This window comes from Taudactylus pleione, unplaced genomic scaffold (genome assembly GCF_031769625.1).
Source record: "Taudactylus pleione unplaced genomic scaffold, aTauple2 ptg000331l, whole genome shotgun sequence".
Lineage (NCBI taxonomy): Eukaryota > Metazoa > Chordata > Amphibia > Anura > Myobatrachidae > Taudactylus > Taudactylus pleione.
Window position 1 is genome coordinate 4,161,636 of NW_028284732.1, and position 72,089 is coordinate 4,233,724.

Here is a 72,089-nt window from a genome sequence, read left to right on the forward strand (position 1 = left end):
CATCCTCAGAGCGCTCCAAGTCAGCACTGTACTTACCAATGCTGCCCCCTCTGCACAATTTACTGACGTCATGTGCCAAATGGCATAATGTTGGGCACGGCGGGCCAGTACAGTGTGCATTTAAGCTCTGTCATGACTCTGAACATAAAATATGTTTATGTAAGCTATCAATTGCTCAGAGAGTGATGAAGCAGATCTGTTAGTCTCCTTGTTAATCTGGCCCTGAATGAATGATTATTTCCCTTGGTCCAGTCATTCCTTCACACTTTGGCACAATAACAGTCCTTATTCCTGTGAAAAATTATTATTATTATTATTATTATTATTATAATTATTATTATTATTATTATTATTATTATTATCTATTGTAAGACAAATAATGAAAGTATAGTATACCACTGATGAAGTTGTAGAAGTTTCTACAATGAAACGTGTCACTTGCAGAACTACACCAGTAGTTTACTCTATACTTCATAAGTAAGAAGGTCCTCTTTGCTAAGCAGGCCTCTATACCATTTCAAAAGACTGATAATATCAATGTTTAGACTCCCTGCTGGACAATTTATTATAATATTGAGAGAAAAACATATCCCACAATAATGCACTCACATGGAATTGAGTGTTTAAACCATCAAATGAGAATCACTACAATTTGGGGACTTCCACTGTCATCTATTTAGTTGGTCCTAGTGAAGTGTGTCTATTGTACAGGTTGAGTCTCCCGTATCCAAAATGCTTGGGACCAAAAGTATTTTGGATATCGTATTTTTCTGTATTTTGGAATATTTGCATACCATAGACACCTTGAGGATTGGACCCAAATCTAAAACACAGAATGCAATTATGTTTTATATACACATTATACACACAGCCTACATGTAATTTTATACAATATTTTTTAAATTTTTTTTGCATCAAACAAAGGTTGTGTACAGTACATACATGAAACTTATTAATTTTTCAATTGAAAAATGGCTAAAAATATAACCCGTATACACACAGCCTGAAGATAATTTAATACATTATTTTTATTAATTTTGTGCCTTAAACAAAGTTTGTTTACATTGAACAATCAGAAAGCAAAGATTTCACTATCTCAGTCGCACTCAATAATTTCCGAATTTCGGATATTCCGTATTTTGGATATAAGAGACTCAATCTGTATTTAATCTTTCGTGTATTTTTCAAAATGATGTCACTATTTACATTAGTGTGCAATTAAATGTTATAAGTTTTATTGCTCAATATCTGATCTGAATATTTGCTGTATATTACTTATAATTTATTTTATTAATTTATTTATTTATTAACAGTTTCTTATACAGCGCAGCATATTCCGTTTTACAATTGGAAACATTTATAGAACAAAACAGAGTAATAACAGACAGACATAGAGATAAGAGGGCCCTGCTTGCAAGATTACAATCTATAGGGAAATAGACATTGATACACAAGGATAGGTGCTATATATTGCAATTTGGTCCAGCCCGAATGCAGAGTTTTTGTGGGCTGCATGATCCAGTGTCGAAGCTGGATTATTGGCTGAGACAAGATCAGTTTAAAATTGAATCGCAGCGACACCATCTTGCGACTGGCCGCAAGACGCCATCTTGGAAATGAGATTGCAAGACGCCATTTTGCGAATGGCCGCCTAAGCGCCATTTTAGATAAACTCACACTTTAGTACATGTGGCGATATTACTATTAGCATCATGCGATTGCATCTGTGACCATCGCCATAAGTTATGGCGATTCATCAAAAGCCATTTTCATGACTTTACGTAGTTTGGGTGCTCTGGATAAAGTGTATATTATTATAATTCCCCTAAAGGATATATTTCAGAAATGGCTGTACAGTATGTTAAAATTGGATTGCATTAGCTAAACAGAGCAAATGGCCACGTGACAACTAGCCTGTGTAGAAAAGCTTCATGGACATAATGTCTGCTCTCACTCCAGGTGGCCCTGCTCGAATACAGCAAGAAGGTCGTTTGTAGCACCTTACATTAGCAGGCTTCCTACAATAAAATACCTTCAAAGCCAAGAGTGTTATCTGAGGTTTGGGTCTTGTAGCTGTGCTAATTTGCATCCACACAGGCCCTGGGAGAACAAAGACCAGTATTTTGGAGCCTGAAAAGGGCGGGGGCTGCTGGGGCATGAGCAAGTCATGGAACTATAAGGCTCAGCATTCCACACTGCTAGATGTTCACTTAGTTTAAGTGAGATTTAAGTGCACCATTTCTCATACACACATTAATACGCACAATTGCGCTGTTAACTAGTCGCATATTAGCAAATGCATAAGATCCTGTATGAAAACTCTGTTTATTAGCTTCATGCGCACGCATCTGCCCCAAGTTAACTATCGTCTTTACATCACACCCTGCATACTTACACATTACATATTCACATAAAAGGTTTAATAAGCTTTAAAGTATAAGATTTAAGTTTGTTCATTTAGCATAAATGCTGTGAAATAAAGATTATTTGGTAACTAAGGTTTTATACATGATAAGTAAGCCGTGATTGGTATTGTACTGATGCGTACTCTTTCAACAGTATTCGGGTACCATCGGTGTGGAGATCGCATCATGCAGTCTCAACTTATGGAACGCAGAGACTTCAATTAACAAAATGTATATTATATGAACAACTGTTAGGATGTTGCATGAGGCAGAAAACCAGAGACCCCAGTTGTTAGAGGCTGGGTTGTGTCTATTTGAATCAACCTGTTAAATGCCTTGTAACATATGCCCTCTCCTTTAGGACCAATGGTATTAGCAACAAACTTCTCTATTGTGTTGTTTATTTCTGGGGGGTATAAATATGTGTGCTCTGACCCTGGGTTCCTAGTCTTTGTGCTGAATGCTGATTGACGAGGGGTTTCTTGCTGATGCCTAACATCTGGACCAGAGAGCGCTGCATATGTATAATTGTACTTGGGTCTGTATAATCTCTTTGCGCTAAGATTATATGAGGATCATAGCGTGTAACTGCTGTACTTTTACTTGAATAATACTTTGTGCTTTGGAACCACAGGTTCTAGGTCTGGAGTCTTTATTTACTGTATGACTGCGTACGCAAATTAGTGTCATCCTTAGAGGTTTATAGGAAGGATATTAGAAGGTATAGGCAGGGGTATATAGAGGTTCAAAGGCAGTATCCTTAGTTGGGGGCTCATAGTGAAGTCACTTACCCACTCACATGGCACTTACGGTTATCGATTTCTCACCAAAGGGTGGAGTGGCCACATGCAGGGTTTACCTCCAACCGCTCGGTGCTGAGAGATTGCTACCCATTCCTTTGTTGATAGAACTTAACGTTTAAAGGGGTGCCGCAGTATTGAGCACGTGGCTGAGTTGCAGTTTTGCGCACAGTAAAGACGCACTTTTGCGTACGCAGCTAAAAACTTGTCATACGGTTGTGTGGTAGTCGCATTATTGTGTATGTGACTGGTCGCACAATAGCGTATACGTACTTCCGGTTGTGCTGCCACGTGTTTAAATAAAGCCGTTGAGGTTTACATTTTTCAATTGTTATCAATATCTGGGTTAACGTGTATTTTTCTGCACAGGAAAAAGTGTGTAACAGTGAGTATTTGTTGGTAGGGGTAACTTGTTCCCTACAGTTAGAGGTACCGTATGACCTTTAAGGGCTGTGCTAGTCGCTCGGTAAGCAGCTTACCGTTCTATACACAGTAGCAGGTGTACATGTTGTCTTTGTTGTAGAGAGGTGCGTGGAAGTAGCCGACTTAAACTTCCATAGGTGTGGAAGTTGCCTTACTAAATCTTATCCAGCTGTGGAAGTTGCCTTTTTCAAATCTTATCCAGGTGTGTGGGCGCTGCCGTTTAAATCGTCCACAGGTAAGTGAAAGTATCTTGATTGTCTTTCACCAGTTTAAATCTTTATTGAAAAGCATAGGAGTTGTCTCAGAATGGGAGCCGAGCAAACAATAGAGATGTTAGACAATGATGTGCTGCTAATGGAAGCGCCATTTGGATCGGCCCGTCGTATTATGCATACTAAGTATGGTACTTATGTGATAAGGTATTATGATGTATGGTTTAAAATGACGATGAAGAGTGTTAGACCGTTTCCCAGAATTGGTAGTTTTGATAAAAATGTACTAGATAATGTCCGGGATCACATCAGTCTGATGCTCTCCCAAGAGAAAAAGGTCAAATATTATGAATGTTTAAAGTTGTGGCAGTATGAAGGGGATGCGTGGCTTAAAAATGCGCAAGCAACGCAAACTAGCGTTGCGAGCGCATTGCCAGAGAATACATCCCCGACACTGAATTGCAATACGGGCGAGCCGCAAAATGGCGCGCACATTCAGCAAGGTAGCATTGTGGAGAGTATAGCCAGCAGTTCACGCTCACCACCCCCACCTTATGTGGATGGAGGTACAAGTACAGTTACCAAAAATACCCATAAAAATGTAACAAGCAATTTGTACCCTCTCTTAAGCAACTATAAAGAAAATGTTCATGATATGGATGATGAGCCTATTGTAATGTCTGTCATTTCCCATGCTGTACAGATGATAGATGCTGCATCACAACAATCACGAGTGGTGCCGTCATCTCCATCAGTAACAGTAAAGGAAGTGCTAACACCCTTTGCACTGGAGGAAGTTGTTAATACCATACGTAGCAGCAACAGATTAAACCCCCAGCCAGGTAACAAGGTCAAAGGTAGCAGCGCTTCCGGTCTGCATCCCATTCGGACAATAACCGTTCCGAATGGAAATGCAGATGTGAACGGTGTAGTGCCCATGTGGGAAGTAGTAATGCATTGTCCCTGGACAAGAGCAGAACTAAATTCCATCATAAATGATTTCCCCGATCCCAAAAAGGAACTAGCCAAATGTCAAAGATTTTTGAGAAATTTGGGTAGTTCTCATGAGCCAACTAATAAAGATTGGCATGTGGTGTTAAGGGCCTGCCTACCACGCAATACCGATGTGACAAAATTTATCACGGATTGTGTATTGGATGGTGACGTTCCTTCAACAGACCAAGTAAATCAAGGTAACATTTCCCACATTGTAACTCAATTGGGTATATATTTTCCAGTATTAACTGGAACAAAATTTTCACCATTAAGCAAAAGGAGAGTGAATCTGCAATAGATTATTGCGACTGGGGTCTGCAGGCTATCACCCAGTACACTGGGTTAGAAGATATTAAAGATAGCACTCACCACAGGGGAATGATAGTCTCGGTACTCATGGATGGTCTGAAAGAGAATTTAAAGACTCGGGTTCAGACCTCACAACCTGGCTGGAGGGGAGTCGCAATAGATACCCTCATAGAATCTGCCATAGAACATGATAAAAACATCTCAAAGAAGAGAGAGACCCAGAGCTAAAAACTAATGGCTGTCAGTATACAAGCTCTGGAGGGAATGACGGTAACATCACAGCCAACAGACACACTCGCATCTGCACACACACTTACACTTGAACTAACCCCATGCAACAACAAACACAGCTCTATTCCACAAACCCTATACAACCACAGGTCCCATACTACTCACAAAGCTCATATGCCCCACAATACCCTTACCCTCTCTATCCTTACCCATATCCACCACCTTTACCCTCTGCTCAAACCTCACAACAACACGTGTCTTCACCCAATCCACGAACATGTTTTAATTGTAAACAAACAGGACACTTAAGTAGAAACTGTACAGTAAAAAGAGTAGGAATCCCAAATCAGGGAAGAACTGGACATCCCCATAAGGGATATGCACAGAGACCAGCAAATGTCCAGCTGGCACCAGCTCCAATTGTGGCCATAAATGCTTTACTGGAGAATGGTAGCCAACGCTAGGGGTCAGGTCATACCTGTAGTCTACAGATAGTCAGGTTAACGGGAAGTACTAGGGAAGAACCGGTCATGATGGTTGATGTAGCTGGTACTGAATATCTTTTTCTTGTAGACACAGGGGCGACCAGGTCAGTGATAAAATCCCCCGTTAATTTACATGTGACCAACGAAACAGTACCAACAATGGGTGTAACAGGTAAAGTGGAACATTATCCTTTGACAAAGTCCACAGAGGTTACTATTGGGCCGTTGCATACCAGGCATTCTTTCCTTCTGGCTGCTGTGACTCCTACTAACCTGCTGGGTAGAGACTTGTTATGTAAGATGGGATGTGTTATATATTGCACCCCTGATGGTGTATTTTTAGATATCCCAGAGAGAGTTGCACATGAGGTGCGGGATATGTTGGACACTCCCCAAAGGATAATGTATCACTCTACAAGTTTAAATGAAAATCCATCTCTGGTAGATGAAATGTCCCAAATTCCAGATTCCCTTTGGATTAAGGATGGACAGGACAATGGATTAATGACAAACGTAAGCCCTGTAATGGTAAATTTAAAAAGCGGTAGGCAAGCTCCAAAAATTCCCCAGTACCCACTAAAACAGGAGTAGAATTAGGGGTTTTTCCAATAATTGAGCGATTATTGCAACAGGGAATTTTAGTTCATACAGCTAGTGTAGCCAACAGTCCCATCTTCCCGTTGAGGAAGAGTGGTGGGAGGGGTTATAGGCTGGTAGAAGACCTTAGAGGTGTTAATAAGGTAGTAGAGAGCCAATTCCCTGTAGTGCCAAATCCAGCTGTCATCCTGATGCAGATCCCACCAAATGCAACCCATTTCACTGTCATTGACCTCTGTTCTGCTTTCTTCTCTGTGCCTCTCCACCCTGACTGTCAGTATCTATTCGCATTTACATACAGAGGTGTACAATACACATGGACACGGTTACCCCAAGGTTTCATAGACAGCCCCAGTATCTTCTCCCAGGCATTGCACGACTGTTTACAATCTTTTCAACCTGCCAATGGATCTGTTCTAATTCAATATGTGGATGATTTATTGCTATGTTCTGACTTGTTTATGTCATGTTTGAATGATACTAAACTTTTGTTGCTTCATCTCTTGCATACAGGACACAAGGTGGCTAAGGACAAACTACAGCTGTGCCAATCCAGAGTAAAATATTTGGGACACTGCCTAACCCAGGGGTTACGACATCTTACAAATGATAGAATCCAGGCCATACAGAACATGACACTGCCGCAGAATCAACAGCAAATTCGTACCTTCTTGGGAATGTGTGGATACTGGAGAATGTGGATCCCAGGTTTTCTATTTTGACCTTGCCTTTACAGGAATTAGTCTCTTCCTCAAAGCCCGATCATATCATACACACAGAGGAAACAGAGCAGGCTTTTCTTAATCTTAAGGATAGTCTGACAAAGCTCCTGCATTGGGAATACCTGATCATGAAAAACCTTTTGATTTGTATTGTTACGGAAACCGATGGTTGTGCTGCAGGTGTCCTTACACAAAAACCAGTAGGCCCGTAGCATACTACAGTGCCCAATTGGACACTGTGGGAAAATCACTCCCCACTTGTTTGAGAAGTGTAGCAGCTACCGCTTTATTGGTGAGTAAAAGTGAGGACGTAGTATTGGGTCATGATATGATTGTCTACACTCCCCATGCTGTATCTGCTCTGTTGAACTCAGCTCAAACCAGACACGTCTCTTCGGCTAGGTTTACCAAATGGGAACTAGCTCTAATCGCACCCACAAACATCACTGTTAAACGTTGCAGCACGCTGAATCCAACAACGTATTTACCATATGTACAACATGATGTACAAAGGGTGGAAGGAGGCGAGTTGCTGGCGGGAGGTGAGCTCAGCGGACATAATCATACGCACGATTGTATGAAATATCTGAAACCGACCTTTACTGCTAGACCTGACATACACGACACACCTTTAGAGAATGTGGATGTGACTTTTTATACGGATGGGAGTTGTCATAGAGAAACAGACACAGGTGAATTATGTACAGGTTATGCTGTTGTAAATGACACAGACATCATAGAAGCTAAACCTCTTGGTCCTCCTCACTCAGCCCAGGTGGCAGAGTTAGTAGCACTAACTAGAGCGTGTGAACTGGCAGCAGGCAAATCTGCTAACATTTACACTGACTCGAGGTACGCGTTCGGGGTGGTGCACGATTTTAGGGCTCTATTGCATCTGAGAAATTTTTTGACAACAGCAGGCACACCAGTTGCACATTCCCGACACATAAAACATCTTTTAGAAGCAATCCAACTGCCCAAAGTGGTGGCAGTAAATAAATGTAAAGCCCATACATGTGAGGATGATCCGGTGTCACTGGGCAACAACAGAGCCGATCATGCTGCAAAATGGGCAGCAGGGTTAAAAATGTTTTCTCCCACTGAAAAAATTATGTCTTTTCAAACAATTGATATGCTGAAATTAATTGAGATGCAAAATTTGTGTTCAATTCAGGATAAGTCCATTTGGAAGTCCAAGGGATGTGGGCAAGTGCCCTCCGGGCTCTGGAGGGACCGACATGGTAAACCAATATCCCCCAAGGCATATTACCCCAGCCTGGCTGAGGCAGGACACGGTCTGACTCATCTGGGAAAACAAGGTATGTGCAAGTTGGTGAGAGCATTCTGGTGCGCACCAGGTTTTTCTTCACAAGCAGAAAAGATAGCAATGTCCTGTCTGATCTGCTTGAGGAAAGCGATCCCTACCGAACCATCCCACATTCCACTGACTGATGGACCTTTCCAGGTGATACAAATTGATTTCATCCAATTACCACCCTGCAGGAATCTTAAGTAAGTATTAGTGTGCACTGATGTATTTTCTAATTGGGTTGAGGCCTACCCAGCGGCCACTAATACTGCTGCGTTTACTGCCAACAAAATAGTTCAGGAATTTGTATGCAGGTACAGTATCCCTAAAATCATTGAGAGTGACAGGGGTACTCATTTCATAGGTGATTTTTTTCAAAATATCAAAATATGTGTAAGCTGATGGGTATTAATAGCCGACTTCACACCCCTTACAACCGCAAGCCAGTGCCAAGGTAGAGAGGATGAACAGGACTATTAAAAATAAGTTAAGTAAAATCATGGCAGAGACTGGTCTAGGATGGCCAGAAGCGTTACCTTTGGTCCTACATAGCATAAGGACCACTCCTAGACCCCCTCTAAATCTGTCCCCATTTGGAATACTGTTCGGTAGACAACCCCATTTGATTATGTCCACAGGAAGACTTGAAGGGTAACAACGAGGTAACTGTAAAGTATCTTATATCAATGAATAAGCAGTTAAAGCAACAGCAGCAGAAACTGAAATTGTTGTCCCATGATATGACTGAAACTAACTGTCATGATGTTGAACCAGGAGAATATGCTATGAACAGAAATTTCTTGCATTCAGGTTGTTTGACTGATCGGTGGGAAGGTCCGTACCAGGTGCTGCTGACAAGTACTACATCTTTGAAGGTGGCTGAGAGAGATACCTGGGTCCATTCCACTCACTGCAAAAAGGTCAATCAACCGGTGGAGAAACAAGTCGGAGACAGGGCTGATAGCGTGGATCTGTCGCTCGCAAGCTTGTTCCGGTAGGATTGAAAAGGTCGTAGTGAGATACCTGAACAAAGAGAAATTTGCAGGTCTTGTTGTGACAATGGACGGGCCTGCTGTGTTCATTTTCATATTCTCTTTTAGAGTGTTCACCATTCTGGTCGGTTCGGAAATATCCAGTTTCTGTGATGGGAGACCGATTGAGGAAATGGGAGCTGATGGCAGTGCTGATAGAATGGAGTCAGGAGGAGTGCAATGCCAATCAGGGGAGTTTCTGACCAATCTTAGTACTGTTATTGTTAAGAGAGCTGTCATTCTGGATACTCGGGGACGGTGTGGAGGTTTATCATCTGAGGATTCCTGTATTTGTGAGCTTTGTGGGTCCCTAGTTGATGTATCCAACGGTGCCAACCTAAATATAACCCGTACTGGGGTGGGTATCCTTTAGAGGATTATCATAGCATGGTAGGCAAAGTGTTAAATCAAACTGATTGCTGGGTGTGTTCACATGTGCCACAGGGACAGCATAATGTAGGGTTGGTGCCATTTCCACTGAATATCACGGAAATTTTAGAATTACAAAAAGGGAAAACATTGGATGGAAAATTTCTCTCATCCAAACCACCTCATTTCAAACTATATCAATTCCAAGTAGATAGATAACTTTTGTGTTTAAACATAACCATCTCCAATAAACCTGGGAGTTGGGAAGTGACGGGGAATAATCAGACGATGACCTTCTCACAAAGAGCTTATAATGAGTCCATAAACCATGATCTGTTACGCTCAATTAAATCTAGTGGGAAACATTTTAGGTATCGGTATACATTGAGTTCCACCAAAGAAATTATTGGTAAGGTGCCAGATGGTTATTGTGCTAAAATAATACAGCCAGAAACTTGCATGTACCAGATGGAAGACCCAGAAATAGGATTGTTTGCAAGGGAAATGTGCTTAATGATAATGATGCATACCATTCCTTATGTTCTCCCTGATAATGTATATTTTATATGTGGAAGAAAAGCGTATAAGTGGCTCTCCCCGAGTTCCGAAGGTTTGTGTTACCTGGGAAGAGTAGTCCCAGAAGTTATGACCCTCACACATGTTGAAATGCTTGGTATACATAAAACACACCGTCACCATATCTTCACACACAATATGAACACAGAGGCAAACTAAATCTGATACCTGGTGACGTGCACAAAGCCACTCAGTTAATTAGTGAGACAACTTGCTTTCAAGTTTTAGTCACATTGGATCCCACCAGGATCGCTCGGAGTACATTAAACTTTAGATATATTCAGGAACTTGCTAAATTGATAGATAATATCACCGAGATGTACGATGACACATTCAGGTATACAGGGAGAGAATTGCAAGTGTACAAAAAAGAACTGGTGTAACACAGGCTAGTGTTAAATTATTTAACTGCTGTTACTGGAGGGTATTGCGTAATGTTGGCCACCCAATTTGGAGTAAAATGTTGCACCTATGTCACCAATGATACCAGCGACCCCAAAGAGGTGATAGACCGGAAGATGGATGAAATTCTGCAGCTAAAATGGGAGTTTTGTAAGAACCATAACGCTTCAGTGGCTGAAGTAAGGGAGAAGAGAGAAGGATGGGTTTCATGGCTGAACCCAGTGAAATGGTTCTCAGGTCTAGGGGAATGGGTCCAGGAAATGATCGCCAGTATAGGCAAATTCTTAATCCTTATACTGATTGTCAACATAATAATTGGCATGTGTGTTCCTATTGTGTTGAAGTGTGGAAAATGTAAAAATAGAGTAAAATGAAAGAATGAAATTATGATGGTGGTCAGTATGAATACTGAGGTAAATACAGAACTGCATTACAACCCTGAACTAGGAAATACCATCATTTAATGTATTATATTTAGACATGCATAGAATGTATTATTGAAATGTTATTTTTAAAAACACCTCAGATAATGTAAAGTCTCAATTCCCCTTCAAGATTGCCTTTAAAGGACTGGTGTATCCCCACACTTTTCACATGATCTTCCAAGATCCGCAGTGTGCGTATAATAGTAGTTTTATGTCCCCACTCAGAGACACATTATTGATGGATTAAGAACCACCTTGTGCCATCCCATAATAACACTAAATAGTACAGGTTGAGTCTCCCATATCCAAAATGCTTGGGACCAGGGGTATTTTGGATATCGGAATATTCCGTATTTTGGAATATTTGCATAAAATAATTAAATATCTTGGGAATGGGACCCAAATCTAAACACAGTAAGCATTTATGTACTATATATACACCTTATACACATAGCCTGAAGGTCATTTTATACTATATTTTTCATAATTTTGTGCATCAAAAAAAGTTTGTGTACATACATGAAATTCATTTATGTTTCATATATACCTTATACACACAGCCTGAAGGTTATTTTATACCATATTTTTTAATAATTTGTGCTTTAAACAAAGTTTGTGTACTTTGAACCATCAGAAAGCAAAGGTTTCACTTTCTCAGTCATGCTTAAAAATATTCTGTATTTTGGAATATTCCGTATTTCGGAATATTTGGATATGGGAGACTCAACCTGTATATAAATGTAAGCCTAAATTATATTTTAAAATCAGGTTGTGATAGCATGTTGTTCGCTATCAAAGGGTGGACTGTCGAAGCTGGATTATTGGCTGAGACAAGATCAGTTTAAAATTGAATCGCAGCGACACTATCTTGCGCCTAGCCGCAAGACGCCATCTTGGAAATGAGATCGCAAGACGCCATTTTGCGAATGGCCACCTAAGCGCCATTTTAGATAAACTCACACTTTAGTACATGTGGCGAAATTACTATTAGTGTCATGCGATTGCATCTGTGACCATCGCCATAAGTTACGGTGATTCATCAAAAGCCAATTTCATGACTTTACGTAGTTTGGGTGCTCTGGATAAAGTGCATATATTATTATAATTCCCCTAAAGGATATATTTCAGAAATGGCTGTACAGTATGTCAAAAATGGATTGTATTAGCTAAACAGAGCAAATGGCCACGTGACAACTAGCCTGTGAAGACAAGCTTCATGGACATAAAGTCTGCTCTCACTCCAGGTGGCCCTGCTCGAATATAGCAAGAAGGTCGTTTGTAGCACCTTACATTAGCAGGCTTCCTACAATAAAATACCTTCAAAGCCAAGAGTGTTATCTGAGGTTTGGGTCTTGTAGCTGTGCTAATTTGCATCCACACAGGCCCTGGGAGAACAAAGACCAGTATTTTGGAGCCTGAAAAGGGCGGGGGCTTCTGGGGCATGAGCAAGTCATGGAACTATAAGGCTCAGCATTCCACACTGCTAGGTGTTCACTTAGTTTAAGTGAGATTTAAGTGCACCATTTCTCATACACACATTAATACGCACAATTGCGCTGTTAACTAGTCGCATATTAGCGAATGCATAAGATCCTGTATGAAAATGCTGTTTATTAGCTTCATGTGCACGCATCTGCCCCAAGTTAACTAGCATCTTTACATCACACCCTGCATACTTACACATTACATATTCACATAAAAGGTTTAATAAGCTTTAAAGTATAAGATTTAAGTTTGTTCATTTAGCATAAATGCTGTGAAATAAAGATTATTTGGTAACTAAGGTTTTATACATGATAAGGAAGCCGTGATTGGTATTGTACTGATGCGTACTCTTTCAACAGTATTCCGGTAGCATCGGTGTGGAGATCGCATCATGCATTCTCAACTTATGGACCGCAGAGACTTCAAGCAACAAAATGTACATTATATGAACAACTGTTAGGATGTTGCATGAGGCAGGAAACCAGAGACCCCCAGTTGTTAGAGGCTGGGTTATGTCTATTTGAATCAACCTGTTAAATGCCTTGTAACATATGCCCTCTCCTTTAGGACCAATGGTATTAGCAACAAACTTCTCTATTGTGTTGTTTATTTCTGGGGGGTATAAATATGTGTGCTCTGACCCTGGGTTCCTAGTCTTTGTGCTGAATGCTGATTGATGAGGGGTTTCTTGCTGATGCCTAACATCTGGACCAGAGAGCGCTGCGTATGTATAATTGTACTTGGGTCTGTATAATCTTTTTGCGCTAAGATTATATGAGGATCATAGCGTGTAACTGCTGTACTTTTACTTGAATAATACTTTGTGCTTTGGAACCACAGGTTCTAGGTCTGGAGTCTTTATTTACTGTATGACTGCATACGCAAATTAGTGTCATCCTTAGAGGTTTATAGGAAGGATATTAGAAGGTATAGGCAGGGGTACATAGAAGTTCAAAGGCAGTATCCTTACCAGTCACACAGAAATGTCAGGAGTATGTGAAAGAAAGACAATATGTGAGGTTATGTGTGGACTGTGAGAGGGGATGTAATAAGACATGGAAGCTATGAAGGTTATGTGGTCAGTTCTGGAAGGATTGAAGACTAGAGGTAAGTCTTATTGTGAGTGGTAAGGCATTCCATAGAGTGGGTGCAGCCCGAAGAAAGTCCTGTAACCGTAAATGGGAGCAAGTACAGCGAGGGGATGAGAGACGCATATCTTGTGCTGAGCGGAGAGGTCGGGTTGGGAGATATTTTGAGATGAATGAAGAGATGTATGTTGGTGTCATTCGGTTAATGGCCTTATGTGTAAGTAACAGTATTTTGTATTGAATACGGTAGAAAACCGGCAACCAATGGAGGGACTGACAGAGAGGGACAGCAGACTTATAATCTATATATAATTGTTACCCTATCATTGTTAACCAGTACTAGAAAAAACATTTCTCCATTATATGCACTTTTACTCAGGGTGCCCTGCTATTACTACTTTTGAGTTGGGAGACTGAGGGGTCTATTTATTAAGACTTGGATGGAGGTAAAGTGAACGGAGATAAAGTACCAGCCAATCAGCTCCTAACTGCCATGTCACAGGCTGTGTTTGAAAAATGACAGTTAGGAGCTGGTTGGTTGGTGCATTATCTCCGTTCACTTTATCTTCATCCAAGGCTTAGTAAATTGACCCCTGACACTCCCTAACAGCTGCTTTTTGCCAACACAATAGCGCCAATTAGCGGGGGTTTTACTTCTTTGTATATAAATTGTGAATGTAGTTAAAACTTTTGTACTGTCTTGGCATTTGGCTATTATTGATGCTGGCAGCAAACAGTGGTTATTTATTGATTCTGAGATAGAGCTATTATACTAATATTTTCAGTATGGTTTCAATATAAACAGACAGGCATTACATTAATAAAATGCACTACAGAGAATTGGCTCAGAGTCAAAAGGTCATTTGGATTAGGCTTTATATGAAATAATACCTTATAATACCATTCACAAATACATAGATTAGAGTAAAACAAAAATGATCCATAATAACTATAGATAAGCAGTAAGTTGGATAGCTGAAGAGCATGACTGTTGAAATGACATTATTAATACAAAATAAAATCCCCAAATCATGTAAAATACCTTACACTGCTTAAAAAAATTGCACACTCTTGTAAGGCTATGTAGTAACAGATCCAAAATACATACTACAGGTGCCTCAACAGTGACCAACCCTCCTGCCAAAGAGGATTTTGGTTCTCTGGTATCTCAGGGATACCTTATTCCGGAGAAGTAATACATACAGTATTAGTATATCACGCCACACAGAGCATTATGAGATGACTCATTCTGATGGCAGGTATTCAAAATAGAGCCTAATTTTGTGTCCATTATGCAAGGCAGCTCACATTCAAATTATCATTTAATACAGCAGCAGCTATTGATTATTAAAGTGAGAAGAGCTCATTCTTTTGATCACTATACAAAGCAGGGCCCATTCTGGTGTTCATTTTACAAAAGCAGAACCCAGTCTGGTGGTAAGTATACAAAAGAAACTGATTTTGTGCTAGTAGTATGCAAAATAAAGCCTTTTCTGTATATAACAAAATAGCTCTCTAGCTAGTTTCAGATATGAAATTGAACTAGGTTATTTTAGGAATAAATACCTATGATCCTAATTTTCAAATTTCTTTTGGCCAATTTGCAAACAAGCGTTGGGTTACTTATCAACCCTGCATGACCCCTGTGAAAATAACTGAGATGGTAGAGTCGATCCAGCCAATGCTAAAACTTATACATATTTTAAAGGTTCACCACTGGCAAACATAGGGCCTGATTCAGACCCACTCGCGAGCGGCTGTCCGCTCGCAAGTGGGTCGATGTTCTGGACTGAGCATGCGCACGACGGAGGGAGCTCCGTCGTGCGCATGCGCCAGACGCGATGAGCGAAGGAAAGTCCCTCGCTCGTTGTGTCTGATCAAAGGGGGCGTGCTGTCGATGTTGATTGACAGCACGCCCCCTTTGGTAGGCGTGCCGGGGGCGTGCCTCCCTGACGGGGGCGTTCCCACGGGAACGCCTCCCGTCAGAAGCCGGCCCACTGACATCACTAGTGATGTCAGTGGGAGTGATTTTGGCTCTGATAGAGCCAAAATCACTCTGGAGCTTGCGGTTGAAAACCTCAACCGCAGGCTCCGGCTCGCAGTTTCGATGGTCGCGATGGTCAAGACCATCGCGGCCATCAAACTGCACGCTCGTATAGCCTGTGGGTGGTCACCCACAGCTATACGAGCGTCCAGGAGGACGCTCCATTTTCATGGAGGCCGGCCCTCATTCAGAGCGTGCGCTCTGCTCAGAGCGTACGGCTCTGAATGAGAGCCATAATCCTTAAATTGCTTTTAATTTGACTAAACATTTGATGAATAAGAAACACCCTGGGGAGAAATTGGCAATGCCATCCTAGCATGGAGTCCTGCCATAGACCTGGGTTCCTCAACCACCATCCTCAAGCAACACTAAAGGCGCAAATCCACTAGACGATTAAATTGAGCGATTGAACGATAACGACATCGTTATCGTTCAATCATCGTTTGCAAATAGTTTGCACATGGTTAAAAAAAAATTCTAAAACGACCAGCGATGCGCGCTCCCGCTGGTCGTTTAGACATCTATCATCGGGCAAATATGTTGTACAACCTGACGATAGGTTCAGCGTGTTTGCAGATGATTGATGTGCCTCCACTGAATGACTGCTTGGGGCAGGGAGGACTGATGATCAGTCCTCCCTGCCCCAAGCTCCACTGCACTCTGCAATAAGGTGAGAGGTGGGACTATGGCACAGCGGGAGAGGGTGTAATGGGGATGGGTTATTTGGCACTAGTGTTGGTTGGTTATGCCCCACAAAAAGGATTTTTAGCTGATGGGGGAATATATTAAAAATGTACATAGTCGTATGAAGTGACACATGGGGGGCGGTTACCATTGGCACTGGAGGTAGGTGCTCTGCCACTGAGATCTATAACCATTATGGGGTGATTCTGCTGAGGAGTTTTTGCCACAGGGGAGGGGGGTTATTTCTGGAGGGGGTGGGATGTGATTTTACTATGGGGGCCTAAGGACGCAGGGAGTGCAAAACACCCCTTATATATATATATATATATATACTGTATATATTTATAAATATAATATTTAATTATATTTCTAAAAAATATTCTAAACTTACTTAAATAAGAAAAATCAAGATAATTTCTGATGGGTTTTGGGGAAAAAGAGTATCAGTTTAATTGTTAAAAAAGTGTATTGTGCCTGCTCATTGGCCAGATAGCTAGCACAGCATGTGGTTTGAGCTATCTCACCTGTCGTAAATACAGATGTGTCCTCTTGCATCTTTGCCATTCACGGCAAATCGCACCACGCATGTGCGTGATGTGTACCCGGGAGCGTGTACGGGCGCTGCATTCGCACCCACAACTCCATAGGATCGCATGGTGTGAACGCAGCGCGTGGCATGGCTAATCGCATGGCACGATACGCACGCACGTTTGTAGCACGGTCGGCAAAGATGCAATATCTGTATCTGTATCTAATTTTTCTGATGGTTTTGCAATCCACTAATGGATATATATTGTTGTTTGTATTTTTCATAGCAAAAAAATCAGGATGGCAATTTTGATAACGGCGCTTTGTAAAATGACAACGTTTTGGCAATTTGGCCTTTGCAAATCATACAAACCGCCGCAAACATACCAAAAAATTTTAAATTTACAAAACCACTATTAAGTAAATCTTCTCCCAGCTGTAATTTATCAAACAGAATGGCAAATAATATTTTATGACGTAATGAGCCTATTTCTGCATGAGCGTGCCCATATTTACGGGAACTACAGTATAGTGCATGAAGACTGTTGCATCTTTAGGGGAGTAAATTTTACATTTTCTGATGGGACAAGCTAGATAAAACCGAGTGGGTCACACTTTCCTGAAAGAATGTTGGTGCACTGATATGTGCTCTAATGCAAAAACAAGATTTAGGGGAGATGTATCAACCCTTGGAGAGAGATAAAGTGGAGAGAGATCACCAATAAACTTCTAACTGTAATTTTACAGACTGTGGTCCAGAGTTATCAATAAGTGATATTCTTGTGATCACTCATTACTAATCTTCAATGGTGCTCCAACCAATCAGTTCCTATCAATTTTCAAACACACGACAGTTAGGAGCTGATTGGTTGAAGCACCACTTAAGATTCATAACGAGCTATAACAAGAGTATCACTTGATAAATCTGGGCTTATGTTTGAAAAATGACACTTACAAGCTGATTGGTTGGTACTTTATCTCTTCCCACTTTATCTCCTTCCCTTCATATATCTCCCCCTTGATGTTGTGGGATGGAAAATGTATATAAACTGCAAGGATGGACAGAGTAGTTATATAGGTTTTCCTGGGTTAGGGACACATGTAAAATAAGAAAAAAACGTTATCCCCTCACTGTAGTAACATCATTGAGCTGTGACTAAGCAACATTTTATGAGAACATGAGAAGCTGAAATAAATGAATGGGACAGTCCTACACAAGTCTTATTTTAGTGAATGAGAGGGTGTGAAATTAGTTGTTTCTTTAATGTTAATAGTTTTGGGACAAAGTGATAAAACTACACATTACTCACCTGTCCATAATAGATCATCAGTATTGGGTTTCCGTTCTGGGCATACACATTACTCATTTGTTACGCTAACACCTACATAGTGCGAGTTTCCAGGCTTTGTACAATGGTCACTACACAGCAGAGGGCAGACGAAACCCATTAATGGTTTACGTCCACAAACCAGACATCCTTTTATTAGATCATCTTTCTCACCTCTATGGCTTGAGCTGAATTTAAACAACAAATATATGTAGAATGTGATTTCTTGTGTTCACAAACTAAAGGGAACCATAATTCAAGTTTTAATTGTCTTTAAACTTTACATGCAAAGCTAAATTTCATATCTATTGCAACACTGTTTGTATGATCTGCTTGAAACACAACATTGAGATGGTACTTGTGAAAATCCCTTTAATTTCGTTCAATGATTGGATAATAATAAAGTAAGAAACATAATACCTCTACCAACTACTGGGGCAGTATTTGGTGATATAAAGGTAATTTTTTTATTATATAAGGCAATTTTCAGAGTTGTAATAAAGAAACATGGTAAAATCTGCAACATATATATATATATATATATATATATATATATATATATATATATATATATAGTCAGGTGCATAAATATTGGGACATTGACAGAATTTTCATATTTTGGCCTCTATTCACCACCACATTGGCTTTGAAATGAAACAAACAAGATGTGCTTTAACTGCAGACCTTCAGATTTAATTTGAGGGTAATTACATCCAAATCAGGTGAACGGTGTGGAATTACAACGGTTTCTATATGTGCCTCCCACTTTTTAAGGGGCCAAAAGTAATGAGACTATCAACTCAAAAGCTATTTCATGGACAGGTGTGGGCTATTCCCTCGTTATTTCATTATCAATTAAGCAGGTAAAAGGTCTGGAGTTGATTCTAGGTGTGACATTTGCATTTGGAATCAGTTGCTGTCGACTCTCAATATGAGATCCAAAGAGCTGTCACTATCAGTGAAGCAAGCCATCATTAGGCTGAAAAATCAAAACAAACCCATCAGAGAGATAGCAAAAACATTAGGTGTGGCCAAATCAACTGTTTGGAACATTCTTAAAAAAGAAGGAATGCACCGGAGAGCTCAGCAACACCAAAAGATCCGGAAGACCACGGAAAACAACTGTGGTGGATGACAGAAGAATTATTTCCCTGGTGAAGAAAAACCCCTTCACAACAGTTGGCCAAATCAAGAACACTCTCCAAGAGGTAGGTGTATATGTGTCAAAGTCAACAATCAAGAGACGACTTCACAAAAGTGAATATAGAGGGTTCACCACAAGATGTAAACCATTGGTGAGCCTCAAAAACAGGAAGACCAGATTACAGTTTGCCAAACAACATCTAAAAAAGCCATTACAGTTCTGGAACAACATCCCATGGACAGATGAGACAAAGATCTACTTGTACCAGAGTGATGGGAAGAGAAGAGTATGGAGAAGGAAAGTAACTGCTCATGATCCAAAACATACCACCTCATCAGTGAAGCATGGTGGTGGTAGTGTCATGGCGTGGGCATGTATGGCTGCCAATGGAACTGGTTCCCTTGTATTTATTGATGATGTGACTGCTGATAAAAGCATCAGAATGAATTCTGAAGTGTTTCAGGCAATATTATATGCTCATATTCAGTCAAATGCTTCAGAACTCATTGGACGGGGCTTCACAGTGCAGATGGACAATGACCCGAAGCATACTGCAAAAGCAACCAAAGAGTTTTTTAAGACTGAAAAGTGGAATGTTATGCAATGGCCAAGTCAATCCCCTGACCTGAATCCGATTGAGCATGCACTTCACTTGATGAAGACAAAACTGAAGGGAAAATGCCCAAAGAACAAGCAGGAACTGAAGACATTTGCAGTAGAGGCCTGGCAGAGTATCACCAGGGATGAAACCCAGTGTCTGGTGATGTCTATGCATTCCAGACTTCAGGCTGTAATTGCTTGCAAAGGATTTGCAACAAAGTATTAAAAAGTGAAAGTTAGATTTAGGATTGTTTAGTTTGTCCCATTACTTTTGGCCCCTTAAAAAGTGGGAGGCACATATAGAAACCGTTGTAATTCCTACACCATTCCCATGAATAGGATGTAATTACCCTCAAATTAAATCTGAAAGTCTGCAGTTAAAGCACATCTTGTTTGTTTCATTTCAAAGCCATTGTGGTGGTGAATAGTGGCCAAAATATGAAAATTATGTCAATGTCCCAGTATTTATGCACCTGACTGTATATATATATATATATATATATATATATATATATACACAGTACATATATAATATATATACATATATAGCAGTAAAGGCGGCACTTTAAATAAAACTCCTTGACACATGTTGGTATTAAGCATCGTTTCAGCGTTTTAATGCGCTTTTTTCAAGCAACATACACAATAATATAATGCATTATATTATTGTGTATGTTGCTTGAAAAAAGCACTGAAACATTGCTTAATACCAACATGTGTTAAGGAGTTTTATTTACATGACTGGAGTGCCGCCTTTAGCGCTATGCATGACTTGACAGTGATGTCTTTGGAGGGCACTCGGCAAAGAAAATAAACTGGATCCAACGAGTGGTTTTTCTGTATATACAGTATGCACATGGATGCGGCTGCGTATATTTTTTTTATTTATAACTGCAGCTGCATTTTACTATAGTTCACTTGCAGAGCAATCTAAAATTAACGTTTTAAAAATATACTGTATATAATATAATATTGATAACAAAATCCTTCTTCAATACCCCTGTCCTCAACAAGAATCAAACCCTCATTTAAGGACATGCTAAGCATTCAACTTAGCCACAGAAGCTAACTATTCAAGGACTGCAAAAATCCCTTTCTGATGGTCCTGACTTAGGCCCATATTCAATTTGAGGCGAAAAGTCCAGACTTCGCCTGCTGGACTTTTCACCTCCTTCGCCTGTTTTCCAGGCAGAAAAGTATCGCGTGTGTGCCCGATATTCCCCGTATTCAATTTCAAAGGACGCAAACACGGGACCCGGCAAAACTGTGAGCGGCGAAAAAAAAATGGGAATTTTTGGGAAAACATTCTTGGACCCCCCTAAAGATGTCCAGACATGGGGTTTCACTATGGGTACCCCTGTTTTTGCCTGCTGAAGGGAAGCAGGGCTTTTAATAGCTGCGGCTTGTGCATAAATGCGGCTTTGAAGAAGGTGATGCAGAAGAACATTTAGCAATTTTTTTGGGGAAAAATAACTATGCCCATCAAATTTGGGGTACATGAAAACAGGTGCAAGCATATTTTTAAGTCCCTAAAATGATTTTTAAAAATTCTTCAAAAATGCCCATGCCGCTACTCCCCGCAATGAAGATAACACCTGCCGCATACTTTGTACCCCTCTGGATTTATTATCGCTATTTTTGAAGTGTGTTCCCTATTTATTTTTTTTTACCCCCAAAATTAAAGTTAATTTTCTGGGGTGTCCTTATTTTTTTTTTTTACTTTTTTTAACATACATTAATTTGAGGGTCCATTCCCAGGGGTGCAGGCAATTTTTTTTAAGACTGCACCCCTAAACCCCAATTCTGCACTTTTCTTCGCCAGCTAAAGGCTGGAGAAAACTTATCCGTTTTTTTTTACAAAGACTTTTCGCACCAGCGAAAAAGTCTTTGAAATTGAATACGGGGATAATGCAAACAGGCTAAAATGACGTCAATTTTTGCCTCAAATTAAATATGGCCCTTAGTATTAGTAAAAAGGGGCTTGTGGCTCGCGCCCTTGAATAAGGCTGCTCTCTGCAACATTACTGCAAGCAATAATACACAGTAATCTAAGCTGTTAGAGGATGTCAGCATTTAACTAGAGCAGTGATATTGAACCTTTTACAACTCGGGGCACACTATACAAGATTTTAAAATTGGCAAGGCACACTATCCGCCGATGCAGTGTGCGCGACCAATGAAAAAACATACACATTGGCTCCCACATAAAAAATACACACACATTGGCCTCCACAGGAATAAAACTCACTACATTGGCCTCCACAGGAATAAAACACACTACATTGGCGTCCACAGGAATAAAACTCACTACATTGGCCTCCTCAGGAATAAAACACTACATTGGCCTCTTCAGGAATAAAACTCACTACATTGGCCTCCACAGGAATAAAACACACTACATTGGCCTCCACAGGAATAAAACACACTACATTGGCGTCCACAGGTATAAAACACTACATTGGCCTCCTCAGGAATAAAACTCACTACATTGGCCTCCTCAGGAATAAAACTCACTACATTGGCCTCCTCAGGAATAAAATTCACTACATTGGCCTCCTCAGGAATAAAACTCACTACATTGGCCTCCACAGGAATAAAACTCACTACATTGGCCTCCACAGGAATAAAACTCACTACATTGGCATCCACAGGAATAAAACTCACTACATTGGCCTCCTCAGGAATATAACACACTAAGGTACAAGTACGCTGAGCTGACTGCCACAGGCACACTTGAGAACTGCTCGCAGCACACTAGTGTGCCACGGTACAGTGGTTGAAAAACACTGAACTAGAGTCTCATCAGCAAAATATCTAATTTCATTATTTGTGACTTTTATGCAGAAACCCCCATGCACTGCTGCTATGGTGCTTTGCCAAAAACAAATACCATAGTATATAAAATATGGAGTAACTTGCACCCCCTAACTGCAACTCAGTCCCGACTCACAAACGCACCACTTCTTGAATAGCATATAAAATACATAGAGAGTGGTCCACAAGCGCTGTTAGGCATAGAGTAAGATGTTCTCTCTATCACTATGGGATTCCCCATAGACGCATCCTATATTCTCTAATAACAAGGAGACTTCATCAATCAAGGGATTCCAATAGATTTCCATATGGGTTAAATGAACCTTTGGACTCAACTCAACAATAAGATGCGTTCCTCAAAAAGTTTCTTTTTTTATACAAAGCTCACCAGACCCTGGTAAGTAAAGTGCCAAATGTGCGGCTCCCCAATATATTAGTTACGATCAGTGGCAGTGTGAAGCATAACAATAAAAGGACTCCCATTTTTATGCTTGGCACTGCCGCTGATTGGAAATACTCTATTGAGGAGCTGCACATTTGCCACTTTACTTACCAGGAGCTAGTGATGCGTATTGCACTGAGGACCCTAAACTGGAGAGTTCCTCTCTGTAAATGGCTAATTAGCCTTGGAAACAGAGCAAGTATATATAAGTGAGCATATATTGGGATTGAGGACCATTTGAATGGACTTTGGCAACATTGTATACTAATTATTGAGACTCTCCCTATATCTTTGGTGCGGACTCTAAAAGTTACTTCGTGACAGTGATCGATATTCAAAGTTGCTCTTGCATTACCATCAAACTATCAAAGGATTAATTATATATAAAACTGATGGTTTGTAAAATTATCTATATCACTCAACTGCAAAGAATTATTCTTTTTAATAGTCTGAGTGCCTAGTATGAATACATGGGGGATGTAGTTACCATCCCGGCGTTCGGGATGCCGACACTCAGAATACCAGTGCTGGAATCCCAATAACAGTTGGAATCCTGGCGCCACAATCCCGACTGATGGTAAGCATTAGGGGGAGGGTTAGGGGTTAGGCACTAGGGGGAGGGATAGGGTTATACTGCAGAGGGGGGGGGGGGTTAGGCTGCAAGGGGAAGGGTTAGCGTCAGGCTGCAGGGGGGAGGGGTTAGGACAGTTACCTAATTGGGTCGGGATTCTGACTGTCGGGATGCCGCTGTCTGCATTCTGACCACCAGCATTGCGACCACCGGGATCCCGTACCCAGCACATACATAGATGTAGGATTTAATCAGTGAAATAATTAAAAACTATTAGGTCTATTTATATGGATGTTTTAATTGTATTTTATTATTTCAGTAAAAAAAAGAATAATGCATTTTCCTGACAGCGCTCCAATCTTATTTCTGTTACATGCAAAATCAGCTTTTTTACCCCACATGCAAAAAAAATAAAAAATGTATGTATTTGCGCCCCTTGCATTGCAACATGGTTTGTCCAGGTTCACAGTTACTTGCTCTATTTTACTCTATTCCCAAATCTGGATCAGGCCCTATGGGTGTACTGTATCTACCCATGTAAATGCACTATGTACTGTATTATCCTTGACTGTTAACTCTGTCACCTCTCTTTGGAGGATCTATGCCCCCCAAGGGCAATGCTGACTTAAATTTGTGTGCCCCTCCATGGACATTTCTATAGATTGTAAGCTTGCGAGCAGGGCCTTCCTACCTATATATCTGTCTGTTGTTACCCAGTTTTGTTCTATTAATGTTACAATTGTAAAGCGGAACAGAATATGCTGCTCTATATAAGAAACTGTCAACAAATACTGTAAATACAATATAGCAAAAGCCGCAATATTAATAGCAGAATTAGGGGGATCCTCCTAATGTTATGGACTGTGCGAGGCCAGTACAAGGCAGAGTGGCATATGTTGCTGCAGGGACAGACAGGAACGTTTTTAAAAAAATGGACCCCTCTGACAGTTGGTCAGTCTGAGGTAGCAGCAGAGAGAGATGTGAGGGTGAGCAGTCTACTTCACCATGTCCGGAGAGCAATACAACAGTCTAAAGAAGCAGGGGACAGGAAAGGAGCTGACCTGCATGTGGAGACCACCGGGCAGACAGGAGATGACAACACAGCGCCGGTGATATTCAAGTTGGTGCCTCCCAACGTTAGTGACTAGTTAATATGAGACTTGCAATACCCTATTTGTACACAATATAATGAAGGATCACACAGTATATACAATGAAGAACAGTGGGCCTGATTCAGACCCGCTCGCGAGCGCTGAGCGCTCGCAAGCAGGTCGATGTTGGGCCAGTGCACATGCGCACGACGGACCCGGCTCCGTCGTGCACATGCGTGAGACCCGGATAGCGACGGGCAAGCCGTCGCTATGGGTCTCGCTACAAAGGGGGCGTACTGTCGATGGTGAGTGACAGCACGCCCCCTTTGGTGGGCGTGCAGGGGGAGTGGCTGGCCAGACGGAGGCCTACCATCTGGGGCCGGCCCCACTAACATCACAAGTGATGTCAGTGGGAGTGCTTTTTTCTCTGATAGAGCCAAAAGCACTCCAGGGCTTGCGGCAGACGAGACCCTACCACAAGGGTCTCGTCACAAGCCTGATGGTCGCGATGGTCTTGACCATCGCGACCATCTTTTTGCCCGCTCGCTATAGCTGTGGGTGGTCACCCACAGCTATGCAAGCGGCCAGGAGGCCGCTCTAAAATTCAGAGGGACGGCCCTGATTCAGAGCGAGCGCTCTGTCAGAGCGTCCGGCTCTGAATCAGGGCCAGTGTCTTGACATTTATTAATAAACACTAAAATCACATTTTTAATGTAACACAGACACCTCCACATCTGCTGTTTACTTCTTTGAAGATTAAATAGCAAAGTTTTTTTCTGTAGCATTCCAAATAGAAATGTGAACAAGGTCAGATTGTCACAACTTTATATAATATAGCTGCAACACTAATGATGTAAGTACTATCAGTTGTAGAGGTTAACATGCAATCAGCCATACGTAATCATCCAGTCTTAAGTGGCTAAAGATGAATATCATTATCATTGCTTGCACCAGCCCTCTAGTACCCGCAGGAGATAGTATATTTATTATTCCACTATCACATGGAAATCCTGAGATGACTTCACCACACAAATCATCATTGATGATCTTTTTAAAGATATATAGATGAGCTTATGTATGCCTTGCTCTGACACAAGCACACTTTTTATTGGGTATTTGTCACCACTGTAACCACGACTTGTAGATGCCTATCTTTCATTGTTTCCAGATCATTTCCACCAGAAGTACAACTGGTATTCAAGGTTGGCTGACTCCCATCACATAGGGGAGGTGTTTTTTCCCTACTGGAGACTGCATGTTCCTTTCACCAGTGAAAGAAGATTAGACTTCCCAATATATAATTATTTTATTGATTTGAAATAGGTTTACGTCTAGTCAGAGCACGTTGTGGGCCTGATTTTGAGTAGCATGCAGACTGCATTTTATGCCAATGCCGCAGCCAATATTCGTAATACTGAAAGGCCCACTTGCAGCATCTGTACTGTGCATTTCCATCACGTACCATCGGTGCACCATTGGACATACCATCGAACCCTGTTCCAGCCCTATGTCTCTTTTTATTTTATACTCAATATACCTGTTTTATAGTAAAAATATATTTGATGTTAATCTCTTTTTGACTCTGGCTGATTATTGATACTATTGTACTGGAGCAGGATTAAATTTTAGGGCCGGATTCAATTAGAGGTGAAAAGTGCCGTTTGGAGAAAAGTTATTGCCGATTTGCACATTCCGCCTGTTTTCAAAGTATCTTCAATTCCAAGATGATTTTGCCTAAGCGGAAACTCAATGCATTGTAATAGGCGATAAAGTATCTCCAATGAATAGGAGGTGAAAAAAAGTGCAAAATCTTTATTTTGGTGTGCAAACGTGGGAAAAAGACTCAGGACCTCATTCAGAGTCGGTTGAAGCGGCCGCACGGTCGTACGCCACCGATGTTTGCTATACTGCGCATGCATAAAGTTCGCAATGCGCGTGCGCAAACTAGCCACTACAAACAGAAATTTCTCTCTCCTTGAACACAGCCAGGTCGGTAGTTTGAGTGACAGATGGAGGCGTTTGTGGGTGGTAACAGGGGAAGGTGCTTGAAAACGGGGGAGTGGAGATCCGAACGCAGGCGTGCCTCATTATGCGAACGGCGTTTTATCGGAGTGCATACGGATTATGGGAGTGCATAATTAACAAAGTAGCGTCATGGCACATGTGACATGGGAGGTTTTTACACTGACATGATCGTAGAGCTTAAGAGAGGGTACGGTCAACAGGGCTGCCATCAGAAATGATGGGGCCCGGTACTGACAAAATAGGAAGGGCCCCCTTCCCCGGGATGGGGGGCACAGAGCTGGGAAGGCTGGCCGGACTAGGTGGGGGGGGGGCACAGGGCTGGGAAGGCTGGCTAGACTGTGGGGGGGCACAGGGCTGGCTGGATTAGGGGGGGCACAGGGTTGGGAAGATTGGCTGGACTAGGGGGGTACAGGGCTGGGTAGGCTGACTGGACTAGGGATGGCACAGGGCTGGGAAGGCTGGCTGGAAAAGGGGGGGCACAGGGCAGGGAAGGCTGACTGGCCTAGGGGGGCACAGGGCTGGGAAGAATGGCTGGCCTAGGGGTGCACAGGGCAGGGAAGGCTGGCTGGAGTAGAGGGGGAAAAGGACAGACAAGGATGGCTGGACTGGGAAGGGTGCGCAGGGAAGGCTGGCTAGACTATAAAGCGAGTGCAGGGAAGGATCAATATGCTTTCCTGTCAGTGGCAGCCAGTCAGGCATGGAGGAACTCGGCCTGGATGTGAGCGTTGTGAATTGCATCGGCAGCCAGGGAGAAGAAACAGTGCCGGCGTCATGTAAATACGACATTGGCCGCGAGCCAATCACAGCTTGTGGACCGGCAGCCAATCAGGAGAGGCCGCTGCTGATTGGCTGCTCGCGACCCGGCAGCCAATCAGGAGTGGCCGCTCATGATTGGCTGCCGGTCTGTGAGCTGTGATTGGCTTGCGGCCGGCAATTTATGGAATGCTGTCTGCGCGTTGTTTCTCCTCCCTGGCTGCCAGCAAATGAATGATTGATCCCCACCGCTGACATCCGGGCCCCCTCTCTCTCCGGGCCCGGGACTACAGGCCCGTCAGTCCCCCCCTGATGGCGGCCCTGATGGTCAACCTTAAGCTCTACGACCAGTTCCGATGGTCTCGATTAATCCTTATATGCCCAGAGATGACGTGTAATGCGTACGAGAAGGGGGCGTATTTTTTTGTCTTCCGACCGCTTCCTCCCCTTGGTCAGTCAGCTACCGATCCGAACTTAGGGACGCAACTTGCAAGGGAATAATTTGCATATCCAGCCCCTTTTCCCGTATGACCGTGCGGCCGCTTCGACAAACTCTGAATGAGGTCCTCAGAACCCTTGGAACAGCCCTCCAAAGGACACATCAGCCAAAAAAAAAATAATAATTACCTCAGAACACCCCAAAAAAGACATGTCATTTTTGGGGCCAAAAAGTGGGAGGACAAGCATAAAAACTAGCGAAATAGACTTCTTGAGGGGCTGCAAGAATGGCTCAGGTGTTTTTGGGATTGCAAGTGAATGTAGCAGGTAGATTTTTCACATTTTTTACAGGTTCACTTCAGAGACATTAAAATATGCTTCCACCCATTTTCAAATACCCCAAATTTGACTGTATTTTCACCAAGAAATACTGCTTTATGCCATTCTTCACCACTTTTACAAAAACACTAATAGCAAGCTATTTACACAACTTAAGTACCCAAAATAGTTATATTAGGGCTAAGTACATATCTATATTGATTTCTTAAGTTAGTGCATCTTTTTTTGGGGTACAGACTGATTTCCCCAATTCTTTCATTGCTTTCCGCCTGTTTCACATTCTCCGCTTTCTGTTTTCGCCTGTTTTGGAATTGAATTAGGCGAAAAGCGGGGACGTGCACGGAAAGATTTTGCCTCTCAAACAGGCAAATGAGGCGGAAAGTCAGACAGGCAAAACTTTGCTGACTTTTTGCCTGTAATTGAATACGGGCCTTAGAAGTGAAGACAACTGGTAATAGTAAGATGGAGATATGTGTGAAAGCAACCAGAGAGACAGTCTATATAGCATGCGAGCAGTGGAAGTGAATGCTGGCAGTTTGGAGGAGTGGAGAAGAGGATGTATTTTTTGGAACAAATCAATTTGATCTAAATTAATTCTTATGGGAATTCAATTTTTGCTTAGTGCTTTTTAGGTAGTACATCAGTTTTAAAAAACGAATTAACAGCACAGGGATTTTTAGAAATTATTGCAACAGTGACATGGGAACTTTTCTATAAACGTGGATGATACCAGATGCCTTCTCTGATTGGATAAACTTGGATGTTAGCTTTAGCTTTTAAATCTCATCTGGGGAGGATAGTGACAGTAACATGGTTACAGGTAAATTGAGTGTTGCAGAATGGAAATCGTGCTCATCCTGTGCTTTTCTAGCATCATTTGTCCCTTGAGATTTGCCTCATGCTCAATGACACTTTCTGCTGTTAAAACAATTACTTCAATTCCAGATATGACCCTCAAGGGTCCTCTCTGCAGTTTGACGTGCAGGATACAAAGAGGTAAAGAAGTTGTCAATAAGGAGGATGGGAGCGTAAGTATGAGACATCAGCTACAACGTGCAATAACTGGGAACAATTTCAAGTGATCGAATTTATACAGAAACATTAATGATCACAAGTGGGGTTGATGCATAATAATTTTTATGGATTGATCTCCTTTTTTACTGCATATACTCTAACAATAATTGCACGCATATACGGGAGATTCTGCATCATATTAAACTCAGTCTCAACTCCACTTGCGGCTGAAGTAGGTTTGCTACCCACTCGGGATTCCTCTGGATAGTACAGAAATCAGGAGAGCTATCCAGAGCCTACCTAATCTTGGACGGGTAGTATCCATAAATCCCAACTCTCTGTTGCATGCGTGACCCAAACTCCTCTGACTCTTCCTTCAAGCTGCACAGTCAGAATCAGGTAGCAACACTCACTGCTCCCTGACTGCTCACTGCTCGGGAGGACAACGCTTCAGTGGTGGTGATGGTCAGACTCTATTCTCAGTGGTTCTCTTTCTAATCAATTTGGACACTTCTGGTAGCAACTTTATGATACAAAGCCGCAAACATCACGGGCTCTAACATTTAAATTGGGTAATGGGATAAATATATCTTAACATCTGAATGATCAATTTCTGACTGAGGACCTGATTCAGCAGTGCACCCTAGTGCACTGCTGAACGCAGATTCCCGATGGGCGGGAATCTGCGTAGGCACTTGACCCGTTCTGCGCATGTGCAGAATGGGTCTGCGATCCTGCATGTGGACTGGCAGCAGATTGTCATTGATTGACAGTCTGCTGCCATTTGTGGACGTGGAGAGGATCTGTGTCGGCTGCTGGAGATTTCCTGTCAATTTTCTCTCATCTGCGGCGGCCGGCTTGGGTGACCCCACGGGTCACTTAGCCGGCCGATATTCCCGCAGATTATGCAATGCTGCGTTATACAACGCAGCTCGGACAAGTAATACATGCAAGAGGCGAGATGCCCCCTGCTGCATTACCATATCTGCAATGACAGAGTTACAAAGATGCTTGCGTGCAGCTTTGCAATTCCGTCCTAAGCTGAATCAGGCCCTGAGTCACCAATTTCACTTATTAATTCATTTCTAATAGAGCTGCTGATGATGATTCATTATATGAGATTGCTGATAACCTTCAGATCTCTGGCAGGGAATTTGTGATGAACATTACATGGAATGATGGCTTGAGACATTTAATGAAAAATGTGACAGATCTTGTTCTCGTACAATTTGTTTAATCTCTGTATAAAACACAGTTTGTGTTGGAAGGAGTACCCTCCTGTGTCTCCATGCATCTTTACTCCCCAGCGTCCATGAGGCCAGGTCGGGCCAGTTGACTCTCACCACCAAAGAGCCCTATTGTAGGCTTGCAAGTACACTATTCCACCACTGTTGTACACTAGACCACCTGTGCTACTATCTGCCAGTGTCAGAACCGCTATTAAACCCAGCTCACAATGATGCCCAGCAATAACCTGAGCTCCAGGCTGCAGCAAACAGTGTGAGAGAGCTGTGTGAAAGGCAAGCAAACACTTTGCACCTTTCCTAAATTCGCATCCAGAGCACAAGAGCCTAAGGAATTTGCGCAAACTGACGTGTGTGGACCAATGGAGGTTGAATCTATGAGTGGCAGGCATAACTTCATGACACTCATCAGTGATGCTATAAGGATGACAAATGTTTATTTCTTGAAGAACAAAGGCATATAACAAGTAGGTCAAAGTGTAGACACAAACTTGATTAGCGATACTGTAACAATATGGTGTAGCGTCTTGTTACATTGTCTTCGGGGTCCTCTTTGGAATACTGCGGGGAACATCGTGGGACAAAAGGTGAGTATTGGATTTTTTTTTCAGGTACAACCATTGTATACTTTACATTGAGAAGGGGACATGAACATCTGGGAGCAGGTGAGTGTGTGTGTATGTATGTATGTAATAAAACTTTATTTTCACGGTGTGTGTTGTTGTTTTTTTTTGCACATTTTGTTATAGCTGAACTACAGGTACCAGTGGCCCCTTAATGCCCCGCATGCTGGTACTTGTGGTTCTCCAAGTACCAGCATGCAGGGAAGGCTTGCTTGGACCTGCAGTTCTACTGTAAAGACAATGTTGTTAATTAAATTTTTAACACTACACCTACACCATCAACCCACCACCCACCACCCAGGGGTGGCAGGGATAGCCCTGGGCTATCATCCAAGGCCACGGGGGCCCTGGAGAGGGAGTCTCCTTTTTTGGAGGGGTCCCCAACTCCCCAGGGATCCCTGGCCTGGGCTGACTGCTGCGGCTGGGGGGCCCGGTGAAAGGGCACCCCTGGCTGTGGCATCAGCCCGCCGCCAGTGCTGGTTTTAATTATAGGGGTACCCCTACGCACATTTTTTACCCCTATAATTAAAACCAGGACTGGCCCTGCAGCCTGGTGCTGGTACCTAATTTACGGTGGAACCCTACTCGTTTTGTTCCCCATAATTTTAGTTACCAGGACAGGCTGGCAAGTCCGGGGCTGGTTAAGCTTTGGGGGGGGGACCTTATGTCATTTTTTTTTTTTTTATTATTTAACCCGTTTTTACAGGTCTTAACACACAAGCAGCATACACATATCTCACTGATATGTGCTGGCAGAAAATACTGCAATCTCGGGTGAGTAATCTCACCTAAACTCTCCTTAAACTCACCTCTAAACTCTCCTCTAAACTTGCAACTTAGAAGAAAAAACTCGATCTGCTTCACCTTCGCAAAACTCACTTTCAGCTAAACTCACTTCTTAGTAAATTTGTGAGTTTGATAAGCGAAAACTCACCCGAGTTTTGGTGAAGCAAAGTGAGTTTGAAAACTAAAAAACGCGATCAAACTCGAATCTTTGTAAATTTACCCCTTTGGGCAGTGCAGTAGCCCTCTGTCTATACAAGCACTGTGACTCCTTGGGCAGTAGCCCTCTGTGTATATAAGCACTGCGACTCCTTGGGCAATAGCCCTCTGTGTATACAAGCACTGTGACTCCTTGGGTAATAGCCTCTGTGTATACAAGCACTGTGACTCCTTGGGCAATAGCGCTCTGTGTATACAAACACTGTGACTCCTTGGGCAATAGCCCGCTGTGTATATAAGCACCGTGACTCCTTGGGCAATAGCCATCTGTGTGTATAAGCACCATGACTCCTTGGGCAATAGCCATCTGTGTTTATAAGCACCGTGACTCCTTGGGCAATAGCCATCTGTGTGTATAAGCACCATGTTATTGAGGTTAATAATACTCTATGTGATTTTAGCTTTTTTTTTGGCAATTTTTGTAAAAAATCCAGATCCAAAACCAGTCACGGCGGGTTTGGCAAATCCAAATCCAAAGTCGAATGATGAATCAGAGCCAAATCCAAATCCAGCAAAAATGTGTATAAAAGCACTGTGACTCCTTGGGCAGTTGCCCTCTGTGTATACAACCACTGTGACTCCTTGGGCAATAGCCCTCTGTGTATACAAGCACTGTGACTCCTTGGGCAATAGCCCTCTGTGTATACAAGCACTGTGACTCCTTGGGTAATAACCCTCTGTGTATACAAGCACTGTGACTCCTTGGGCAATAGCCCGCTGTGTATATAAGCACCGTGACTCCTTGGGCAATAGCCATCTGTGTGTATAAGCACCATGACTCCTTGGGCAATAGCCATCTGTGTTTATAAGCACCATGACTCCTTGGGCAATAGCCATCTGTGTGTATAAACACCATGTTATTGAGGTTAATAATACTCTAGGAACATAAAAAAAACCTAATTATGTGATTTTAGCTTTCTTTTTGGCAATTTTTGTAAAAAATCCAGATCCAAAACCAGTCATGGCAGGTTTGGCAAATCCAAAGTCGAATGATGAATCAGAGCCAAATCCAGCAAAAATGGACCGGCGCACATCCCTACTATCACGGGATGTTGTGTTTCACGAGATGTTAACAGGGATTTCACACAGCCACAGGCAATTGTGTCACTGGATATGCATGCAGCTGAAAGCATGTATGAGAAAAGTGAAATAACAAAAGTAAACAACCATTCAAGAAACAGGAGTTCCATGTGGAGCAACAAGGAGAAACCTCCTAAGAAGTTTAGCGAAGAGTTTGCTAAACTTGTTCGCTATATACTTCAAGACCAACTATGATTGGCAGGAATGGAAGTCTACTATTGATCCTGATTTCCAAGACAAATGCCTGAAAAGCATGAATGTATTAAGTGTTGCATAGTGGAAGAACCTCTACAGTTGCTTTTCATGTTTCTGGGACTACATGTGATTTAGGTCAGTTTAGATCAGAGAGGGCCATCAACATTGCTGCTGAAGACCACTGTCAGGGATCTGATGAAGGATGCTTTAGTCAGAGCAGTTATGTTTCCAGTCAAATGTTGAGCAAATGCCTAATTTCTCATGCTCAAATTTTTCTTTTGCAGAACTGGAAAAAATTCAAAATGCTGATTCTTTGTTTTGTTTAATGTCTTTGCCTAACCATTAATTTCTTTCATTGCAGGAAAGATATGTCAAATGTGATATGATGTTCAAGTTGTGCCCTATGATGGATGGCAGTCTTGAGTGAGGGTGGGTGTTGGAAGAAGTGTGCTCCTGTGCTGCCTCCCACCAGCACTAACCAGGTAGGAGAAAGCCATCGATCACTAGAACCTGCTGGGACTCAGCTAAGAGAGGCCTGACCTCTGACATGAGCTACTGCACATCTTTACTCTCTAGCGTCCATGAGGACATGTCAGACCAGGAGACTCTCACCACCAAAAAACTCTACAGTGCCCTGCAGTATGCCTGCAAGTACACTATACCACCATCGTTGGACACTAAACCACCTGTGCTACTATCCGCCGGTGTCAGAACCGCAATTACACCTGGTGCACTATAACGCCCAACAATACCTGAGCTCCAAGCTGCCACAAAAAGTGTATTATATCTACCACTGTTACACCTGTGTAATTCCCTGTGTCACATGCTACCTGTTGTTCTACCCGATAAATAATAAATTGAAGAACATGTAAACATACCTCGTGTGGACTAATCCCCACCAACACCAACTACTGCGTTATACATTTAATCAACATCACCCACACTCTGTCCAGTTATATTATACTCTGGTGCATTAATTCATCTGTAGAACTACTGCTCCCAGCAAATTTCACATGTGCATCATGGTGACAGTTTACACTATCACCTGCTGTCATCACCATCTCTGCTAACGGTTTGAAGTATATATAGCGCAGAATTCACTTGTTACGTGTTTAGCATATTGATGCATTAATGTTTTACAGGGGCCCTAAATGCACTAAGCCAGAATCTACTGTTGTACCCACCGTGGAACCTCTAGGTCGAGGAGGGGGCCCGCACTGAGTCTGCACACGGGCCCCCTCCTCTCTTAAAATGCCCATGGCTCACAGTATGTCACACAATGCCCCCAGTATTAACATTATGCCACACAATGTCCCCAGGATGCCACACAATGAGCCCAGTATTAATATTATACCCTACAGTACCCCCACTATGCCACACAATGCCTCCAGTATTACTTTCTTGTCATCTTACTATAGTATTTATTTTTTGCCCTGATGGCATTCCTTTACTAAACTCTAAGTAATAAGTAGGGTGGATGTAATAATAAATTTGGGAGCCAAAACACTTTTGCCAGTCAATTGTGAATATATAGATTAGATACAAACAGACAGATTTACTGTAGAAGTCAACATCACAACTAGTACGGAGATTGTTTGGAAGGAAAGAATGACGGGGGGATGAGGGACTAAACCTAACCAACAATAAAATTGATGGTTGGGAGCAAGATATCAGAAAACATGTTTTGTTTTTTTTTCTAAATAAAATGTATCTACTAAGAGATATTAATATAGCACCTACCTATTAAGCAGTGCTTGGCAGAGAATATTATTCCTTCATATCAGTCCCTGCCTTGTTGTAGACAGTCCATTTTCTGTACCACACAGACATACATATACAAGGGTTATTTTCATCAGAAGCCAATTAAACTACCAGTATGTCTTTGGAATGTGGGAGAAAACCAGAGCGTCTCGGGGAAGCCCATGCAAGCATGAGTAGAACATACAAACGCCACACAGATAGGCCACTGTGGGAATTTTTTTTACTTTGAATGTTATGTGGAAAAAGAAAATACAGATAATTTAAATGGTTTGTGATATAATAAATCATATTAAAAAAAAAAATTTGAAAAGCTGAAGGTCCCCTCTGGTGTCTAAGCTTTTTCGAGAATGTTCAACTTTAAATCTGCACAGACACAAGTACTATGATCCGGCGATTACCAGAATCTACACTGGTGTAGTTTTCCATACACACAATGATCCAATATTATGAATAAACATTGTTCAAAGAGTGCTGGGGACACCCCATCTCTCTTTGTTTGTAAAGTTTCCATTTCATTATGTCCAGGGCTCCCCTTGTGTACACATACAGGAGTACAAAGAAAGAGGGAAGTGTCATAGTTACTATATTTAAAGACTGTATATACATATCAATGTACTAAGCCTTGGAGAGAGATAAAGTGTAGAGAGAAAAAATACCAACCAATTAGCTCCTAACTGATACTATTCAAACACAGCCTATAACATGACCGTTAGATAAAGTACCAACCAGTCAGCTCCTATCTCCACTTAATCCATCTCCAAGGCTTAGTACATAGACCCCATATATGAGAGAGTCAGACCTTAGGGGGAACAATATTTATTAATGACTGTGACCAACAGGTTAAATGATCAGTCTATTAAAGCACAGCAACATATAATAGTATGTGTGTCTCTCACTAATATTACAGTTAACCCTTTCTTATATCTCCCCCATCAATTACATGAAGTCTATATTCTCTATAATTCTATAATATCTATAACTCATCCTATTATTCCATATACTCTTATACTACCTTTTATTACTCCAAAACACCTCTTATTGGGCTCTATTTATTAACATTATTTTTACTAAAATAAAGTGAAAAAGGGTGTTTTCACACCCTTTTCACATTATTTTAGTATCACCTAAAGTTACTACAGGACAATTGGAGTAGAATTTGTCAAATTCTACTCCAACCCCTAATTATCACTTATTTTTAGTAATCAGATCGCATTTCCCATCATTGTAATGGGAAATGTGATATGGCCAAAGTTACTAAAAATAAATTGTGAAAAAATACCGGGGAAAGCCCTGTGATAATAACGGCACCTGGAGGTGGCATTATCCAGACACCTGCTCTAACAGGCAGAGCCCAGAGCCGGCCCAAGTGATCAGCTGTGTGGTCTAAACTGACCACACGCTGATACAGTGCAAAAAAAAATTAAAGAAATAACTTACCTGAGTCCAGGGACCAGTGATCGGAGCTCCGGTGATGTCTCCCCTTCGGTCAGCTGGTCTCCCATCCTTCACTGGGGCCTGCTCGTCACCTGACCGGGTCCCAGTGCAGGATGGGATGTCAGCTGACCGGAGCCACGGAGCACATCGCCGGAGCACCGATCACCGGAGGTAAGTGTAATTAAGGGAGGGGGGGTCGTGGGGGGTTTGCGATCGTGGGAGGTGGGGCTTAGCAGCGGCCGGTCGGCACATGTGCGGACACTTGTCACGGTATTTTTTGTGAAAATAACGTGATAAGGCTGCGGAGGAGATTCGCAGGGAGAGAGCTTTATCGCAAGCTCTGTCCCTGCAAGGGATTTTTAGTAAATCCCTGTGATATTGCCTGAATTCACAGTGCGAATTCAGGGCCTGATTCAGAGCCGCTCGTAAGCGGCCGCTCGTTCGCTCTGAGCGATGTTCGCACAACTGCGTATGCGTATGGGTCATAATGCGCATGCGCAAACCAGTGTCGAAGCTGGATTATTGGTTGAGACAAGATCAGTTTAAAATTGAATCGCAGCTATGCCATCTTGCGACTGGCCGCAAGACACCATCTTGGAAATGAGATCGCAAGACGCCATTTTGCGAATGGCCGCCCAAGCGCCATTTTAGATAAACTCAAATTTAAGTACATATGGCGATATTGCTATTAGCACCATGCGATTGCATCTTTCACCATTTCTCATATACACATTAATACGCACAATTGCGCTGTTAACTAGTCACATATTAGCGAATGCATAAGATCCTAGCTTTATGCGCACGCATCTGCTCCAAGTTCACCAGCGTTTTTATATCAAACCCCGCATACTCACACATTACATATCCACATACAAGGTTCCATAAGCTTTAAGGGATAAAATTTAAGTTCGTTCATTTAGTATAAATGCTGTGAAATAAAGATTATTTGGTAACTAAGGTTTTATACATGCTAAGTAAGCCGTGTTTGGTTTTGTACTGATGCATACTCTTTCAACAGAATTCCGGTATTATCGGTGTGGAGATCGCATCATGCATTCTCAACTTGGGAACCAATGGCATCAGCAACAAACTTCTCTATTGTGTTGTCTATTTCTGGGGGGTATAAATATGTGTGCTCCAACACTGGGTTTTAGTCTTCGTGCTGAATGCTGATTGATGAGGGGTTTATTGCTGATGCCTAACATCTGGTCCGGAAGCGCTGCGCATGTATACTGTACTTGGGTCTGTATAATTCCTTTGCACTGAATTGTGTCTGGATCAATAGCGTGTAACTGACTGTACTTTTACTTGAATAATACTTTGTGCTTTGGAACCACAGATTCCAGGTCTGAAGTCTTTATTTACTGTATGACTGCATACGCAAATTAGCATCATCCTTAGAAGGTATAGGCAGGATATTAGAAGGTATAGGAAGCAGTGTATAGAGGTTCTAATTCAGTATCATTAGTTGGGGGCTCGTAGTGAAGTCATTTACCTACTCACACGGTACATATGGTTATCGATATTTCAGCAAAGGGTGGAGTGGCCACATGCAGGGTTTACCTGCAACCGCTTTGTGCTGAAAGATCGCTATCCGTTTCTGTGTGAGCTAAGGAAGTTGACTAGAATCCAGGGACAAGAGAGGAAAAAGTTTGTTTTCCTTTGTTGATAGAACCTAACGTTTAAAGGGTGCCGCAGTATTGAGTACGCGGCTGAGTTGCAGTTTTGTGCACAGCAAAGACGCACTTTTGCGTACGCAGCTAAAAAAAGTTGTCATATGGTTGTGTGGTAGTTGCGTTATTGTGTATGCGACTGGTCGCACAATAGCGTATACGTACTTCCGGTTGTGCTGCCACGTGTTTAAATAAAGCCGTTGAGGTTTACATTTTTCAATTGTTATCAATATCTGGGTTAATGTGTATTTTTCTGCGCAGGAAAAAGTGTGTAACAGTGAGTATTTGTTGGTAGGGGTAACTTGTTCCCTACAGTTAGAGGTACCGTATGACCTTTAAGGGCTAAGTGCTAGTCGCTCGGTAAGCAGCTTACCGTTCTATACACAGTAGCAGGTGTACATGTTGTCTTTGTTGTAGAGAGGTGCGTGGAAGTAGCCGACATAAACTTCCATAGGTGTGGAAGTTGCCTTACTAAATCTTATCCGGGTGTGGAAGTTGCCTTTTTCAAATCTTATCCAGGTGTGTGGGCGCCGCCGTTTAAATCGTCCACAGGTAAGTGAAAGTATATTGATTGTCTTTCACCAGTTTAAATCTTTATTGAAAAGCGTAGGATTTGTCTCAGAATGGGAGCCGTGCAAGCAGTCGAGATGTTAGACAATGCTGTGCTGCTAATGGAAGCGCCGATTGGATCGGCCCATCGTATCATGCATACTAAGTGCGGTACTTATGCGATAAGGTATTGTGATGTATGGTTTAAAATGACGATGAAGAGTGTTAGACCGTTTCCCAGAATTGGTAGTTTTGATAAAAATGTACTAGATAATGTCCGGGATCACATCAGTCTGATGCGCTCCCGAGAGAAAAAGGTCAAATATTATGAATGTTTAAAGTTGTGGCAGTATGAAGGGGATGCGTGGCTTAAACATACGCAAGCAACGCAAACTAGCGTTGCGAGCGCATTGCCAGAGAATACATCCACGATGCTGAATTGCAATACGGGCGAGACGCAAAATGGTGCTCACGTGCAGCAAGGTAGCATTGTGGAGAGTATTGCCAGCAGTTCACGCTCACCTCCCCCACCTTATGTGGATGGAGGTGCAAGTACAGTTACCAAAAATACCCATAAAAATGTAACAAGCAATTTGTACCCTCTCTTAAGCAACTATAAAGAAAATGTTCATTATGTGGATGATGAGCCTATTGTAATGTCTGCCATTTCCCATGCTGTACAGATGATAGATGCTGCATCACAACAATCACGAGTGGTGCCGCCATCTCCATCGGTAACAGCAAGGGAAGTGCTAACACCCTCTGCACCCGTAGAGGAAGTTGTTAATACCATACATAGCAGTAACAGATTAAACCCACAGCCAGGTAACAAGGTCAAAGGTAGCAGCGCTGCCGGTCTGCATCCCATTCGGACAATAACCGTTCTGAATGAAAATGCAGATGCGAACGGGGTAGTGCCCACGAGGAAAGTAGTTATGCATTGTCCCTGGAAAAGAGCAGAACTAAATTCCATCATAAATGATTTCCCCGATCCCAAAAAGGAACTAGCCAAATGTCAAAGATTTTTGAGAAATTTGGGTAGTTCTCATGAGCCAACTAATAAAGATTGGCGGGTGGTGTTAAGGGCCTGTCTACCACGCAATACTGACGTGACAAAATTTATCACGGATTGTGTATTGGATGGTGACATCCCTTAACAGACCAAGTAAACCAAGGTAACATTTCCCGCATTGTAACTCAATTGGGTATATATTTTCCAGTATTAGTTAACTGGAACAAAATTTTCACCATTAAGCAAAGGGAGAGTGAATCTGCAGAAGATTATTGCGACGGGGTTCTGCAGGCTATCACCCAGTACACTGGGATAGAAGATATTAAAGATAGCACTCACCACAGGGGAATGATAGTCACGGTAGTCATGGATGGTCTGAAAGAGAACTTAAAGACTCGGGTTCAGACCTCACAACCTGGCTGGAGGGGACTCACAATAGATACCCTCATAGAATCTGCCATAGAACATGATAAAAACATCTCAAAGAAGAGAGAGACCCACAGCAAAAAACTAATGGCTGTCAGTATCCAAGCTCTGGAGGGAATGACGGTAACATCACAGCCAACAGACACACTCGCACCTGCACACACACTTACATCTGAACAGTTATATGCCCTCACTAACCCCACGCAACAACAAACACAGCTCTATTCCACTAACCCAATACCAACACAGGTCCCATACTACTCACAAACTTCATATCCCCCACAATACCCTTACCCTCCCTATCCTTACCCATATCCACCACCTTTACCCTCTGCTCAAACCTCACAACAACACATGTCTTCACCCGATCCACGTACATGTTTTAATTGTAAACAAACAGGACACTTAAGTAGAAACTGTACAGTAAAAAGAGTAGGAACCACAAATCAGGGAAGACCTGGACATCCCCATAAGGGATATGCACAGAGACCAGCAAATGTCCAGCAGGCACCAGCTCCAATTGTGGCCGTAAATGCTTGATTGGAGAATGGTAGCCAACGCTAGGGGTCAGGTCATACCTGTAGTCTACAGATAGTCAGGTTAACGGGAAGTACTAGGGAAGAACCGGTCATGATGGTTGATGTAGCTGGTACTGAATATCCTTTTAATGTAGACACAGGGGTGACTAGGTCAGTGATAAAATCTCCCGTTAATTTACAGTTGACCAACGAGACAGTACCAACAATGGGTGTAACAGGTAAAGTGGAACATTATCCTTTGACAAAGTCCACAGAGGTTACTATTGGGCCGTTGCATACCAGGCATTCTTTCCTTCTGGCTGCTACGACTCCTATTAACCTGCTGGGTAGAGACTTGTTATGTAAGATGGGATGTGTTATATATTGCACCCCTGATGGTGTATTTTTAGATATCCCAGAGAGAGTTGCACACAAGGTGCGGGATATGTTGGACACTCCCCAAAGGATAATGTATCCATCTCAGGTAGATGAAATGTTGTCCCAAATTCCAGATTCCCTTTGGACTAAGGATGGACAGGACACTGGATTAATGGCAAACGTAAGCCCTATAATGACACTGCCTAACCCAGGGGTTACGACATCTTACAAATGATAGATCCCAGGCCATACAAAACATGACACTGCCGCAGAATCAACAGCAAATTCGTACCTTCTTGGGAATGTGTGGATACTGTAGAATGTGGATCCCAGGTTTTTCTATTTTGGCCTTGCCTTTACAGGAATTAGTCTCTTCCTCAAAGCCTGATCGTGTCATACACACAGAGGAATCAGAGCAGGCTTTCATTAATCTTAAGGATAGTCTGACAAAAGCTCCTGCTTTGGGAATACCTGATTACGAAAAACCTTTTGATTTGTATTGTATGGAAGCTGATGGTTGTGCTGCAGGTGTCCTTACACAAAAACATGGTGATGCCAGTAGGCCCGTAGCATACTACAGGGCCCAATTGGACATTGTAGCAAGATCACTCCCCACTTGTTTGAGAAGTGTAGCAGCTACCGCTCTATTGGTGAGTAAAAGTGAGGACGTTGTACTGGGTCATGATATGATTGTCTACACTCCCCATGCTGTATCTGCTCTGTTGAACTCAGCTCAAACCAGACATGTCTCTTCGGCTAGGTTTACCAAATGGGAACTAGCTCTAATCGCACCCGCAAACATCACTGTTAAACATTGCAGCACGCTGAATCCAGCAACGTATTTACCATATGTACAACATGATGTACAAAGAGTGGACGGAGGCGAGTTGCTGGAGGGAGGTGAGTTCAGCGGACATAATGATACGCACGATTGTATGAAATATCTGAATCAGACCTTTACTGCTAGACCTGACATACATGACACACCTTTAGATAATGTGGATGTGACTTTTTATATGGATGGGAGTTGTCATAGACAGACACAGGTGAATTATGTACAGGTTTTGCTGTTGTAAATGACACAGACAACATAGAAGCTAAACCTCTTGGTCCTCCTCACTCAGCCCAGGTGGCAGTTAGTAGCACTAACTAGAGCGTGTGAACTGGCAGCAGGCAAATCTGCTAACATTTACACTGATTCGAGGTACGCGTTCGGGGTGGTGCACGATTTTGGGGCTCTATGGTGTCTGAGAAATTTTATGACTGCAGCAGGCACACCAGTTGCACATTCCCGACACATAAAACATCTTTTAGAAGTAATCCAACTGCCCAAAGCGGTGGCAGTAATTAAATGTAAAGCCCATATATGTGAGGATGATCCGGTGTCACTGGGCAACAACAGAGCCGATGAAGCTGCAAAATGGGCAGCAGGGTTAAAAATGTTTTCTCCAACTGAAAAAATTATGTCTTTCCAAACAATTGATATGCTGAAATTAATTGAGATGCAAAATTTGTGTTCAATTCAGGAAAAATCCATTTGGAATTCCAAGGGATGTGGACAAGAGTCCTCCGGGCTCTGGAGGGATGGACAGGGTAAACCAGTAGCCCCCAAGGCATATTACCCCAGCCTGGCTGAGGCAGCACACGGTCTCACTCATCTGGGAAAACAGGGTATGTGCAAGTTGGTGAGAGCATACTAGTGTGCACCAGGTTTTTCTTCACAAGCAGAAAAGATAGCAATGTCATGTCTGACCTGCTTGTGGAAGAACATAGGGAAGGCGATCCCTACCGAACCATCCCACATTCCACCGACCGATGGACCTTTCCAGGTGATACAAATTGATTTCATCCAATTACCACCCTGCAGGAATCTTAAGTATGTATTAGTGTGCACTGACGTATTTTCTAATTGGGTTGAGGTCTACCCAGCGGCCACTAATACTGCTGCATTTACTGCCAACAAAATAGTTCAGGAATTTGTATGCAGGTACAGTATCCCTAAAATTATCGAGAGTGACAGGGGTACTCATTTCACAGGTGATGTTTTTCAAAATATGTGTAAGCTGATGGGTATTAATAGCCAACTTCATACCCCCTACCGACCACAAGCCAGTGCCAAGGTAGAAAGGATGAACGGGACTATTAAAAATAAGTTAAGTAAAATTATGGCAGAGACTGGACTAGGATGGCCAGAAGCATTATCTTTGGTCCTAAATAGCATAAGGACCACTCCTAGACCTCCTCTAAATCTGTCCCCATTTGAAATACTGTTTGGTAGACAACCTCATTTGATTATAAGTCCACAGGAAGACTTGAAGGGTAACAACGAGGTAACTGTAAAGTATCTTATATCAATGAATAAGCAGTTAAAGCTCCTCCTCACTCAGCCCAGGTGGCAGAGTTAGTAACACTAACTAGAGCGTGTGAACTGGCAGCAGGCAAATCTGCTAACATTTACACTGATTCGAGGTACGCGTTCGGGGTGGTGCACGATTTTGGGGCTCTATGGCGTCTGAGAAATTTTATGACTGCAGCAGGCACACCAGTTGCACATTCCCGACACATAAAACATCTTTTAGAAGCAATCCAACTGCCCAAAGCGGTGGCAGTAATTAAATGTAAAGTCCATACATGTGAAGATGATCCGGTGTCACTGGGCAACAACAGAGCCGATGAAGCTACAAAATGGGCAGCATTTTCAGCAGAAACTGAAATTGTTGTCCCATGATTTGCCTGAAACTAACTGTCATGATGTTGAACCAGGAGAATATGTTATGATCAGAAATTTCTTGCGTTCAGGTTGTTTGACTGATCGGTGGGAAGGTCCGTACCCGGTGCTGCTGACAAGTACTACATCTTTGAAGGTGGCTGAGAGAGATTCCTGGGTCCATTCCACTCACTGCAAAAAGGTCAATCAACCGGTGGAGAAACAAGTCGGAGACAAGGCTGATAGCGTGGATCTGTCGCTCGCGAGCTTGTTCCGGGAGGATGGAAAAGGTCGTAGTGAGATACCTGAACTAAGAGAAATTTGCAGGTCTTGTTGTGAGAATGGACGGGCCTGCTGTGTTCATTTTCATATTCTCTTTTAGAGTGTTCACCATCCTCGTTGGTTCGGGAATATCCAGTTTCTGTGGTGGGAGATCTGTTGAGGAAATGGGAGCTGATGGCAGTGCTGATGGAGTGGAGTCAGGAGGAGTGCAATGCCAATCAGGGGAGTGTCTGACCAATCTTAATACTGCTATTGTTAAGAGAGCTGTCATTCTGGATACTCGGGGACGGTGTGGAGGTTTATCGTCTGAAGATTCCTGTATTTGTGAGCTTTGTGGGTCCCTAGTTGATGAGAACTGTATCCAATGATGCCAACCTAAATATAACCCGTACTGGGGTGGGTATCCTTTAGAGGATTATCATAGCATGGTAGGCAAAGTGTTAAATCAAACTGATTGCTGGGTGTGTTCACATGTGCCACAGGGACAGCATAATGTAGGGTTGGTACCATTTCTGCTCAACATCACGGAAATTTTAGAATTACAAAAAGAGAAAACATTGGATGGAAAATTCCTCTCATCCAAACCACCTCATTTCAAACTCTATCAATTCCAAGTAGATAGATCACTTTTGTGTTTAAACATAACCAATCCCAATAAACGCGGGAGTTGGGAAGTGACGGGGAATAATCAGACGATGACCTTCTCACAAAGAGCTGATAATGAGTCCATAAACCATGATATGTTATGCTCAATTAAATCTGGTGGGAAACATTTTAGGTATCGGTATACATTGAGTTCCACCAAAGAAATTATTGGTAAGGTGCCAGATGGTTATTGTGCTAAAATAATACAGCCAGAGACTTGCATGAACCAGATGGAAGACCCAGAAATAGGAGTGTTTGCAAGGGAAATGTGCTTAATGATAATGATGCATACCATTCCTTATGTTCTCCCTGATAATGTATATTTTATATGTGGAAGAAAAGCATATAAGTGGCTCTCCCAGAGTTCCGAAGGTTTGTTTACCTGGGAAGAGTAGTCCCAGAAGTTATGACCCTCACACATGTTGAAATGCTTGGTATACATAGGAACACACCATCACCATATCTTCACACACAATATGAACACAGAGGCAAAAGAAATATGATACCTGGTCACGTGCACAAAGCCACTCAGTTAATTAGTGAGACAACTGACGTTCAATTCTTAGTCGCACTGGATCCCACCAGGATTGCTCGGGGTACATTAAATTTTAGGTATATTCAGGAACTTTCTAAATTGATAGATAATATCACCGAGATGTACGATGACACATTCAGGTATACAGCGAGAGAATTGCAAGCATACAAGAAAGAAATGATGCAACACAGGCTAGTGTTAAATTATTTAACTGCTGTTACTGGAGGGTATTGCGTAACGTTAGCCACCCAATTTGGAGTAAAATGTTGCACCTATGTCACCAATGATACCAGCGACCCCAAGGAGGTGATAGACCGGAAGATGGATGAAATTTTGCAGCTAAAATGGGAGTTTCGTAAGAACCATAATGCTTCAGTGGCTGAAGTAGGGGAAAAGATAGAAGGATGGGTTTCATGGCTGAACCCAGTGAAATGGTTCTCAGGACTAGGGGAATGGGTTCAGGAAGTGATCGCCAGCATAGGCAAATTCTTGATCCTTATACTGATTGTCATCATAATAATTGGCATATGTGTCCGGTGTGTTCCTATTGTGTTGAAGTGTCGAAAATGTAAAAATAGAGTAAAATGCAAGAATGAAACTATAACGGTGGTCAGTAATGACAATATGAATACCGAGGTAAATATAGAACTGCATTACAACCCTGAACTAGGAAATACCATCATTTAATGTTTTATATTTAGACGTGCATAGAATGTATTATTGAAATGTTATTTTTAAAACACCTCAGATAATGTAAAGTCTCAATTCTACTTCAAGGCTGCCTTTATAAGACTGGTGCATCCCCACACCTTTCACATGATCTTCAAAGATCCACGGTGTGCGTATAATAGTAGTTTTATGTCCCCACTCAGAGACACATTATTGATGGATTAAGAACCACCTTGTGCCATCCCATAATAACACTAAATAATATGTAAATGTAAGCCTAAAATATATTTTAAAATCAGATTGTGATAGCATGTTGTTCGCTATCAAAGGGTGGACTGTCGAAGCTGGAATATTGGCTGAGACAAGATCAGTTTAAAATTGAATCGCAGCGACGCCATCTTGCAACTGGCCGCAAGACGCCATCTTGGAAATGAGATCACAAGATGCCATTTTGCGACGGCCGCCCAAGCACCATTTTAGATAAACTCACATTTAAGTACATATTGCGATATTACAATTAGCACCATGCGATTGCATCTTTCACCATTTCTCATATACACATTAATATGCACAATTGGGCTGTTAACTAGTCGCATATTAGCAAATGCATAAGATCCTAGCTTTATGCGCACGCATCTGCTCCAAGTTAACTAGCGTCTTTATATCAAACCCCGCATACTCACACATTACATATCCACATACAAGGTTCCATAAGCTTTAAGGGATAAGATTTAAGTTCGTTCATTTAGTATAAATGCTGTGAAATAAAGATTATTTGGTAACTAAGGTTTTATACATGCTAAGTAAGCCGTGTTTGGTTTTGTACTGATGCATACTCTTTCAACAGAATTCCGGTATTATTGGTGTGGAGATCACATCATGCATTTTCAACTTATGGACCGCAGAGACTTCAAGCATCAAAATGTATATTATATTAACAACTCTTATGATGTTGCATGAGGCGGGAATCCAGAGACCCCCAGTTGTTAGAGGCTGGGTTGGGTCTATTTGAATCAGCCTGTTAAATGCTCTGTAACAGATGCATCCCCCTTGGGAACCAATGGCATCAGCAACAAACTTCTCTATTGTGTTGTCTATTTCTGGGGGTTATAAATATGTGTGCTCCAACACTGGGTTTTAGTCTTCGTGCTGAATGCTGATTGACGATGGGTTTCTTGCTGATGCCTAACATCTGGTCCGGAAGCGCTGCGTATGTATACTGTACTTTGGTCTGTATAATTCCTTTGTGCCGTATTGTGTCTGGATCAATAGCGTGTAACTGACTGTACTTTTACTTGAATAATACTTTGTGCTTTGGAACCACAGATTCCAGGTCTGAAGTCTTTATTTACTGTATGACTGCGTACGCAAATTAGCATCATCCTTAGAAGATATAGGCAGGATATTAGAAGGTATAGGAAGGAGTGTATAGAGGTTCTAATTCAGTATCGTTACCAGTCATTGCGGTCGGAAATCGTGCGCTCGCAGAACAGCGAGGGGCTGCTAATGTGATTGACAGAATGGACCGTTTGTGGGTGGTAACAGGGGAAGGTGCTTGAATAAGGGGGAGTTGAGATCCGAACGCAGGCGTGCCTACCGGTAAAAATGGCGTTTAATGGGAGTGCATAATTAGTAAATGAGCGTCATCGACCATGTCACTTGGTTGTCTTTTAGCCTGAAATGCTCGCAGTGATTGCGGTAGGAAAATCCTACCACAAGTACTGCGAGCAGTTCTGATGCCTTTCGATGTTACCGATTAATCTAATAAATACCGGAGATGACGTGTGTTGCTAACGGCAAAGGGGCGTCTTTACAAAATAGCGAGCGCATTTTTCGTTCTCTCGCTCAGACATAAAGGCATCAACAAACCGCAAAGAGCAAGCCCTCAATTTAAATAGCCGGCCCCTTTTTTGGAACGACCGTCCGCAAATAGCGTCCGGGTCTGAATCAGGCCCTCAGTCAGTAATATCACACTACAATCTGCATTCAAAATGCGGATTGTAGTAAATAGAGCCCCTTGTAACTCCTGCTATTGCTCTGTGTATCCTAACCCTCTTATTACTCAAAATAACTTCTCATGTCAGGGGTGTATTAAAAAAGGAGGGGACCCGTGTGTGCAGACTCCGTGTGGGCCCCCTCCTATCTCTAGCATTCCCACTGTCTCCGGTGCAGCAGTAGATTCTGGCTTAGTGCCATAATCTACTTCGCATGTGCAGGGCTCCAGGAAAATGGCGCCCGCCATAAATAAGTCCATATAACCTCTCCCTATAACTCCTCCTATTACACTGTATATTTTATCTTTATGACTCCTCTTATTACTTCATATAGTATAACCTCTACCTATAACTCCTCCTAATCTTAATAATAAGCGAGAAAGCATGTCTGTCTGTCTGTCTTTTGTCCTTTATGCACGGCCAGAGTTTTGGATCTAACTCCACCAAATTTGGCAAGGTGGTGACGTTTGACCAGGATTAGGTTTTTGCCTAGGTTTGAACTCCATCAGGGCCACACACTGTCACACAATCGCTAAAAATGGGGGCACTCTTAAATTACACATGTTCCAGGGCTGGCTCCAGTGGAAATTGTCAGTCTGCCAAAAACCTGTGGGAATGCATCAAAAGTATTCTTTTCACCTCAATCTGGGCAAACTTGATGACTCATGCAATTTCATATTAAATCCAGAGCCTCTGTGTATGCATGCAATGGCGTAACCGGAGGCATAGAGAGCTGCCCTGGGCCTAGAGGAATAAGCGTAGACTAATTGCGGGAGGCGTGGTTATAGTCATTAGGAAAAAAACTTTTTGCAGTGCCTCAGCCCAGCGCAAATTCTCTTGTGCCCAGAGTTTACTGCTTCTGCAGTGGGCGGCCAGCCGCGCCAGTTGGCTACCGGCCGCCGGGGAGAGAGGAGGGGGCCCTGCATGGGGAATGCACACGGGCCTCCTCATCTCTTAAAATGCCCCTGTCTGTGCATCATATATTCCATGAATTCTCTACCTATTTTTTGCACATAATGGAAAATTGTATCCATACCATCACCTTTAAATGTGGACTTTTGCCATTAACCCTTCTTTTCTTTGAGGATTTGAATATCTGCTATAATATGGTTGTCAGACTATAACGGCAGTGGGCATTCATTTCGTCAGTGTGACAAAGTGTCTGATACTCTGTAAGAAGCACTGATTTTATTTTCTTCCCCATCTGTATAAATCTCAGCGCTGGCAGTGGAGCCGTTAAGGATCCAAGACCCATTTATAAATCCCATTTTTGACATTGAAGCTCTCAGCCCTCAGGGTTAGTGACAAATCTCATCAAATAAGTCAATTACTCATGCTTTTCCTGGGTAGATACATCATTAAAACCAAATAAATTCAGACATATCTCTATTCCAGATATCCTGACTTCATATTATTTGTATTAGAAAAAAAGGACTTGTTAACTCTTTAAATGCCAGGCTCTTTTCAAGGGACTAGTGTGGGCAAAAACATACTGGTGGTCCATTAGCTGCGGGCAAAAATCGATCCAAATGTGTTTGTGTGGAAGAGAATTTTGACTGTAAGGTCTGATGACTCAGGTACTAATGTGAATAACAAAATATTCTCTGCACAGCACTGAGTTATATGATGGCAGTCACTATCTATAGAGGGAATGGGTCTAAAGTCCCGCCGGTTCATATCCCGACGCCAGCAGCCCGAAGGGAGAAGATCCCGACAGGGCAGGTAAGTACTCTATCCCTACCCCTCTCCCCCCCCTAACCCTCCCTTAGTGGTGCCTAACCCTAACCCCCCCTTACCGCACCCTAAACCTAACCCACCAGGGGGGGTACCTAACCCTCCCCCCTAGGGGTGCCTAACCCTAACCACCCCCTTAAACCTAACTCTGTCCCCGCTACGCTCCCTAAAGCTAACCCTAAGGGTCCGGACTTACCTCGTTCGGTCTGGCGTTGGGATTAAGATAGGCGTCGGTATTTCGACGCCTATCTTAAATCCCTTGGCGGGATTCGGATAACGGTATTGAGACTACTACATTTACTATAGGGCTGGTAATAATACTAATATAGTATCTAAGTGACCAATGCTCAAAAAGTCACAGAACTAATAAGTAAGATTTAAAAGTTTAAAGTACATTAAAAATAGACTTTAGATGATAGATTTGTCAGAGAAAATTAAGATATTCTGATATTTGAAGAAGTTGAAATTTAAAGAAGCTACCCAGCATGTCTGATTGCTCCCTCCTCCTATATATTCACCAATCAGTGGCTGGCTACAGATCCATACTAATTTTAAGTATGGCACTCATACTAAATTGAAAAAATGAAGGCAAGTACCCATATTGAAGTACTGGTGGCACTTAAAAAATAAGACAGGAACATAAATATACATTCTCTCACATATATTATGGTAAAATAAAGCACATTTTGTATTTTAAATGCCTAAACTTGATGACAGATGTTCAGTACTGTGGTAAAGGCCAAAGAAGTAGTTAATTATACTTTTTACAAGACTAAAGGTGCCCACACACATAGTGATATTTTACCCGATCTGGCCGATTCCGACACATTGGAATGACAGATTGTGGAAAATATGCCGAATCGTGAGTAAATCGTGAGTCCCCACTCACGATCACGATGCGCGTCACCGCTGGTCGCACATCGCATCGTCAGATCTGCCGTGTATTAGGGCAGATCTGACAATCTAGGACACGATACACTGTGAAAGTCTGGATGCAGGAGAGATCGTTTGAAGATTGGACACCAAATCGTGTGCAGATCATGTGGAGATCGCGTGCAGAGCTGCCGGGGAGAATTTCAAGGGAAATCGTACACATTGGCTGATCGTGTGCAGATCGCTATGTGTGTGGGCACCTTACTGTATGCTATGAATCATGCTAGGCACAGTGATAGTGCTCATGTTATAAATTGCGTAATAGTTGCAGGTATTTTGTATAAGCGTTACCTTTTAGGCCTTGCCCTCACACAGCACATTCATACACATTCATTTAGCAAGAAGAAAATTTGTAGGTGTTAGACGTTGGGCCATCACTAAGATCGCAAAAAAAGAGATTCAAAACCTAAAATATTTGTAAATCTGCAAATCAATTTGTTTGCCAGCCAATTAAAGCATAATTTCCCACAGAACATTCCTGTTCGACTCATTTCCGCCACACACAGGGCAATCTTTCTTTGTCTCTGGCGCTAATATTGTGCATAGAAGAGGAGAATAAGCTTGGCAACACTATATAAGTTATTTAAGGAGCACATCCAAGAAGATCAGAAGAACACTTTAGTTTTGCAGTGCTGCGTTTCATTGGACCATCAAGCGCACATCAAGGTACACGCCCACTTTCTGCTCTCTACAGCAGCCTGTGCCATGTAAAAGTGCAGAGAGAGGAAAAAGCTCTTGATGCATACTGTGCAAAAGTGTAATCTTTACATCAATGTTCAACCGCCTACAACGCTGTTCAGTTTAGCATCATTTAAGGTTAAATTAATCAGAAAAGTGAGAGGACATTGCAGTGCACCTACAAAAGTGTTTCTCCATGGAAGGACAATATGAAGGCAGATTTCAGAAGAACATATATCAAAGGAACCGTATTTTAGGATAAAATAGTAAAATTCCAAAAGTAGCACTGTGACAGGTTGCACTTAGGGCCTGATTCAGACCCGCTCAGTAGCAAGCGGTCGCTCGTTGCAGACGATGTTCGCTAATGTTCGCATGTGTGTAGTTCGCAGTGCGCGCGCGCAAACTAGTACGAGCGAACGGAATGTGTTCGCTCACCCTGCCAAGACAGCCCAGTGGAATGAGTGACAGGAGAAGCCCTTTGTGGGTGGTAACAGGGGCAGGGCAGTAGTAATGGGCAAGTGGAGTTGCAGACGCAGGTGTGCCAGAGTGTTTCAACGCCGTTTCAGAGGCGTGCATAGTACACGTCACCTGGTTGATTTTTATACTGAACTGCTCGCAGTGCTTGCGGTAGGGTACAGTCAACCGCAAGCGCTGGGTTCTGATCCGATGGTTCCCGATGTACCAATGGTTGTATATACTTTCTGGAGATGATGTATGTTAGTGGGCGGCTAAAGACAGACGGGTGGGTGTTTAAAAACACAAAGTAATCGCTCGCCAAGACATAGTGGGCGTGCTTATGCCTTGCCGTGCGAGCGACTGCCTTGACGTCACTTAGCTGAATTTCAATATGCTGGGAGCGAGCGGCCGCATCTAACGAGCGAGTCTGAATCAGGCCCTTATTCTGCCCCTAAGTAATTCACCGCTAAGCTGCATATTGGCTGATGAGCTCTGAGCAGATCTTGCTAAACATAACCAGTGTAACCAGATATTCCCATTTTTTAGCCCCACTAAAATAAATTAATTTATTAATGACAAATAATGCAGCGTAACAGAAAAATGATTGCATACCATCAGCACGGCTGAAAGTAAAATGTAACAGAGGGGCATACCCAGGTCCAGATGAACAAAGGGGCAGATGGAACTGCAGTTCCAGGCCTCCTATTGAAAATAGGCCCACAGGATACACTGACTGCAGTGCAGACAGGAAGAAAACATTTCCTGTCACCACCAACAGACCAGCTAACTCACCTCCCGGCCACCTAAAGCTCTGTTGCTAAGCCCATTCTCACATCCCCCACCCTCTCCACTCAGCTGGTCAACTGGCTGGCTGGCCAAAGCTCCACCCACATCTGGCCCGCAGAATCTAAATCCCTGAGTCACCCGGATCTCCGATGGTCATAATGCTGACGTTATCCAGGTTGACATTCATCATGTAGACAGTGATGGAATGTAGACATATCATCCCTGTTGGCCCAGCGGTCACTTACCTGCTCTTGACGGCTGCAGTGGGTCCAGCACAGCTTCCGAGTTCCAATGGTCATGACCTCTGCTGCTCCAGCTTTCCAGTGAGTATCCCACCTATCCCTAATCCCTACCTCTAACCCTTCCTGCAGTGCCTAACCCAGAATATCAATGTATGAAAAAAAATGTAATCACAAAATGGCTGCCAGAAGCTGGGTATCCTTTATATAGTGCTGTGACCTGCATTGTGACATCACAATGATTGCAGGCAGCAGCTACAGATGGCTGCAGCTTAGATCAGCTCTGGGCCAGATGCCGTGCAGGAACACTCTGGTGAGAATAGAAAAGCGAGGGCTCAGGTGATGGCAGTGTAACTCTGAGCAGGGAGAGGTCCGGGCCCCAAGGCCCCATTTTCTGCACCTACGATAGCTACGCTCTTGCCTGTGAGTGGCATTGGTCTACCACAGATTGGAGTGTGTGTGGTGATACGATTCCTTTCAGTAGATTGTTTTAGGAGATGCAGATCTAAGATTTCCTGCAAAATTGGACAGGTGTGGAGGCATATATTGGGTGTTGTATCTGCGTCCAGGTCTCCAGTAGGATTGTGTCAACAGTCTTGTCGAAGCTGGATTATTGGCTGAGACAAGATCAGTTTAAAATTGAATCGCAGCGACACCATCTTGCGACTGGCTGCAAGACGCCATCTTGGAAATGAGATCGCAAGATGCCATTTTGCGAATGACTCACACTTTAGTACATGTGGCGATATTACTATTAGCATCATGCGATTGCATCTGTGACCATCGCCATAAGTTACGGCGATTCATCAAAAGCCCATTTCATGACTTTACGTAGTTTGGGTGCTCTGGATAAAGTGTATCTTATTATAATTCACCTAAAGGATATATTTCAGAAATGGCTGTACAGTATGTCAAAATTGGATTGCATTTGCTAAACAGAGCAAATGGCCACGTGACAACTAGCCTGTGTAGACAAGCTTCATGGACATAACGTCTGCTCTCACTCCAGGTGGCCCTGCTCGAATACAACAAGAAGGTCGTTTGTAGCACCTTACATTAGCAGGCTTCCTACAATAAAATACCTTCAAAGCCAAGAGTCTTATCTGAGTTTTGGGTCTTGTAGCTGTGTTAATTTGCATCCACACAGGCCCTGGGAGAACAAAGACCAGTATTTTGGAGCCTGAAAAGGGTGGGGGCTGCTGGGACATGAGCAAGTCATGGAACTATAAGGCTCAGCATTCCACACTGCTAGGTGTTTAAGTGCACCATTTCTCATACACACATTAATACGCACAATTGCGATGTTGACTAATCGCATATTAGCGAATGCATAAGATCCTGTATGAAAACGCAGTTTATTAGCTTCATGCGCACGCATATGCCCCAAGTTACTAGCGTCTTTACATCACACCCTGCATACTTACACATTACATATTCACATAAAAGGTTTAATAAGCTTTAAAGTATAAGATTTAAGTTTGTTCATTCTGTGAAATAAAGATTATTTGGTAACTAAGGTTTTATACATGATAAGTAAGCCGTGATTGGTATTGTACTGATGCGTACTCTTTCAACAGTATTCCGGTAGCATCGGTGTGGAGATCGCATCATGCATTCTCAACTTATGGACCGCAGAGACTTCAAGCAACAAAATGTACATTATATGAACAACTGTTAGGATGTTGCATGAGGCAGGAAACCAGAGACCCCAGTTGTTAGAGGCTGGGTTGTGTCTATTTGAATCAACCTGTTAAATGCCTTGTAACATATGCCCTCTCTTTAGGACCAATGGTATTAGCAACAAACTTCTCTATTGTGTTGTTTATTTCTGGGGGGTATAAATATGTGTGCTCTGACCCTGGGTTCCTAGTCTTTGAGCTGAATGCTGATTGACGAGGGGTTTCTTGCTGATGCCTAACATCTGGACCAGAGAGCGCTGCGTATGTATAATTGTACTTGGGTCTGTATAATCTCTTTGCGCTAAGATTATATGAGGATCATAGCGTGTAACTGCTGTACTTTTACTTGAATAATACTTTGTGCTTTGGAACCACATGTTCTAAGTCTGGAGTCTTTATTTACTGGATGACTGCGTACGCAAATTAGCGTCATCCTTAGAGGTTTATAGGAAGGATATTAGAAGGTATAGGCAGGGGTATATATAGGTTCAAAGGCAGTATCCTTAGTCTGGACTGGAGTTGGATTCTCAGAGGACTGGACATGTGTCATATCAGATATATAATTTGCTTTATCCAATGTTTCAAAATTAAAAACTGCAGATAAAATGGAGGAAGGTATCTGAAGGTGTAAGGGTGATTTGTTATATAGGGGCTGTGACAATTTATCACAAGAATAATCGCCAGAAATAATATTTTGTGAACTATGAAGTCCTTTAATTGAACTGTGTGTGTCTAGAAGGGCTGAGGCATTACTCCACTTCTTTTGAAGATAGGCATTCCAGGAAGAGGGGTTGATAATGATCTATGTCCTGTGATTTGAGGAGTGTTATATAACTGTGTGTCCTTTAGTTCTATAGACTGTATAAACTAGGGGTGAGCGGGTTCGGATTTCTGAAATCCGAACCCCCCGAGCCCCCCTGATCCGAGGCCGATCCGAGTCAGGCTCGACTTTTCTCGCCTGACTCGGATCTGAAATCGAGGCAAAACGTCATCATCCCGCCTTCCGGGTCTCGTGGGTTTTGGATCCTATATAAGGTACCCACGTCGGCGCCATTTTCTCACTCGGCTGTGGACAGTGAAGAGGGAGGGTGGGAGTTAGGGCTGGCTGGGCTGTGTAGTGTAGTGTAGTGCAGAGTAGTGTTGTGCTGTGCTGCACTGCTGTTGTCCAAAGGGGCTGTGTCCACTACTTCAAAGTCCATAGGGGCTGGCTGTGTTGTGCTGTGCTGGTGTTGTTAATAGGGGCTGTGTCCACTACTTCAAAGTCCATAGGGGCTGGCTGGACTGTGTTGTGCAGTCAGTTGTCCATAGGGGCTGTGTCCACTCCAAAGTCCTGTGCAGTGTCCCAGTCCTAAAGGGGTGCTGTAGTGTTGTCCAGGGGGTGCTCTGTCCGTCAGGGGTGCTCCCCCCAAGTGCTAAAAAAAAAATATTTTTTCTGTGTTTGTGAATTGTGTGCGCAGTAGCCGCACGTGCATCAACAAAGTAGTGCCAAGCGTGCGCCTGTGTCATAAGTAAAGGGCCGGCTGGCTTGACCGTTAAAGGGTGCTGTAACCCCCAAAGTACACTCCAAACCAAATAAAAAAATATTTTCTGTGTTTGTGAATTGTGTGTGCAGTAGCCGCACGTGCATCAAAAAAGTAGAAGCGTGCGCCTGTGTCATAAGTAAAGGGCCGGCTGGCTTGACCGTTAAAGGGTGCTGTAACCCCCAAAGTACACTCCAAACCAAATAAAAAAATATTTTCTGTGTTTGTGAATTGTGTACGCAGTAGCCGCACGTGCATCAACAAAGTAGTGCCAAGCGGGCGCCTGTGTCATAAGTAAAGGGCCGGCTGGCTTGACCATTAAAGGGTGCTGTAACCCCCAAAGTACACTCCAAACCAAATAAAAAAATATTTTCTGTGTTTGTGAATTGTGTGCACTGTGGCTGCACGTGCATCAACAAAGGAGCAGCGCCAAGCGTGCGCCTGTGTCCCATAAGTAAAGAGCCGGCTGGCTCATTTCTTAAAGGGTGGTGTAACCCACAAAAGTGCACTACTCTCCAGCAAAAATAAAAAAATATTTTCTGTGTTTGTGTGCGCCTTAGCCGCACGTATATATCAATATAACATAAATGGAGGACCAAACTTTCTCCGATAAAAATAAAATAGGGAAAGATCAAGAACCTATATATCTGTCTATTATTACCCAGTTTTGTTCTATCAATGTTGACAATTGTAAAGCGCAACGGAATATGCTGCGCTATATAAGAAACTGTTAATAAAATAAAATAAGAACCAATTCCTCCTAGTGCTGTTGCTGCTGCTGGGAGTTGTTCATCATCCCAGAGAGGAAGTAGGAACACCACTACTTTTACTAAACAATTGACCCTCCAACAGTCCCTAGCGATGAGGATGAAGTACGACAGCAGTCATCCTGAAGCAAAACGTATAACTGAGGCCTTGACTGCTATGTTGGTGTTAGACGTGCGTCCGGTATCCGCCATTAGTGCAGTGGGATTTAGACAATTGATGGAGGTAGTGTGTCCCCGGTTCCAAATCCCATCTAGATTCCACCTGCGTCCTCAAAGCAGCAGCGACAAGCGTGCATCTGTCTGTTAAAGGGTGGTGTAACCCTCAAAGTGCGCTCCACAAACAATAAAAATATTCTTCTTTTTTTTCTGTCTTTGTGAAATGTGTGGGCTGTAGCCGCACCTGCATCCTTAAAGCAGCAGTGACAAGCGTGCGTCTGTCTGTTAAAGGGTGGTGACACCCTCAAAGTGTGCTCCACAAACAATAAAAATATTCTTCTTTTTTTTCTGTCTTTGTGAATTGTGTGGGCTGTAGCCGCACTTGCATCCTCAAAGCAGCAGCGACAAGCGTGCGTCTGTCTGTTAAAGGGTGGTGTAACCCTCAAAGTGCTCCAAAAAATAAGAAACTATTTTTTTATGTGTTTGTGACTTGTGTGCGATGTAGCCACACGTGCATCAACACAGTAGCAGCGCCAAGCGTGCGCCTGTGTCATAAGTCAAGGGCCGGTTTGGACATCTGGTCCAGACTGAAGGACGTGCCAACAATTTCTGACAAGTCTACTGTCACTGCATATGATACTGTCCTCAAAGCAGCAGCGACAAGCGTGCATCTGTCTATTAAAGGGTGGTGTAACCCTCAAAGTGTGCTCCACAAACAATAAAAATATTCTTCTTTTTTTTTCTGTCTTTGTGAAATGTGTGGGCTGTAGCTGCACCTGCATCCTTAAAGCAGCAGCGACAAGCGTGCGTCTGTCTGTTAAAGGGTGGTGACACCCTCAAAGTGTGCTCCACAAACAATAAAAATATTCTTTTTTTTTCTGTCTTTGTGAATTGTGTGGGCTGTAGCTGCACCTGCATCCTCAAAGCAGCAGTGACAAGCGTGCGTCTGTCTGTTAAAGGGTGGTGTAACCCTCAAAGTGCGCTCCACAAACAATAAAAATATTCTTCTTTTTTTTTCTGTCTTTGTGAAATGTGTGGGCTGTAGCCGCACCTGCATCCTTAAAGCAGCAGCGACAAGCGTGCGTCTGTCTGTTAAAGGATTACATCGGTGACAGCATCCAAGTAGGCATGTCAGACAGTCCGTACCTGTACTGACAGGAAAAAGAAGCAATTTGGAGGTCCCTGTACAAACTGGCTCTATTTTACCTGAGTTGCCCCCCCTCCAGTGTGTACTCCGAAAGAGTGTTTAGTGCAGCCGGGAACCTTGTCAGCGAAAGGCGTAGGAGGTTGATTCCACAAAATGTGGAGAAGATGATGTTCATAAAATGAATTATCAACTCTTCCAGGGAGACCAGCCTCCAGAACGTACAGAGGGACCTGTGGTTGTGGATTCCAGCGGGGACAAATTAATACTCTGTGAAGATGAGGATGTACACAACACTGAAGAGGGTGAGGAATCGGTGGATGAGGAGGATGAGGACGACATCTTGCCTCCGTAGAGCCAGTTTGTGCAGGGACAGATTAATTGCCAGCTTGTTTTGTGGGGGCCCAAACGAACCAATCATTTCAGCCACAGTCGTGTGGCAGACCCTGGCGCTGAAATGTTTGGTTTGTTAAAGTGTGCATGTCCTGTTTATACAACATAAGGGTGGGTGGGAGGGCCCAAGGGCAATTCCATCTTGCACCTCTTTTTTTTCTTTGAATTATGTACTGTTTGGGGCCTAGTTTTTCAAACTGCCATCCTGTCTGCCACTGCAGTGTCACTCCTAGATGGACCACGTGTTTGTGCCGCCCACTCGTATCTCTTAGCATAGTCATCCAGCTACCTCGGTGCAACCTTTTGGATATAAAAAACTATTGTGAGGTGTTCAGATAAGACTGGAAATGAGTGGAAATTAAGGTTATTGAGGTTAATAATAGCATAGGAGCAGAAAAACCCACAAATTCTGTGATTTTAGCTGTTTTTATGCTTTTTTAAAAAAAAATACAGATCCAAAACACAAAACCCAGAACCCAAAACACGGAAGGGTGGTTTTGGCAAAACCAATCCAGATCCAAAACACGAAGAAAGATCCAGATCCAAAACCAAAACACAAAACACGAAAAGTGGCCGGTGCACACCCCTAGTATAAACATGGTATGTCCATTGCTATTTGGTGTGCAGGTCAGAAAGGGCTGGAATTAGCAAGTGAATGGCTTTCAGGTAACAAAATGATGTATATCCCTCACAGTGTGAGGCCATGTGTGAACAACTCTCCCTTTTTATGACCCCTATATCATAACCCCAGAACCAGACCTCCTGTTACTTCAGTGCCCTACTTCTAAAGACTATTGTTATGCTATAGAGGCTAAGATAAGGATTCTGGTATTTACTATAGGTCTAGAAGGGGGAAGTTGAAGAGTGAGTTATATCATCACTTATCTTTAAAGCAGGGACCCTGTTAGTTTGGCCAGGTAACCCTGTATTGGAAATCTATTAATCTCAAACCCTGCTGACCTGATTGGGAGACCCTGTTAAGTATGAACAAAGAATTAGGGATGTATAAAAAGAGAATACCATCCAACATTCAATGTTCACTCCTTGGGGTTCAGACAGTCAGGTCTGGGAGAGCATCAGGATAGTCCTGTGGGTGAGATCCCCCACCCCATCAGCAGTGCTAAGAACTTTAGTGTAAGTTGTCTTAGGGACTCTGAATTATTTCTCTCTTTTATTTTGTAAGAGAATATTTGCATTATAATCTGTTTGTCATTTTATTAATATTTTTGTAACTAAGCCTTGAAAATATTTTTGGGATTAAACACATTTAATCTAGCATATTCTCCGTGATTCTTATTGAACTTGCGTGCCTGGATAGGCCCATGCTACATATTTGGGTGTCATTTGAATGTGATTTATTATTAATCTGTTGGGAGATCGCAGACCTCCGGAGAATAGTCTGCGTGGTGGCAGAAGAACCGTGTATTTTGGTAAGTGACCGCGGTGCGCCGGCATCACAACCAGCTGATCCAGATTGTTGTATCTGCGAGTCAGCCCGGGTTCGTGACAAATTGGTGGCAAGCGGTGGGATAATCATTTTTATTTTTATAAGAACTTAAGTCAATTAGTTGTGTGATTCTGGATAGGATCAGCATTCTAATTGACCGGAGAGTATGCTCAAGGCTTATAATATTGTAAAAGACATACAGTTGCAAATACTTTCTGTACCCCCCCTTCTCTTGGTTTTTTTTTTCTATTTTTATTTGGAAAGAAGTGAGATCCAAGATGGCCGCTGGGTACAAGCATCTAAAGAAGGATGAGCTTTGTGACCTATGTAAAGACAGAGGGATTGTCGGCACCAACAAGAGCAAAGATCAGCTGATCCAAGCACTCCTAGAGGCAGATAAGGGCCAGGATGCTGGAAAGGATAACGCTGAGGCAAACTTTGTTGGGAGAAATCCTCTGACACTGGACATTACCACGATACTAGGGAAAGGTCGGATACCTTTGCTAGTTCCAGTAAGGTTATGGTCTTTTATAAGTTCTTGAAAAACGCCCGCAAAGTTTTTTGAGAAAAGGACTTTGTGTTGCTCCTGCAGCAAATGCAGCTAATGCATCAGTCCCAAGCCAGGGAAGCAGTGGAACGTGCTGCTGCTGCTGCTGCTAGGGAAGCTGCCCGGGAGGTTGCAGAATGGGAAGCAGCGGAACCTGCGGCAGACAAGGAAGCTGCCCTGGAGGTTGCAGAACGTGAAGCTGCAGAATGCCAAGCAGAGCGCTTATACCAGCTGGAGCTGGCTAGGCTGCAGCATAAGCCTGTTGCTAGAGACTTACATGTCACTCACCCAGAGAATTTCCGTGTGTTGGAACCTGAGCTGATAACCCAGTCAGCACCACGGGATCAGAGTGAGCATGTTGTACGAGATCCCTATGATCCATATCCCATGATGAGTATGGCAGAGCTGATTGAAGAATGTCAGCTGCAAGGTGTCCCCTGCCAAAGCAATACTCGTCGTGATATAATCGAGCAGCTAACTAACGCATGAGACGATGAGTTTAATGCCTTCAGCCTGTATCGCCATGTGATTCTGAATCCGACTTATAATATGAGTTTTGAGGAACTGCTGGACTTCCTGGATGAGTGTTTTGAATTCGCTTTCAAAGAAGTATGGTTTTGGGGGAAACTCCATACCCCATTTTGGCAAGACCAGTGTTGCCGGGTGGATGCTGAAAGGCACTGCCTGCAACAGCTTATTACAGAAGCTAGAGAAGCAGCCACCCAGCCTACAGAGGTGGCCCGCAAGGAAAAGATGCCCTCACCAGCTACAGTCAACGTGGAGTATTCTGCTGAGTTAGTGCGTCCGGAGGCCAAGTTCACTCTGCTGAGGAAAGCTGATGGTTCTAGCAGCATACCACCACAGGACGCCCAAAATTTGCTACAGGGGGAGGCCAATTTTGCACAGGACATAATTGTTCAGAATCCTACTTCTATGAGAGAGGTGGGAATGTCTGCGAATAATCCCACAAATGTGTTAGTGGACACAGAAGTTGGACGATTCTCATCCCAATATGTTCCTGCAAATGTTGTTCCTGCTATCTCTGTTGCTTCTATTGCACTGTTTGACTCATCTCAGGTAGTATGTGTTCATACTGAATCTTGCAATGTTGTGACTTTGTGTCAAGAACCTGAAATGCTCAGTGATCCTTTTGCATTTTGGAAGGTAACAGAGACATGTGAAGATGATGTCATTGCTGATGTTGGTAATGCTGCGATCATAATACAAGCTAACCCTGTTTTCCCCCAGGTGAATTATGATGACCAGTGCAATTTGGCTATAACAGTATGTGATGACAAAAATATTGCTGATCTGTCTGTCCCAGAAACTAACCCTTTGCAGATTCCCAGTGCAGAATCTAGGTAGGCAGAACCGTGTTACATTGCAAATATGTGTGATATGGGGTTAGCAAATGATTTGATAACTGTTCCCTTATCAGTATTTGAAGTTAATACTGTATGCAACAATGAGTCCAATGTAACCCCTTCATTTACAGTAATGACCCGGCCCACAGCAGCGCAGAGGGGCTGTGAGTTAACCCTTGCAGGTGTGGAAACCAGCTCAATAGAGGTTAATCCCCCTCATCCTCCCTCCCTCCCTGTACACAGGTCAGTCTCAGACACTGAATTAGGAAAGGGCGGGGCAGCTGCTGCCCTAACTCCTCACAATAACCAGGTATTCCAGAGGGATGCTATCAAAGCTGCACAGGACACTAACCCTAGCCTGGAATCTGTAAGAGCACAAGATAACCGAGCAGGTCAGGAAGGGAAACATGTTAGAATCAGCCAGGAATACCAGGAAGGGGAGCCAGATATAATTTTTGTGGAAAATTAAATATCTTGGGAGAGAAGTGTCAGAGTTGTACAACAAGGTGCAGTTACTGGCATAGCCGAGTGTCCCACTGTATATGGTACTGGTGAAATTACTCCAGTCCCTGGTGCAAATGATCTGGAAAAATTGCAACTACCAGGGATTGATGGTAACGAAATGTGTAAACGTGTGTCTGATGTAACTCCTGCCATAATTGTAAGTACCAGGGAGGAAGCAGCACAGAGGAGCTGTGCAGTAATCCCTGAAGGAATGAGCAGTGGTCTGCTAGCAGTCACAGAGGACAGTAATATTGTGTGTCCAAAGTCTCCACCCTCACACAGAGACCCTCATTCCAGCAGATCTAGGAAGACAGGAAGTTTTCAAGATGGAATCTGGTAGGGTCAGTAATGTGTTAGAGTCTACCCCTGTTTGTATGGCAACTGATGGTCAAGAGATCAGGGCCAAATCATATGATTCTCAGTATGTGATGTACCTCTGTGCTAAGATGGGTCATGAGGGGGAGGAAAGGATTCTAGCCCCAACTAACTATGACAGAGAGAACCTTAGCCTCAAACTTCCTGCTGCTGAGTTTGTGATCCTGTCACACACCACTGACCTAGTCATAAGCCACACCCCCCCACTGGGCTGTTGGATAAGGACCTGACTGGAATGCTGGATAGCAATGCATTAGATGATCCTGTAAGGGAATAGGGTGTGTCAGAGTCACAGCTGATCCTACCCCTTGAATTAGAAATGCAGGCTGGTGATCAACTTTTTAAAAATGTGGTGTCTGATTGTACTTTGTCTCCAATGACTGACATTGAGGTTGCAAAAGTTCCCTTTCCTGTTGCAGGTCTCAGGGAGCTAGAAATTGACAATGATCACTCCCAGATACTGTGTAAGGAGATGGAGCCAGGGCAGAGTGAAAAAGGGAAGTACTCTCTACCTGAGCCAGCAGTGATTCAGACCAGGTCAGATGAGCTGGAGACACAGGACTGCCCAGAAGGCATGAGTGAGGTGCCGTACTCAAGGCACAGGGTAGAAGGAGGTATCCTTCACCCACAACCAGAACTGGGGGAGACTTTAGCTTCAGGGTCTACCCCTAAGGTTGATGAGAAGGTCGTGTCTATGTTAGGTACTGCCAAATACTCCCATTCTGAATCCCACTCTATCACCTTAAACCAAATACTTAGGACTTTCGTGGAGTCTCAGGGAAGAGACAAGGAGGGGTTCCTGCCGCGTCATCTCTTTGCATACCGCGAGATGCCGCAGGAACACTCTGGCTTCTCACCCTCTGGACTCCTATATGGGTGCAGAGTGTGCGACCCCTTAGATTTGGTTAAGAAAGAGTGGAAAGGTAAATCGATTCCCCCTGAAACATCAGTGGTGTTGTACATGGTGATGTTCAGGGAGGAGTTACAGTCCCTAAGGGGAATGTTGCAGAATGACCTGAAACCTGCGCAGATGAAACAAAAGCTCTGGTATGACTGCAGCATGAGGGAGGGCAATTATGAGTTGGGCCACAAGGGCCTGGTGCGGAGCCCTATGCAGCTGACCAAGCTACAGGCTGCCTGGGAAAGTCCCCAGCTAATAGTGCCACATCTCCAAGATGTCAATTATGTGTTGGCAGCAGGGGAGGGATGGAAGAGCGAGACTGTGTACCACAGTAATTTGCTCAGACCTTGGCATGACATGGAAACTTGTGTAATAGCCATGTGTCACCCAAATGAAAATGATCAGAAACCTGACCCCTTGGTAAATTTAGCAGCTGCTGCTAAAGAGGCAGATGGGTACTGCAATGAGATGACATGGTAGTGGGGGTCACAGGAGAGAATGTGATAGGTGGATCACTATCCAACTTTAGGGGGGCGTGTGACGATTAATCGCAAGAATAATCGCCAGAAATAATATTTTGTGAACTATGAAGTCCTTTAATTGAACTGTGTGTCTAGATGGCTGAGGTATTACCCCACCTCTTTTGAAGATAGGCATTCCAGAAAGAGGGGTTGATAATGATCTATGTCCTGTGATTTGTGAAGTGTTATATAACTGTGTGTCCTTTAGTTCTATAGACTGTATAAACATGGTATGTCCATTGCTATTTGGTGTGCAGGTCAGAAAGGGCTGGAATTAGCAAGTGAATGGCTTTCAGGTAACAAAATTATGTATATCCATCACAGTGTGAGGCCATGCGTGAACAACTCTACCTTTTTATGACCCCTGAAGTCAGTGTCCTATATCATAATCCCAGAACCAGACCTCCTGTTACTTCAGTGCCCTACTTCGAAAGACTATTGTTATGCTATAGAGGCTAAGATAAGGATTCTGATATTTACTATAGGTCTAGAAGGGGGAAGTTGAAGAGTGAGTTATATCATCACTTATCTTTAAAGCAGGGACCCTGTTAGTTTGGCCAGGTAACCCTGTATTGGAAATCTAATAATCTCAAACCCTGCTGACCTGATTGGGAGACCCTGTTAAGTATGAACAAAGAATTAGGGATGTATAAAGAGAATACCATCTAACATTCATTGTTCACTCCTTGGGGTTCAGACAGTCAGGTCTGGGAGTGCATCAGGATATTCCTGTGGGTGAGATCCCCCGCCCCATCAGCAGTGCTAAGAACTTTAGTGTAAGTTGTCTTATGGACTCTGAATTATTTCTCTCTTTTATTTTGTAAGAGAATATTTGCATTATAATCTGTTTGTCATTTTATTAATATTTTTGTAACTAAGCCTTGAAAATATTTTTTGGATTAAACACATTTAATCTAGCATATTCTCCGTGATTCTTATTGAACTTGCGTGCCTGGATAGGCCCATGCTACATATTTGTGTGTCATTTGAATGTGATTTATTATTAATCTGTTGGGAGATCACAGACCTCCGGAGAATAGTCTGCGTGGTGGCAGAAGAACCGTGTATTTTGTTAAGTGACCGCGGTGCGCCGGCATCACAACCAGCTGATCTAGATTGGTGTATCTGCGAGTCAGCCCGGGTTCGTGACAGGGGCCTATTCATCAACAGTAAAAAAACTCGCATGGAGCTCTACCTAATTACTGGATTAATTCATCATTCCATTGACAGCTTTACAGAGAATAGATATTTTTCCCTGCTCTAACTTACCGCAGCTGTAATCAGTGCTGCGCAGGTGCCGTTACGTTAATAAAAGCGGCGCATGCACAGCACTGGTTACAGCTGCAGTAATTCTGTGTATGTCCGCCACCCCCAAACCCCCCCCACCTCCCCTCTCCGCTCCCCTCTTCCACCTACCTGGCTACCTGTCAGAGGCTGCAGCCGCAGACCCCGACCTCCCATCTAAAGATTTTTTTTAATTTTTGTTTTACTTTATTGTTTTTTTTTTACTTTACTGTGTTTTGCCGCGAGAACACAGTCAGAGCAGCAGCCGGAGCCAGAGGAGGGACCAGGGAGCGACGGAGGGAGCTGAGGAGGGCCTGCTCACACTGAAAGCAGGTAAGTGTAACCCGCTATACACCACCCGAGAGTGGCGTATGGTAACACCATCAAATTCCGAAAATACATAATTATCGGAATTTGATGAATAGCCTAATTTCTATATCCCCATACTAATGTATGGGGAGTGTGGAAATTAACGCAGACGGACTTAACCAGGAGATAACAGTGATATCCCCTGTGTTAATGAATACTAAAATACCGGTAATAAGGAAAAGGTCCTTAAAACCGTTATTTTGTGTTGATAAATAGGCCCCTCAGTCCTTACCTGAAGATGTCATTCAGATTCCTTTTCTGAAGATGTTACTCTACAGGACCTTATTGGAAGGTGTAATTCAAAGTTTATATCAGTATTCGTTATCTGAAGTCGTTTAAATAAAGCGGGAACTACTCAAATATTATCAATATAGGACAAAATGTCAGCACAAAATGGCTGCCAGTAACTGGGCATCATTTATATAGGGCTGTGACCTGCATTATTTGTGACATCACAATGCATGCAGGCAGCAGCTAGAGATGGCTGTAGCTTAGTGTGGCAGCACCCCTCACCCTACTTCAAAGTGGAAAATGCCTCTCAATCCTACAAATTTGTCTATTGCCACTGAAAGCAAAGCTTTCACACCAAACACCAGAAAGGTCAATGGAAACAAAACAAACCACGACACACCAAACACACACCCACAAGCAACCAGACAAGGGAGAGCGAGCGAGGGACTACATTTTAAAAGAAAGAACCCTCCTTCTTCCTGTCCATAAGAATCCTGGTAGACTGCCTCACTAAACACATCTGTCAATAAAAGAATGTCAGAATGTCCTGAAACGTAACTCTTAGAAGTCCACTATATTATCTCTCCCAAGCCCAATGCGCTTACGTGCTGCTCATACTCAAGTTCCTTTTGCAGTGGTTTTACTGGTCGCCCTGTTATTCTGTTTCTGTTACTGAGTATTGATAATCCTACTCATGTAACTTGGCCCCTAAACACTCAATTAGTAGTGTGATATCCCACAAATGTGCAGGTATCACTTTGGCTGGTGCCTTGTCACAGCCTGCTAGTTGTCGTGTGGTATTGTGGTAATGTCAAAGACTACATCCTCCAGAGTATGCAGTTGGAGAGGTGTGGAGATGCCTTGTTGAAAGAGACAGACCTGCTACATAGAACCAGAGGAAGGTACCATTTTACCCCCTGTTCCATTGTTAAGTGGTGCAGAGGAGAAACCCTGCAAGAGAGAGAGTCAGTGGAAATAACTGTGAGCACACTTAAAAATGCACAATATGAATGATAATGATATCGACCATATCGTTATCGTTCAGATCGTTCATTTTTTGGTGCCTACCAACCCTCAAACGACCAGCGATGCACGGGCATTTATGGACAATAACGATATCGACCATCGTCCGTGCATGAAGGCCAACCTGGTCGATATCGACCAGGTTACATAGGGGCCCGCAATCCTTGATTGCAGGTCGCTGGCCCATCTTTGGTGGGTTGGTGGTGTGCTGGATGAACGATAATGATCATCCAGCACACTGGGAAGGTGCAGGACATTCAGTCAGCGATATAGTTATCGCTGACTGATCGTGCCGTGTGTATGCACCTTAAAGCTTACATTTGCTGCAGACAATTACTAAAGAGCATGTCCAGTTTCTAAGACTAAGCTGCCTTCAGCTCCAGTAAAGACAAACTGCAAGAGTCAAAGAGATGCTGAGACCTGTAGTACCACAAGCAAACTCCATAATTCCAGTGAAAGCTGTGCCCACTTTCAGGAGGGGAAGCCAGATCTCCGTTGACTTCCGCTTGGTGTGGGATCAAACCATTGCTAATTGTTTGTACATTTGCAAGCTGCAAGAGAAAGATAATTTGTTTAAAGATTGTGTTAAACAGCTCTGCAACACACAGTTTGTGCATACAAAGACCTAAATGTAACCATGCCAAAACCCTCTAGGAGGAAGCGTCTTACTAATAGCTTGCTGGGCATTTAAGATAGATAATAAGAATTGCAGTTAGTTGAGATACATTGTTTTCAAACATATATAAGTTGCTAAGTATCTGTGACATTATATCACACCTTTAACACTGTTACTTAAATAAGTTGGAGTTTATTTTAGTATTTACAGAAGCACAAAGGAATTTATTACGCAAGTTAGGAAATTTTAGAGTAACAAATCAGATTAGTAGTAGCAGTGGATAGTAGTAGTTTAAGTAATATTATCTAGTGCCATGATTGTAATTGAGACAAATCTGAGTTTATTTGTACTTTATGCCAAAACCAAATACCCTATGCTAAGTAAGAAGGAAACAACAAAAGGTATCCCCCAGCACTCAGAATGATATCAGCAATAAGATTTGAAAAACTGCATACTGGTAGATAATTCAGAGATCTTAGTTGCATACATTTGCGAAAATATGTGTAAGGCTCCATGCCACATCACGGCATCTCTGATACTGGAGGTTCCTACTTCTAAGTCAAAGTCTGGGGCACAGAACCCCAAAAAGCCAGCAAAGGCAAGCCACCCCAGGGCAGCACACAAGAGAAAGACTAAGGGCTCTATTTATTAACATTATTTTTACTAAAATAAAGTAAAAGAGGGTGTTTTCACACCCTTTTCACATTATTTTAGTATCACCTACAGTTACTATAGGGCAATTGGAGTAGAATCCGTAAAATTCTACTCCAACCCCTAAGTATCACTTATTTTTAGTAAGCAGATCGCATTTCCCATAATTGTAATGGGAAATGTGATCCATCCAAAGTTACTAAAAATAAATTGTAAAAAAAATACCAGGGAAAGCCCTGGAGGTGGCGTTATCCAGGGTCTCCCCCAGTTACCGGACTCCTACTCTGCTCTAAAAGGCAGAATAGAGCCGGGAGCCGGTCCCAGGGATCAGCTGTGTGGTCTAAACAGACCGCAAGCTGATACACTGCAAACAAACAAAAAAATTCACTTACCTGACTCCAGGGACCGGTGGCCGGGGCTTTGGTGATGACTCCCCTCGGGTCAGCTGGTCTCCCATGCTGCACTGCGGCCCGGTCATCAGGTGATCGGGTCCCAGTGCAGTATGGGATATCAGCTGACCGGAGGTATGGAAGACATCCCCGTAGCACCGATGACTGCAGGTAAGTGAGGGGGGGTCGCGGGGGGGGGGTCCACGATTGCGGGGGGCCGGGCTTAGCACCGGGGGGTAATTTTTGTGAAAATACCGTGATAAGTGTGCGGAGGGGATTCACAGGGACAGAGCTTTATCGCAAGCTCTGTCCCTGCAAAGGATTTGTAGTAAATCCTGTGATATTGCCTGAATTCGCAATGCGAATTCAGTCGATAATATCACGCTACAATCTGCATTACAAATGCGGATTGTAGTAAATAGAGCCCTAAAGGTGTTAGTAAGTGTTAATAAGAATATTAATAAAGCAAAAGCTATGTGTTAGGGGGTGATACACAGGTGAAGGGTGTAGTTAAAATGCTAAATAAAATGGTATTAGTAGAAAATAAGTATTAATAAAGTGCTAAATAGAGTGTTCTAGTGTGCCACCCCCAGTGATCACAGTAAGCGAAAAAAAATGTGAGTACCAGGGACCCCTCACTTTATAAAATTGGGGTCCTGCTCCACTCTTTTTGGGTCCCATCACATATTATGGGGGTTAAGGGCAAGCAGCAGTTGGGGTAGAGCTGGTGGTAAAGGCAGGGAGAAGTTGGGTTAGAGCTGGAGCCAGAGGGCAGGCAGAAGTGGGCATATGGAGTGGTAAGTGCTGACAGCAGTTGCGACAGTGCTGGGGCCAAGGAAGAGGTTAGGGGCAGGCAGTACTAAGGTTAGGGAGGGGGTTAGGGTAGATAGCTGGGGTAGTATTGGGGACAAGGAGGAGGTTAGGGACAGGCAGTGCTGGGGTAAGGTGGGCGGTGCACACAGTTAACAGTCAGGGTAAATGGGAAATACACACAGCTACGCAGTCAGGGCTAGGGAAGGAATACACACAGCTACACAGTCAGGGTTAGGGGGGCTGCACACAGTTACACAGTCAGGTTTAGGGGGGTGTGCACAGTTGCAAAGTCAGTGCTAGTGTGGGAGTGGCCACAGCTCCACAGTTAGGGGGATGCACATGGTCACACAGTCAGGATTAGGAGGTGCTGCACACAGCCAGGGTTAGGGGGCTGCACCCAGTTACACAGTCAGGGTTAGAGAGGAAGCACATGGTCACACAGTCAGGATTAGGGGGGGCTACACACAGCCAGGGTTAGGGGGCTGCACCCAGTTACACAGTCAGGGTTAGAGAGGAAGCACATGGTCACACAGTCAGGATTAGGGTGGGCTACACACAGTAAGGGTTAGGGGGCTGCACCCAGTTACACAGTCAGGGTTAGAGAGGAAGCACATGGTCACACAGTCCGGATTAGGGGGGCTAAACACAGTCAGGGTTAGGGGGCTGCACCCAGTTACACAGTCAGGGTTAGAGAGGAAGCACATGGTCACACAGTCAGGATTAGGGTGGGCTACACACAGTCAGGGTTAGGGGGCTGCACACAGTTACAAAGTCAGGGAGGGTTAGAGAGGAAGCACATGGTCACACAGTCAGGATTAGGGGGGGCTACACACAGCCAGGGTTAGGGGGCTGCACCCAGTTACACAGTCAGGGTTAGAGAGGAAGCACATGGTCACACAGTCAGGATTAGGGGGGGCTACACACAGCCAGGGTTAGGGGGCTGCACCCAGTTACACAGTCAGGGTTAGAGAGGAAGCACATGGTCACACAGTCAGGATTAGGGGGGGCTACACACAGCCAGGGTTAGGGGGCTGCACCCAGTTACACAGTCAGGGTTAGAGAGGAAGCACATGGTCACACAGTCAGGATTAGGGTGGGCTACACACAGTAAGGGTTAGGGGGCTGCACCCAGTTACACAGTCAGGGTTAGAGAGGAAGCACATGGTCACACAGTCCGGATTAGGGGGGCTAAACACAGTCAGGGTTAGGGGGCTGCACCCAGTTACACAGTCAGGGTTAGAGAGGAAGCACATGGTCACACAGTCAGGATTAGGGTGGGCTACACACAGTCAGGGTTAGGGGGCTGCACACAGTTACAAAGTCAGGGAGGGTTAGAGAGGAAGCACATGGTCACACAGTCAGGATTAGGGGGGGCTACACACAGCCAGGGTTAGGGGGCTGCACCCAGTTACACAGTCAGTGTTAGAGAGGAAGCACATGGTCACACAGTCCGGATTAGGGGGGCTAAACACAGTCAGGGTTAGGGTGGGCAACACACAGTCAGGGTTAGGGGGCTGCACCCAGTTACACAGTCAGGGTTAGAGAGGAAGCACATGGTCACACAGTCAGGATTAGGGGGGCTACACAAAGTCAGGGTTAGAAGGGGTGCACACAATTACACAGTTAAGGTTAGGGGAGCTGCACCCAGAGTCAGGGCTGAGGGGGGGTGCGCACAGGTACAAAGTCAGTGTTAGGGGGTGGGGGTGGCCACAGTTGCACAGTCAGGGAGGGTTAGGGGGGATGCACATGGTCACACAGTAGGAGTCAGGGGGGCTCTGCACAGTGATGACTGTAAGCTGTAAGTGACTGACCTGTCTGAGTTCAAGGTATTTTCTCTGTCACCAGTCATCAGAGCAGCACATCCCCTGTACATGCTGAGAGTTCTCCCAGCACCTCCGGAACTGAGTCCTCCTGACCGCTGTCCCTGGATGCAGAACTGGTGCCGTGGCAGGGAAGTAGGGGGGTGGTGTCAGGCAGCAGTTAAATCAGATGCTGCCGGCAGCCATTGGTTGAGGAGACGCTGCCGGCAGCTATGGGATGGGGATAATACGCCGGCGGTGATAGGTGCAGAAGACGCCTCCGGTGATTGGCTGCTGCAGTGCGAAACTGCCGGTGGTGACTGGTGGAGAAAACGCCGCCGGCGGTGATAGGCTACTACAGCG